The sequence below is a fragment of the Cryptomeria japonica genome, chromosome 10, assembly GCF_030272615.1.
Source record: "Cryptomeria japonica chromosome 10, Sugi_1.0, whole genome shotgun sequence".
NCBI classification, from domain to species: Eukaryota; Viridiplantae; Streptophyta; class Pinopsida; order Cupressales; family Cupressaceae; genus Cryptomeria; species Cryptomeria japonica.
Genome location: NC_081414.1, coordinates 492,352,570 through 492,424,658, shown reverse-complemented (window position 1 = coordinate 492,424,658; position 72,089 = coordinate 492,352,570).

The window sequence follows — 72,089 nt, the reverse complement described above, 5'->3', positions numbered from 1 at the left end:
GAGTGATGTGGAATCGTCTCTATCACGAAGACAGTCAAACAATAGTCAAACACATCTCATCATATGTAAAAATAAAGTAGGGTTAGTATAATTGTAATCATCATCAAAACCATGATAAATCTAATCTATCAATATTCCATCACATAGTGAGCATATAAAATCCATCAAGTACATGTATCATCAAATCACATGATGAATCATGATAATACCAACATCCATATAGATCATCAAAATAGCATATGTCCAATAGTATCTAACATCAATCATAAGTCACTGAAGCACATGAGTAATCATCATCCAAATCATCAAAATATAGTCTAGATAAGTCTATCAAGCGAAATATAAAAGCCAACACTAGTCAAAATAAGTCAAATCAAGGGTGGACACTATAGGCAGTATATAATATTTTATGAGAACAATGATAAGGAGCCGACTTATGTGGCTAGCTAAGGGAGAACTTAGAAACTTATGGGAGTTTTAAGACGTTGGTAACTATTGGACACCTTAAATATTACACTGTAATTGGGTAACAGGATATTATGATGATAAGATGGTTTGTGTAGATTGAAGGAAATCATAAGTTGTGATGTGCCGAAATTGGCTAGTAAGTAAATATAAATAAGTAATATGGAAAGAGATAACCACTTTTTACCAAATTCTAAATTAATAAGGTGGGTGTTGGTCACATCTCGAGTGCACACCCCCTTGATTTCATAGTTGCATAAGTGAAGTAGGAGAGAATAAGTCAACTCTCCGAGTTGTTTGAAATATGTCATGAAATGTGTGGGTAGAAATTGTTGTCAACCATTATTGATTTTACTTGACAATCATTCCACCCCAATGGTTCTTAACCATAAGTGTTGGTAATTTGGCAAATTGCTCCTACTTAATAAGGACAAGTGAATATTAGAGGTGAAAATTCAAGGAGCCAGCATAAGGTGCTAAGAGAACAAATGATGTGCCTAGTAAAATGATATGATTACATTATACAAATCCTGTTTTTAAGTATACAAGTGACAATTTTTTACCGAACTATCAACCGCGTGTGTAAGTAAGACATGAAAGTGTTGATGCATGAGTTACCACGTAAAATTGAACCAAGGTTTAGCATATTAAGATAATTAATGAAATTCCAAGAAGAACGGATAAAGAATGGTAGAGTTAGTGCAATCACCTGTTAGAATATTATTATGGATGTTAATAACCCTAAATAGATAGCAGATTATATTGGAAAGTGTCGCTTGTAATAGCAATCACGTGGAGGTTAAATTGGAACATGACCTATAAAACGATTGCAATCTTTTGTGTATAAGATATTTCGTAAATAATAAAGGAATATAGATAATCTAAGAACCTTAAGAGTCTAATAATCACTTCCTAACACACTCAGGACATGTGATCTTGGGTGATGTGTTGCGGTTACTCCCTATAGTATGACTAATATGGTCATCTTGTTTCAAGTTATGATTCGTCAGTGTTTTCAACTTTCTTTGAAAAGTATATTGTGACCTAGGGGCTAGTACTTTCTTTTATATTTTTTTATTTATGATGGAAGGACCACTAAATTTATGTTTCTTTTTATTGGAGCTATGGCACTTGCCATGTTACTAGTTTTAATATTTTTTCAATTGCCGGCATTTTTCTTCTTTTGATTAGACTTGGCAAAAGTAACTTTTATTTTGATCTTTTAAAGTGTCAAGTGGTCATTTTGATGGTTGATATAGCTATCCCTAGTGATGTGATTTGTGTAATGTCTATCATGTTCATTGAACCACTGATAGTGTGTCAAGGGAGAATACTGCAAGGAGTGAAATTAGGCACAAAGAATTAACAAATAATATTTTATCAAACTAAGATAAAGGAAGTAATATCCTCCTAAATAAAATTATTTGCGAGTAATCTAAGCGAGAAAAGTTATAACCAAAAAAAAGGGGGGGTGATCTAGCCCTAATGAATTGTAAAAGTGATGATAATTTCAGACTTGTTAATTTGGCATGTGTATAGAGATGTTTGCGTGGATGATATCTAAATTTAGTATTATCAATTTTTATCACTCCCTTAAAACGGGATGGTTATATACCTTAATGGTTGGGGTTACGAATAATGTACTCTATGTAACTTAAACCTTGGTGCCTAGAAATATAAACAGTGTAAGCCCTAGAGGTAGAGAACTACCCTATATAGGGGCGGATTTGAAGAACTTAAATTTGATTATGCCTTGTTGCCTAAGGATGTTGGGAGAAATCTTGCACCTAGGGTGGTTTAAAAAATATGTAATTAACACCCTTGTGAGGCACCTTGATGTAAAATAAGTAGATTCATTTTGGATTAAGTGTGATATCAATTTTCTTAAGTAACATGCATGGATGAGCATTGCAATGGGATAAACATGTTTTAAAATGAATCCTAAATAAGTACAACTCCTCAAAATTTAATAAGAAAACTTTTATGTGTAACCTTGATTATGGGAGTTGATGTGTGTTATTGATAAGATTTGGATGGTGCATTAATGTAAATTGTTGAAACATAGAATTTTGTAAACACCTACCTGAGATTGAAGGGAAATGTACTAAAAATGCTAAGAATTTAACCTTATGAAGATAGAAAGCTAATTAAAATAATAAGTTGGTTTTGGTAATGCATCGTTCTAGTAGGAAAGATAAGATTTAGAGTAACTTAGTGAGATCGTGGGAAATGTTATGTCCCTATTTCGTATTCTACTCATGCGACTTTTAGGAGTAAGTCTAACTCTAGGGGAGGAGGATGTAGAGCCCCTCCCCGATCAAGCTCTGGTTAACTTAGTTGACCATGGTTGACCTTATTAATAACTATTTTAATTCAATAGGATAGGCTATGTTAGACGGATAGATTGGTGAGAAAGTAATTTAACCAAGTTACAGAATCTTTTCACCTTGCGGTGTACATTTTGATGTGTTATAGATTTGAAATCCTATATAATCCACTGATTGGATAATATTGATCTGGCGTATGTTAGCTATATCTGAATTTGTGGGACTTTATTATGACGTTAGAAATTATGATGCATGTCCTATGAATGGTAGGAATTTATGAGGATTATGATAATTGCTTTATATGGATTGCATTGGTTTTATGGTAAATTGATTTGTATGATGTCAATTGTATGCAAAGTGATTGATTTGTATTCTTATTAATGTGTTTAATATTATATGAGGCTATTTGCGGATTACTAATGTGTAATTCAGATGCGTAGGAAAATTATCCATGTGACCATGGAAACATTATGGAGAATCAAGCCTAGGCCTATGTACGTTCGTAAAACCAGGGGTTGTCTATTTGGAGAGACAACACCCCATATGTATTGTATCTTATTCGTAAACGTAAATGTTGCATGTGTATAAATTGTGTTTATTATATTGTTTAAATCATTCAAGGGACAATTGCCATGTGTGCATCTGTGATGTGGAATTATTTTGTAGTGTCACTTGACACGTGTTGTATGTTGTGTTGGCAATGGTCATGTCACCTTTTTGAGAGATTTACTTTTGTTTAATTAATATATTCCCAACTTATCCTTGAAGGTACCAAGAACTCTAGGATAGTGAGCCATAAGGAGGGTCAACTCAGAGCTGACCCGTAGGTTAACTTTAGGTGGACTTTCTAAGGGTTAAATCAACTCCTAGAGTCAGTTTTGGAGCATTTTTATTAGGCCTCATGGGGTACCTATGGGTGAAGGCCAAATTTGGCCATGTGTCTTTCCCCTAGGGCTTGTTTAACCACCCAAAAAAGTGGGTTTTCCTAGATGGTCGAGTTTCATCTTTAGGAGTGTCATTCTTGGTTAGATAACATTCTTGGTAGGTGTTATTCCTCTTCCCCATTTCATTCCTCTTCTTGAGGTGCCTTGGTTAGGGAGTGTATAAGACCTTGGGAAGACCAACCAATAGGATTCCCTCACTCTATCTAAGAGGTTGGAAGGAGTGAGAGAAGCCTTCTTAGGCTATAGATTGAGGCTTAAAGAGCTAATCACTCACTCTCGATGTTTGGAGATTTTGGACAATTTTTTTCAGGAAAAAACTGGTTTGAGAATAGGAAAATTTGGCTAAGTCTTGCTATAAAAGTTTTGTGGATTGGGCTGCTCTTCTCCAAGCTTTCCCTAGAATACCCTTGGCAGATTCAAGGTAGGTGCATTTTCTTGCTTATATGTTGAAATCTGTTTGTAGAATGCTTGAATAAAAATATTATTATTTTTCTTTGTATTGTAATTGTGAAAGTTTTTATGTGGTTTTTCCCTTTACTTTTGTTATGCATTTTATTGTGCTTTGGGAGTATCCAAGGCCATCTTACCATTGGGAGGGAAAAATGGTCTTGGGGGTGGAAGGAGTTTGACAGCCTTAGAGTGAGAGGCTCTCATCATGAGAGTGATCTCAAGGGTTTGTCCATGTGACCCTTGCTGCATAGTTCTGTTTATGCATTCGGGGGTCATAAGGGGAGAAAATATAGCATGTATGCCTTTGTGGTTCATAAGGATATGGGGTTAAGATGAGTCTTATTGTGTTCTTGGATGCCATGAGTTGGTTGTGAGTTATTATCTAGCAGATCTCCTCAAAGGTACTTGGTCCACTTCCACCCTAGTAAAACATCACATTATGTGATGAAGTTTCAGCTTGGGAAGGGGAATGTGTCTGTTGTGTGTTTTTTTTCCCTTGCTTGTTTGTGTTGCTTGAGTGTAACCTGTCTAGGACTTGGTTCTCCAAGCTCGGGGGTGGCTTCTAGTAAGCATAGGCTGGAAGGTGAGCACCCCATGGTCATAGCCTTATGTTTTGTATGCAGGTTGCTTGGAAAGAGGAAATAAAGCTAGGAGTTGCAGATTTTACTTAGTTGCAGAAAGAAAGAAATTAAAATGTAATTATTGTCATTATTTTGAAGGAATGAAGTGTGTTATTTAGTTAAGTCCTCATCTATTAGGGATGAGAGACTAATTGGGTATTTTTACCCATTTGTAAAAGTCGACAACTTGAGTTCACACATTTTTATCAGAAAAGCATTTTATTTAAATTTTGTAATATATTATGCTACTATTAATTTTTATTTAAATCTACCTTAAACTGAAAATCTGTTATTTATTTATCTCTACAAATTTTATAAAAAGAAAAAGAAGGGAAATGCAGAAAATGATGTGTTAATGTTATAAGTATTTTCTGTGCTATGTATATGTTGTTGCAAATGTATTTACTACTGTCATTTTCTTTAAAAAAAAAAGAGAAAGGGGAAAATAGAAAGCTAAAGTAGATAGTTTTATTTTCTTCCTACAAATGACCTTATGACATAGAAAGTAAATTTGAAATGCATCTACCCTATTATGCAGTTAGATATATGTCTTTTCTTGCACCTATAAACAAAAAAAATATTAGAGAAAAGAAAAATATATGTAGATTTAGTCTTAGGCAATGAGGGTACCGGTTAACCTGATTAAATTAATCAATTCAAAAAAAAAGAAAATATACAACTATATCTATCTAAGGGTTGCCTGTACATTTCTATCATTCCTCCATGATTATGTATAAATTTATTTTTAAAAAAAAAGAGATCCTAACCCTAAGAGTTTGGATATGCACATATAGATTTGGATATTCACATTTTAAAACATTGTAACTAGGAAAGGAAAAAAAAAATAATAATAAACAAAAATTTGGGGCATAGGGCCGAACCACTATGTGTTAACACAGTGGACGGCTCACAGGCCGAGCCACTGTGTTTACACATAGTGGACGGCACAGGAGGTGCCGCCAGTGTGTGTAGACACAGTGGACAGCCTACGGTCACCATTGTGCTTACACACAGTGGATGACACTAGCCGCCACTGTGTGTACACAGTGGATGGCATCGACTGCCACTGTGGGTGCACACAGTGGATGACACTACCCACCACTGTGTGTACGCACAGTGGATGACACCACCCACCACTGTGTGTATGCACAGTGGCATCCGGGGGGAGCCCCGCTCTATAAAACCCAACCTCCTCTCGGCCTTTGCCCTTCCATTCGGCTACTGCCTTGCCCTAATTCGGGCGTTGCCTTGCCCTAGTTCGACCCTGCATAACACACAAGATACACACACACAAAAAATATATATAATAAACCCTAACCCAATTTCAGGCTAGGGTAAAAGCAATAAAGAAGGAAAGAAAGGAATCTTAGTTGTTAAAAATGCAACCCTAATCCAATTTTGGGTTAGGGTTAGCATTTAAATAATAAAGGAAAATTAGAATTGCAACCCTAGCCCATATTCAGGTTAGAGTTAGCAAATAATATAAAAAAAAGAGAGGGATTATTAAATTGATTTAAATAAAATATAGGAGAAGATAATTATTCAACCCTAATTAGGGTTTGAGATTTAAAATATTAATTAAAATAAGAAGAGGGGGAAATACTTTTTAAATTTTGAAAAAGATTCCCCCCATTTAATTTTAGCTATATGTGTTATTAATTTAAAACTCCTTATTCGATTTGGGAGAAAATTAATTTTAATATAGTTTATTTTATAGAATTTAAAGTGGAGATTAATGTTATATGGTTACATTAATCGCATAATTGATTTAATTTATTTAACTAGGGAAACTATATAGTTATTTTATATATTCAATCAATATGGGTGTCAAGTGGAAATTAATTTGGGAAAAATTTGTAAACGAGAATTATTAATTAATTTAAATGAATTTTTAACCTACAAGGCCAATGTTGGCTAGATTATTTAAATCGTCAAATTTGAAGGTTTAGGGCAAATTAAAATTGACTATAGTATAAAATTAGATTTATTTGGCAAATAACATTATTGAATTTGAGTCCTTACCTGTTAGATTTAAATAATGAAATTTGTGTGCGCTCAATTAATTAAATTTTTAATTTAAGATATCCTCATCATCATTCAATTAGCCCGGCATAATTTAAATGCATTAGAGATATCTAGATATCCCTTGACTTTATTTAGCGGCAAATTAATTAGGCTGATTAAATTACCTAGTAAGATTGCGAGGACCCTCTCAAGGAATAATTAGCCCTCATTTTAATGTCGCCCTTTTGATGTGAGTTAGCTAACCCAGTGTTAGTAAACATTTCCACTTACAACTTAGTTAAGACAAAATTCAATTGTTTTCCTTATAGTGTAGACTATTTCGAGAGTTTAGGTGTTTTTATTTAATTAAATATTATAAAACGCAACTAAAATAAAAGGGGCATTTGAGTGTATTTATTATTGTCCTTATAGAATTAATTTGTTCAGCTTGATAATAGGAGTTATCGTAATTGTTACGTAAGTCATAATCTAATTCTATCATCTAGGAGTATATCGGAAACTAAGGCTTCTAGTTAAATTTTATTTCATCGCTCTCTTTAGGAACCCATTTTAATATCAATTAAGAATTCGTTTGGAAAAACTTGTTAAGTTGTCACAACTATTTAAGTCTAGGTTGCATGTAATTAAGTGTTCAAAAAAAAAATTGTTTGTGTTTTTGCCCAAAAGTTTGGGCATGACAAAATATCTCTTGATCCATGCCCTTGTCTATTACTTATGAATTAAAGACTTCCAAGGCTTCCTCAATGTTGTTCTTCATTTCAAAGATGTTTTTGAAATGTTCCCTATTCCATATTAGAATTTTTTGGTTGATTGACTTTAATTTGGAGACAAAGAAAAAGAGCCCCAATCCCACAAAATTCTCCTCCTTCCACCATGTCTATATGAGCTCAAAGAACTTACTATCCTTTATATATTTTCAAACTTGAATGGGAAATTCAAAGATCTTTTATCACCTGCTATAGTTAACTGGACTCAAAGATGGTCCAACCCTGAATAGTCTAATATTGTAGACCTTATTTCAAAGGGAAAAATTGTCAAATCCCTTTTAAAGAGGAACCCATCTATTTTCTTCGTTGTATGACTGAAACCTAATGTTTTTTTGTGCCAAATATAAATACCATTCTCAGAGCCCACCTCTAATAGATTACTCCTATTAACCCACTCTTTGAAATCTATCAGAGGTTGCAACTCCTTCTGTATCCCCCATCTTTTCTCTAACAAATGGAGAACAAAATTGAAATCTCCACCTACTATTGTATGTGGTAAGGGAAAATGATTCAAAAAACTATTTAATTATATCCACACCTACTTTTTCCTATTAGTAGAAATAGTACCATATACATTAATTAACATAAACCTCATATTGCTATCCACACTCCTTATCACTCAACCAATCCAATTCTTACTCTCTACAAGGGGTTCAAAGGAGACACTTCCCGGATTCCAAACGATGTGTTAGGACCCAGAGGCAACTGAGAGGGGGGGTGAATCAGTTGTCTATTAATTTCAACCCAATTATAACTTAATCAAACTTGATACTTAATACTGGTAAACCAAACTTAATGTCGATTGACAGAATAGCAGTTAATATTAATACTGGTGAGACTTAATGCATAAAATAGTAAGAGAAACAACATCCACAACACATAACACAAAGATTTGTACGTGGGAACCCTCTAAGGGGAAAAACCACGGTTGGAAACCTTACCCACAATTAGATGATACTATTGTAGATAGTATGTGTGTACAAATGGGGTCTTCACATGCAGAAAGACCAACCGCCTAGAGCTCACTGCTCAATCACAAAATAGGAGACACACTGACTACAATTGGATGGTTAAATCCAATGATAATGTACTACTCAAAGTGTTGGCATTTTTTATGATTATGTTGTGGTTTTCATTGATGGACACACACTTGCTATGAGATCACTTTTTGTATGTATGAGTTATGCTCAACCGGTATTTGTTTCAAACTGGTATTATGTTATAGTCTTTAGACTATCGGTGTCTTGCAGAAAGTGTTTACCAATCTCAAGCGGCATGAGGACCTCAAGCGGTTCAAGGATCTCAAGCAGAATGGAGTAAAGGAACTAGAAACAACAGTTATCATTTTCCTAGTCTTCATTTCTGTCAACCGGTAATCTGTTTAATAGTTAAACCGGTATTACTCTGAGTTACCAACCGGTAATCTATTTAATAGTTAAATTGGTATTACTCTGAGTTACCAACCAATAGTCGGTAAAGTTGTATAAACCGGTAATACTTTGTGATGAGTTACCAATCGGTATATCTTTGTGATGAGTTACCATCCACTGACACATTGACGGTGATTTTGTGTCATGTTACCAAATGTGTCTAGATACAATGAACCTAGGAACTTGCAATGTAAGCCTATTGGACCGACATGAAATCAGATTCCTTTTAAGGACATCCTGTCTAGGGTTTGTGGTGGTTGATGAGTTCTTGTATGTGTGATCTTAACAGAAAAGATCAAGTTTGTGTGCTGTAACAGAGTGTGGATTTACTGAAGACTGAAGTAATACCGAAATGCATTAGCAATGAGCTATCATGGATCTAACCAAGCAGACTGTGCTATTTGCTAGATCATTCACTTGTTGATTACTCACATCTTTGACAAGTTAGAAACCCTTAACTAGGTAGGCCCAAAAAAGCCTTTGTAAATCCTCTAACAAGGTGATTCACATCTGTGGATCTAAAATCCTCTCACAAGGTAGTCTTTAATCAGACTTATCTCCTAATAGAGATTGAGATTCCTAATAGGATTTGTTCTGGTAAAGAACATTGTATGACCTTAATCGATCTGGTTACTATTCTGCAGATAGTTACTTGTGAGTTTCATCTCACCGTAGTTTTTCCCATTCGGGACACTGTGAGGGAACTTACTCATCAGCTCACTCAGACTGAGCAAGCCTATGATGAATTTAAAGTCAAATATAAGGCCTCTCAGGCAAAAAGAAGAGAGAATGCTGAAAAATTGATGGAGCTAACTAAAAACAGTTCTTCTGATGAAGCAGACATGGAAGCCCTAGTTCAAGAAGTTGAAAAACTGAATGAGTCCAATGCCAACCTAAGAAGGGAACTTGAAGGTCTAACTATCAGAATGTGTCAAGAGCTTGAGAACCGGAGGAAAGCTGAAGATCTAGTAAAAGACAAAGATCATGAGATCTCCAAGATGAAGCAAGAGATCAGTGTACTTATCGCTCATCTTCATGAAAATAAAATGGAAAAGGAAGAAATGCAAGGTGAACTACACATGGTTGTTTCTGAGAATGTAACCTTGAAGGAATCTAATGCTACTATTACCAAATAACTTACTGAGTCAAAGGAAATACTTGCCAAATTCAATAAAAGCACTGTCAAGCTAGAGTAGAAGCTTGAATTAGCTAAACCGGTAAAGAATACCAATGGACTTGGTTTCTCTGAATATGAGGAAGGTGAGACCTCTGGAACAAAAGATGGAGCATCAAAGAAACAACTGACACCAAATGATAAAGGTAAGAAAAAGTTCAACCCTATTTGCTTTAATTGTCTCAAGGAAGGACACACTGCTAATGTATGTAGAAGTAAGGCTTACAATAACTTTCTTTATTTTCTAAATGATAAGCCTAGACCTAATAGATTCAATGGTAATTGTTATGCATGCAACAAGTTTGGGCATAGAGAATTTGAATGTAGGTCTGCCATGTGCAACACCGAAAGGTATCCTCAAAGGAGTAAAGGAGATTTTTTTGAACCCTCTAGGAACCGGAACCCAAACTAGTTTAATACCTATAATTATCAGTCAGGAAGCAGTGGCTATCAAGCGGCAACTGGATGGAGAGCAACCTGTTTGATCTGTCATGGTAATGGTCACACTGTTGCAACATGTAGAAGGAAGAATGGAAATGTGAACAATGGACCTTGGAGAGCACCTGGAATGATTTGCTATCATTGCAACAAGCCGAGTCATACAGCAAGATTTTGTAGAATGAGAAAGAATATATCGGATGATATATCGGTAACTCCGGAAGGAAATATAGATGTTGAAACCGTTCAAGAAGATGTGAAGAAAACCTGGAAGAAGAAGCCAGAAGAAGTGATTCAAGAAGAACCAGTTTTTGCACCTAGTGTGGAAGTCACTGAACCGACAAACTAAGCATCAGAAAAGCTTAGGGGGAGCAAACAGTGAAATATCTTGAACCCTAAATTTACACCGATAAAAGACCTTAACCGGTAAGTGATACCTATCAACTGGCAGAAGACCAGAAACGGTAAAAGGCAAATTAGGGTTTATACCCTAATAGTGGAGCATTTATTATGGTAGGTGGAGAACTTGTTTAAAAGGATTTTTCAAGTCATTTTTCACTTATTAGTTCTCGAGCAAAGAATTTTTTTAAGCACTGAGCGATGAAAAGTGATTTGGATTGCGATTCAAAGAATTTTCAAAATCTTGAAGAAGAATCAAAAGCGAATATCAATCAGTCAAGTGTAGAACACAAAGTGATATTTCAGCAACTGAAGGAGTGTGTGGTGAAGTGTAATTTGCAAGCCCTAAATTTTGAATTACGAAGGTATTTCTCAAATTTCTCTTTTTATCATGGCTTCCATATCACACTCTAGCCCTAGTGCACCCGTTGATCTAGTAGACTTCATTCAACAGAAGGCAAAATACAATGCCCTATCTCAAGTACCCACTGGTGTTATAGTGGAGGAAGGCATTTCCAATTACATTGACTGTAAAATTGAAGACTTAGGATCTCTTGTAATCCATTCCCAGTTGAGTTTGTTCTATGGGAAGGACAAGAAGATTAAACCGGAATTTAGCATCCTGGAAAAGAAGAAGCTACACAATGCAATCTATTTCCTTGAAGAGTTTTTAGATGATCACATCTGCATCATTCTGAGTAGAGTGCACGGTGATAAAATGTACTTAGAGCGGACACATGACATCACACTAGAAGCAATTCATGTCGTCACCAGTTTCTGTAACGTTGGTGAAGTGCCAACTCTAAGGAAGATCAACAAGACGGAAATGACCAAGCTCACCGGTTCTGTGAGCGACCAATGGGGAATGACCATCAAACCCATCAAGGACAATCTGGTCAAATATGCCTGCATGGTAATAGGTTACCGAAAATTTTATGCTAGCAAGATCAACTCTGTCTTTGCTGCAACGGTAAATGCTGCCTACCGGATGATCATGGAAGATGCATCATTTGACTTATGCACCTGTATGCAAAGGCAACTTCTGGTGAACCTAAAGTCGATTAAACAGGACAATGCCTTGAGATTTAAGTTTGGACAACTATTGGTTGGGTTGTTCTTCTACTTCCAAGGTTACTTCCTAGGAGTCGAAGATATTCAGTGGTCTGCCAACCAACCGGTTACAAAGCAAATCAAGGAAAGCTTTCAAGAGGTTGGAATCGGTTATCCAGAAGTTCTGAACAAATACTTTGATGAGTTCAAATGCAAAATGAGCCAAAGAGAGAATATCAAGTGATATTGTCAAGAAATATGAAGATGACATCTGCTTCACCATCAGAGTTGATGAGTGCATAATGGAGGCAGTTGAGCCTAGATAGGAAGAAGTGGAACCGATGGGATATGAGGTAATGTATGACATGCTAGATGGGTATGCCTCTACCCTACTCGCCTCACCCCTTGATCCAAAGGCAAAGAGAACCGGCACCTATTTGGAAAGGGTTACACTGGTTGAAGAACTATCAGTAAAGAAGGGAAAGGCAGTGCCTTTAGTATCGGCACCAGTTAGCACATCAAGTCCCAAAGTGACCAAGCGGTCACCAGCAAAGAAGAAACTGGAAGCTGCACCCGCCAAAGTCTTTGAGAGAAAGCAGAAGACAAAAGACACCACACCGGACTCAGAGGACACTGTGTCTAGAGAATAGCCTAAGAAGACTAGGCAAATGAGGAAAAAGACAAAGAGTGAACCGGCAACATCTGCATCGGTAAATATTGATATTTCCTCCTACAAACCTTTGACACATTGTCAAAGAACTATTAAGAATATTAGAAGAAAATTGCTTCATGATTTGCAAGAATATTTTGATGATTTCAATGACAATGAGAAAGAGGAAGTTGAACAAGAAGTCATGCAATATTTATGTGTTAATGATCGGTCGCCATCAGAAATTAGATCTGTGACACCGGATTCTTTATATAATTCTTTAGATAACAAATGGCGCATTTCCATAGAGAAGGAACAAGAAATAAGAGAGGAAATATTTGCACAATATTTTCTTAATGTGTCAAACTCAGAACTTTATGAAACTATGGAAAAATACAAAGGCCTCTTCTTCATGAGAAGAAGGAGACTCTTGTTGCTAGAAGGAAAATTTCTTGAAGTGGTGAAAGATACCCACTCTCATGCCCAAGCTGCTTTAAGGTTACATCAAGTGGCTGAAGCCAATAGGAAAGTTGAGCAAGAACCGACAACCAATAAACTGGATGAGGTATATGATAGTGAAGGAGAATAGGTCACTGATCAAATGGACCCTATTGATGTTGATGCCTTGAATGGTGAAAATGTCACTCCGAGTACACCATCAAAAGCGACAGGAAAGGAAAAACAAGACAAAGAAAAGGCTGCCAAGGAGCAAGCAGAGAAAGAGAAGAAGCAACAGGAAGAAGAAAAGAAGAAATAGGCAGAAGAAGAGAAAAAGAGAAAAGAGGAAGTAAAGAAAAAAGAGGAGGAGAAGAGGAAACGAGAAGAGGAAAAGAAAAGAAAAGAAGAGGAGAAGAAGAAACAAGAGGAAGAGAAGAAGAAGAAGGAAGAAGAAAAGAAAGAAGAAGAGAAATGGTAGGAAGAAGAAAAGAGAAAGGAAGAGGGGAAGAGGAAGCAGGAAGAGGAGAAGAGAAAGGCAGAAGAGAAGAAGAAGCAGGAAGAGGAGAAGAGGAAGTAGGAAGAGGAGAAGAAGAAGCAGGAAGAGGAGAAGAGGGAGCAGGAAGAGGAGAAGAAGAAGAAGGATGAAGAAGAAAAGGAGCGGAAAGAAGAAGAGAAGAAGAAAGAAGAAGAGAAAAGAAAGCAAGAAGCAGAGGAGCAAAAGAAGGTAGAAGAAGATAAGTTAAGAGCCAAAGAGAAGGAGGAAGCAGCGCAGAGCACACAGGTGGAGACCCCAAAGGCAACTAGTAGTCAAGCCAAATCGGCTAACATTACCAGTCCCATTGACCTCCAATTTTCTAATGAATCGGAGTTGCTACAAAGCATTAAGCTTTCTCAAGAATGCCTAGAGGTGATAAGGTGAAAGAAGGAGCAAGACATGATCCAAGCTGCAGTGGACACTCTTATCGGTTTGATACTCGGTACCAACCTCTCTAGTACTGATTCCTATCTGGCCCAACTGAAACTCTTATGCACAGTTGTGGAGGACTAGGTACAAATCCTAGAAGAGGTTGTCAAAGCGCATGCCAAGAAGGAGTATCAAAAGGCTTTGAACACTACCTTGGTGAAAATGTTACATGAGCTTTGGTCTGATCTACAGAAGGCACAGAAGGACATCAGAGATGCAATGGATGAGGGGAAATTGCTACTCAGGAAGATATGTCTACCCCATCTATTCTATGATGATGTGCTTGCCCAAAAAGACAAATTGCACACTGATTTGCAGACATTCATAAGCACCTTCAAGACCCCATATGATTCCTTTACCACTTTTGGGTTCATCGGTTTCAACTTTAGGCTGCAAGAATTGATTTGGAGATCAACAACTGGACCAAGGATTTGCAGGAACTACAACTCGCTCTACTACCAAGATTGTAAATACTTCAGAAGTGCTATCTCAATCTGGATGCCTTGACGGTTACTCAAGAGATGAGTACCTTGGATGCCATGGAGGAATAGGTATCCCAGATGCAAACAAAGAGTGAGGTTGCTACCTCATTACTTCAGTCATGGTCCTTATCCATGAAGCAATTTATGCAGGACTTTAAATCAGTTTTTGACAAGTTTCACTCTTTATTGTCATAAACATTTATTCGGCTAATAGAAACAGGGATTATTCAGCTGTATTTTGTCATTGTTGGCAAAGGGGGAGAAGTATTCTAGTATTTAAAATTTTGATGCATGCTTTATACACTCATGTTTATCTCAATAAGGAAGTAGTATACATTTTTTTTCTGCAAAGGGATAGTGTATATGCTTAGGGGGAGTATTTTTTATTATGGCATAATTTTTTTGTAAAAACACTTGGACGTCAAAATTTTTCCTAAGTGTTGCCATCAATACCAAGGGGGGAGATTGTTGGCATTTTTGATGATTATGTTGTGATTGTCATTGATGGACACACACTTGCTATGAGATTACTTTTTGTATGTATGAGTTATGCTCAGCCGATATTTGTCTCAAACCAGTATTATGTTATAGTCTTTAGACTATCAGTGTCTTGCAAAAAGTGTTTACTAATCTCAAGCAGCATGAGGACCTCAAGCGGTTCGAGGATCTCAAGCGGAACGGAGCAAAGGAACTAGAAGCGGCAATTATCATTTTCCCAGTCTTCATTTCTGTCAACCGGTAATCTGTTTAATAGTTAAACCGGTATTACTCTAAGTTACAAACCAATAATCTGTTTAATAGTTAAACCGGTATTACTCTAAGTTACCAACTGGTAATCGGTAAAGTTGTATAAACCGGTAATACTCTGTGATGAGTTACCAATCGGTATATCTTTGTGATGAGTTACCATCCACTGACACTTTGATGGTGATTTTGTGTTGTGTTACCAATTGTGTCTAGATACAATGAACCTAGGAACTTGCAATGTAATCCTATTGGACCGACATGAAATCAAATTCCTTTTAAGGACATCATGTCTAGGGTTTTAGTATGTGTGTAGCTGTTAGGGTTTGTGGTGGTTGATGAGTTATTGTATGTGCGATCTTAACAGAAAAGATCAAGTCTGTGTGCTGTAACAGAGTGTGGATTTACTGAAGACTGAAGTAATGTTGAAATGCATTAGCAATGAGCTATCATGGATCTAACCAAGCAAACTATACTATTTACTAGATCATTCACTTGTTGATTACTCACATCTTTGACAAGTTAGAAACCCTTAACCGGGTAGGCCCAGAAAAGCCTTTGTAAATCCTCTAACAAGGTGATTCACATCTGTGGATCTAAAATCCTCTCACAAGGTAGTCTTTAATCGGACTTATCTCCTAACAGAGATTGAGATTCCTAACAGGATCTGTTCTGGTAAAGAACATTGTATGACCTTAACCGGTCTGACCTTAACTGGTTTGGTTACTATTCTGCAGATAGTTACTTGTGAGTTTCATCTCACTGTGGTTTTTCCCATTTGGGTTTCCACGTCAAAAGCTCTTGTGTTATGGTGATTGTGCTTCTGTGGGTGAACGCCTTACTTGCTGTTTGGTTTGCATTTGTGTTAACCAGTTTGTTAGTTAAACTATTATACCAGTTTACTGCTAGACTGATAAAGTGTTTGAGTTTAGTAATTTTTGTTATACTAGTCGACCCCCACTCTTAGTATTCATCACAAAGTAGCATCTCCAATGCTGGATTCAGTATTGGTTAAGCTCTGATAATCACCTTCAAACCTTCCTTGAACCTTCTCTATGGTCTGCTCATATGATCTTCAATATTCGCACATACCATGTTACAAAACCATAACCTTACTTACAATATTCTGCTCTCCTACCTATTACATCATCTCATAAATGAGATCTTACATATATACCAAAACCTAAGACCTAATGTGTAGGTCGGCTTACTAAGAATATTACAATAAAATCAATTACAAATAAGTCAAGATGCAATGTATCACGTCGGCTTAATACATTTACAATAATATCCAATCAATTAAATCATCTCCATAACTTGTCATGCTGATCTTGAATAGATAATGCATGTCGGTCCATAACCTAGACCAATTTATCCGTGATAACAAATATGTCAACCTGATTAGACCAATAACCAGGATACCAAAACAAAGTATCCAAACCATGTCTTCGGCATAACCAAGTGATCTCCAGATGATAATAAGTCATCCTCAGTGCCGATGAACAATATTACCTATCGGTGAATAATATACCGGTGACTGTGCATAAGTCACTGAACTTGTCGATGAACATAATGTGCCAGTTCAACATAACCAAAGATCTCCAGAAGGATAAGTGTTGACATCAATGACAAAACTAATGCAACATATCCATAATACCAATAATCTCCCCCTTTGGCATTGATGGAAACACAAGATGGAAAAACATCTAAGTGCCAAAATAGAATGCCAAAAACCAGAAACCAACAATCTCCAGAATAGATCAATACCAGAAATCAAAATACAAATGTAGAGAGTATATATCTCTCCCCCAATTAATAATCTCTCCCCATAGGATAATGTTTCCTAAATACAAAGTTTTTCCATAGATATCTCTCCCCCTTTGACATCAAATGCCAAAGCAATACAAATACCAACTCATAGAACCAATTACAATAACCATTTTTTTATAACCAACTACTCCCCCTACGAAGTAGCTCTCCTCCATCAAAGCCGAAAAAAGGTTTCTCTGTTAATTCTCTCAGTTTGATGCTAAGCATCAACTGTCTAATTCTTTACTAGTGAGGGTATTACCCCAAGCTTCTCTATGAGATATTCAAAAGTTTCTTTAGGCAAAGGATTAGTAAAGATATCTACAATCTGCTCTTTAGTATTCACATAAACCAATCTCACTTCTTTTGCTTCAACATTCTGTTTCAGAAAATTATATTTGATAGAAACATGTTTAGTTTTAGAGTGAAATACCGGATTCTTTAATCAAACACTCAAAATATTATGCTTCAAACCTTCAACATAATAAACGTTGTCAATATTGTGCTTACCATCAAAAGATATAGTGCCTTTTCCTTTGATCAAACAAGCTTTATCTTCCCCAAATCTTACTAGACCTCCATTGTATTCCTGAAAAGATAAGAATTTACTTTTATCACAAGTCATATGATGTGAACATCCGGAATCTATAATTCATTCATCCTTTTCTTCAATTTTAGCCGTCAGGGCCTGCTCTACCGGTGGAACAATAGATGTCGGTTGATCTTGTTTTATTGCAAACAAATCCCATCCATTGTCTGTCGATTCTTCATTAGAATCATCAGTAACTCCTTCATCAGCATAGTAACATGATTTGTCTCTATTCTTCTTAAATTTGTATCTCTGATATTCAAGGTTAGGTTTATATGTTCTTTTAGCTTCATCTCTCAATCTTGGATGTCCATCAGGACATCTAGATGCCATATGACCAAATTTATTATAGTTGAAACATTTAAAGGGTGTTTTACCTTCATACTTACTTCCAATAGAACCTTTAGGCATTTTTCTTGCAAATAGTGCTTCAAGTTCTTCCAATTCTTCATTTTCCTTCCTGATATCTTCAAGTTCTCTTGCATAAAGTGCTTTCCAATCAGATTTGTTAGATGATTATGATGATTCTTTGAAGGCCAAATCTATCTTAATTGTAGCAATAGGACCAAATTCCTCAAGCTCAAAAGCTGAAAGTTTTCCAACCAAGGTATCTCTAGATACTGATGTATTAGGCATTGATTTCAACTCATTAATAGTAGTTACTTTCATTTTATATGTCAGTGGCAATGCTCTTATAACTTTAGAAACAATTTCATCTTCACTTAAGGATCCTCCACAACATTGTATTCCCAAAACAATTTCATTAACCCTTTCCATAAAAGCAAAAATTCTTTCATCTTCTTCCATTTTCAGATTTTCATACCTGACCGGAAAGCATTCCAGTTTTGCAATTTTGACAATGGTATCTCCTCCATTCAATGTTTCCAATTTATCCCAAGTAGCTTTAGCAGTAGATCGGTCTGATAATCCCATGATTTGCTGATCTGACAAGGCGCTCAAGAGTGCTTCTCTTGCTTTGCAATCATTCTCTTGATCCTTACCCAATGTTGGTGGATTAGGTTGATTCGGTGTAGGACCAACATAGCCATTCTTTGTAACATCCCATATGTCTCTTCCAATGCAATTCAGATGTGTCTCCATTCTTATCTTCCATATACCATAGTTAGTTCCATCAAGTTTCAGATTGTCCTTCCTAAAAAAAATTGTTGCCATAGAATCTCCTCAAGCTGTTAAACTTCTACAAAAAGAGGACTTAGCTCAGATACCAATTATTAGGACCTGAAGGCAATTGAGAGGGGGGGGGGTTGAATAAGTTGTCTATTAATTTCAACCCAAATATAACTTAATCAAACTTGATACTTAATACCGGTAAACCAAACTTAATGTCGGTTGACAGATTAGCAATTAATATTAATACCAGTGAAACTTAATGCATAAAACAGAAAGAGAAACAACATCCACAACACATAACATAGAGATTTGTACGTGGAAACCTTGTAAGGGGAAAAACCACAGTGGGAAACCTTGTTGAACATAGAGTACCACTGAGAGCGGGGTGAATCAGTGGTTCTTAAGTTTTTTCTTTTGTGATCTAACTTGAGAATATTAGTTATTACTACTTAATCACTTAAACAGTCATACCGGTAATACAAGTAACTCACAACACCAATTTTATGAGGAAAACTCAATATGGGAAAAACCTTGGTGAGAAAAGTTGTTGAGGACTACTGCTCCAATCCAGCCTCATAGGTAAAACACAGATTTACAAAGATTTTGGGCACCAACCCTTGCACTTTTAGGGCACCAACCCAAGGAGCACCAACCCTTGTACCAAGATTCAACTTGGTGATGTATATTGAAATACTATTTGAATACAATTAAGGCTTCTTGTTCCATATGAATTCTACAACTCTTGAATCAAGTAACTCTCTGTTATCTTTCTCTCCCTTTCACACACAGTCTCTCAACACATTGTGTCACACCAGGATGCTGCCTGCTCTACCAACCCTTACCAGTTAGGCTCAACTATCAGACTATGATACTGTCGGTAGAATCCTCTCACCGGTTTTCTTGTAGCCTCACTCTGCAACTTGCTCAGAACACCTTCTCAATTTTTCTCCTTGCTCGCTCTCACTTCTCTTCTTTGCTCAATCTTCACAGCATCAACAACATATTCTATCCATAGCTCTCATTACTTATACCTATTTTCCCACCAAAATCCAATTCAAAAACCTAAGTGGTTAGGGTTTTCTCTTTTCGACACAATCTTCATGAGATCCAATCCCACCTATCTTGGATCAATCACTTTCCCTTGAAGACTGCACTTGCACATGGTTTTCATTATCCAATGCATGTTTTTCTCGGAGTGGCAATCACGAATCAGATCTTCTATCATGAAGTCAGATGACACATAAAGTGTTCCAGAAGTTTCCTTTATGAGAATGTCCTGAATTAGATTTCCTTTGCCTTGATTCAGGTGCCAACGACTCCCTGATCTTCCTCTGTCATTCCTTCTTCCTTGAGTCGCAATCAATCAAAGGCAATCCCATTATTTGTGGCTCCTTCATTAATGGCAATTATCTGTTTCATCGATCCTGTCGATGAGGCTTCACCAACCACAACACACTTGCCACCTCTGCTCCACATGGCATCATTCCGTTCAAGACATGGCCCACCAACATGCAGTCAGTCTGGAAAACACATACCGGTATATCCCTCTATCAATAGAGTGTTCTTCTTCTGTTAAACGGTAGAGCATCCTGTACCAATTTCACATCTTCACCTCCGGTGGTGTGAGACAACTTTTAACATTCTGACTCTTCATCATAAACAAGCAACCACCCTTCAGACCGGTTTGTAGTTTTATCCTTTATGCTCAATCTCCATCATGTCGGTTGACATCAATGACAACTTAGTGCCAAAATGCCAACAATCTCCCTCTTTTGCATTGATGTCAACTTCTCACAATCCACTCCATACCGGTACATTTGTCCCCCTTGACACAATGACAAAGGGTACTTGCGCACTCCCCCTTTGACCCATACCAAGCTCCCCTTGAGCCACATAAGGTATTCCTAAGCAGATGACACAACTCCCAACTTGTGTCGAAGGTACTCAAAAGAGTTTACCGGTAATGGTTTGGTGAAAATGTCTACTACTTGTTCACCAGCAGGAACATAGTCCATCCTTACCTCCTGTCGTTCAACCTTCTCTCGGAGAAACTGATATTTGATAGCAATATGTTGTGTTTTGGAATGCATGAACGGATTCTTTGCTATTTTGATTGCACTCGAATTGTCACACCGGATGAGAATAGGTTCAGTGATGTCCACCTATATATCTTTGAGAGTCTGTTTCATTGAAAGCACCTGAGAGAAGCATGTAGCAGTAGCAAAGTACTTAGCTTTAGTAGTAGATAAGGAGACTGAGTCCTACTTCTTGCTATGCCAAGAGACCAACCGGTCACCTAGAAAGAATGCACCACCACTTGTGCTCTTTCTATCATCAATGTGTCCTTCCCAATCAGCATTAGTGTATGCTTCCAAGATAAAATCTCCCTATTTAGGATACCACAAACCATAGCTGAGAGTTCCTTGTAAGTACCTAAAAATTCTACTAACAGCATTCATGTGTGACTGCTTTGGTGCAACTTGAAATATGGCTACCATGCATACTACCTAAACTATATCTGGTCTTGAAGCAATTAGATACAGTAGACTACCTATCATGGATCTATACAGAGTCTAATCCACTACCGGTGATTCATCATTCTTACTCAATTTGTTGCCGGTCACCATGGGGGTACTTACTAGTTTGCAATCTTCCAGTTGGAATTTCTTCAGCATCTCCTTTGTACACTTGGCTTGTGAGATAAAGATCCCTTTATCATTCTGTAATATATGCAAGCCAAGGAAGTAAGTCAATTCACCAAGCATTGACATCTCAAATTCTGACTGCATCTGATCAGAAAACTCTTTGCAGAGAGTATCCTTGTTGCCTCCAAAGATGATGTCATCTACATACACAACCACAATAATCATGTGATTCCCATCTTTCCTTATGTATAGATTGTTGTTAGCACTCCCCTTTTTGAATCCCTTCTCCTTCAGATACTGATCTAATCTTGAGTACCATGCTCTGTGAGCTTGCTTTAAACCATACAGAGCCTTCTTTAACTGACACACAAATGTATCATCATCATGCAAAAGAAATACTTCCGGTTGCTCTATTTATACTTGTTCTTCTAAATTTCCATTTAGAAAAGCATATTTTACATCCATTTGATATACTTTATACCCCTTGTAGGTAGAGTAAGCTAGAAACATCCTAATTGCTTCTAATCTAGCCACCAGTGCAAATGTTTCTTCAAAGTCAATCCCCTCTACTTGAGAGTATTCTTTTCACACTAATCTAGCTTTATGCCTCACAATCTTACCTTCTTCATTCATCTTGTTCCGGTAGACCCACTTTATGCCAATGATGTTCTTATCTTTCGGTCTAGGAACTAATTCCCAAGTCTTATTCTTCTCAATCTGGAGTAGTTCTTCTTCCATGGCATCCATCCATTCTTGTCTCTTGCTAGCCTCATTGAAAGTTTTGGGTTCAACTTCAGTCATGAGGCATAGGTTGACTTGTTCATCATTCCGGGCAAGTCTTCTTCTAGTCTGTACACCATCACTCTCATTTCCCAAAAAAATTTCTTCCGAGTGATTCGGCTATACATACCAATTGGGAACCTTCTTGGATGCTACCTCTGGTTCAGTATTTGTCTGAGCTTCACAATATTCATCAATGGAGTCATCATGCCAATTAACCTGTGGTTGACATCCTCTGTGCATATCTTCATCGACTTTTACATGCACTCTCTCAATGACCCTTCTTAGCCTTTTATTGTAGCATTTGTAGGCTTTGTTGTTAGATGAGTAACCAAGAAAGATTCCTTCATCACTCTTGGAGTCAAAACTTCCTAAACCATCCACATATTTCTTGATGAAGCACTTGCTTCCAAATACTTTGAAGTATTTGACTGATGGCTTCCCGTCATACCATAACTCATAAGGTGTCATTTTTCTAGTTGTTCTTAATTGAACCTGGTTCAAAGTATATGCAGCAGTGTGAACAGCTTCTTTCCAATATGTATCTGGCAGACTGGCCTCATTTAACATGGTTCTGGCCATCTCCTTGATTGTCTTGCTCTTCCTTTCTACCACACCATTTTGTTGTGGTGTTCTAGGAGGAGAGTATTGCCTTATAATCCCAATTTTCACAATAATCTTCAAATTCATTTGATGTGAACTCTCTACCCTTGTCTGATCTTAGACATTTTAATCTATACCCACTTTCCTTTTCCACCATTTTCCTAAAGATCTTGAATCTTTCAATGCTTGTGATTTATCTTGCAGAAAGGTGACCCATGTCATCCTTGAGTAGTCATCAATGAAGAGAATAAAGTATCTTTCACTGGCAAGTGCTCTTGTTTGAGTTGGACCACACAAATCTGTATGCACAATTTCAAGTGGTTTAGAGGTGTTGTGCTCCTTTGTCCTAAAACTCACTTTTGTTTGCTTACCTTTTACACATTCATCATAAAATGTGTTTACTAGTTTGATGATGGGTGGAATATTCCTCACACATCCCTTTTTGCTTACTGCAACTAAGTTATCAAAGTTGATATGACCTACTCTTATGTGCCACAACCAACTTTCATCTACTTGACCTAACATACATTGGGACTCATAGCATTCCTTCAGATTATAAACATTTACATCAGTTCTCTTTCCTTCTGCCACAACTTTACCGGTACTGTCTTTCTTTATCTGACAACCGGTTGAGTCAAAGGTGAATTTGTAACCTTTGTCACACATCTGACTCACACTCAGCAGATTATGCTTGAGGCCTTCCACATAATATACATCATGTGCCTTAAGTTTTCCATCAATGCTTAGAGTTCCTTTTCCCTTTATTTTGATGGAGGAGTTGTCTCCAAACCTTACTGATCCACCAATCCAGTCTTCAAGTTTGATGAATTTTTTTTTGTCACTAGTCATATGGTTTGAACAACCACTATCTACCACCCATATATTTTTTCTTTCAACATGCAAGGCTATCTGTACTAAAAAGACTTGATTCTACCTGTTCCTTTTCTTTCTCAACCCAAACCGATTTGATTTCCTTCTTCTTGTCTGCCACTATATTGAGCTCAGGTTCAATTACCGGCCCTTGATCTGGATTTGCCTTCATTTGCTTGATCTTCTTGTTTTTGCATAACTTCACTATGTGTCCAAATTCTTGACAGTTATAGAATTTTACATTTTTATTAAAGGGAACGTCCTTAACATTATTGTAAGGTGCAGTTTTATTCTTCCTACAATCAAAACTCTTATGACCATATCAATTGCACTAATAGTAGACAACATTCATATCCCAGAGAGTATTAAATGAATTTCTACTTTCATAATTCATATAAAGCTTATTGTTTAATCTACAGTCAGCTATTCCGTGTCCAAATTAGTTGCACCGGTAACTGCAACCATGAAAATTTGAAACATACCAGTTAAGTTGTCTTGGTCCTGAATGGAACTGCCTCATGGAGGGTTTTCCCTTCATGTTGTTGAATCTGGTGAATCCTTCATGATCAATTCTAGCATTTCTCCTTAGATCTGCATTTTTGTGCAAGAAGTGTGGCCTCCTATTCATTTCTGCATACCGATTTGAGTGACGATTTCCAACATCATCTGCATATGTATTTTTGTTGGTATCCTTGCCTATAGTGAATGTCTTCTTTTCTTCACCTTCAATTGAAGAGGTGAACATTATTTCTTTGTCGGATTTATCTTTGTGGGTTGAACTTTGACCTTCTTCAAAACCTAAGCCATCGGTGTCTTTGGATTCCTTTTGTTTGCTCAATATTTTATCTAAGGCCTCAGTGTTGCCTTCATACTTTCTCCTTATTTTTATTTCTTCCTTGCTTTCTTCAAGCTCCTTTCTAAGCCTTATTATTTCAGCTTCCATCTCTTGATGCTCCTTTTCTTTCTTTGTTATATCAAAGGTTGTAGCTTCACTAATCCTCTTAGTTTCTTCCAGTTGCAGCTTCAAGTCAGATATGACTTGACCAGACTCTTCTAGAGATTTTTTCAATAGATCTTGTTCATTTACTACAACAAGCTTAACTCTCTTGAGTTCTCTTCTTGTTTTACTCAATTCTTCAAGAGCACTTATAAGTTCTCTCTCTGTAGTGTCCACCCTTGATTGGACTTATTTTGACTAGAGTTGACTTTAATATTATGCTTGATAGACTTATCTAGACTATATTTTGATGATTTGGATGATGATTACTCATGTGCTTCAGTGACTTATGATTGATGTTAGACACTATTGGACATATGCTATTTTGATTATCTATATGGATGTTGGTACTATCATGATTGATCATGTGATTTGATGATATATGTACTCGATGGATTTTATATGCTCACTATGTGATGGATTATTGATAGATTTAATTTATCATGGTTTTGATGATGATTATGATTATGCTAACCCTACTTCATGATTACTTATGATGAGATGTTTATGATATGTGTTTGACTATTGTTTGACTGTCTTTGTGATAGAGACTATTCCACATCACTCATTGCGAGTAGGATATGTCATCGCGATTCTCTATCACTTGCTTGTTCTATATATGTATATGTATATGTTGTATTGTCATTTTGTGGTTGCAGGATTTTGTAGGTACCAGACATCGAATCCACCTGGCTTCACAGGTCTGAGTGTGTCTTTAGTTCCAATGGCTTATATGGTTCGGAGATGGCATGAGTTTCCCCTCACATACTCTAGGTCTAAGTTGTTCACCGTGTGTAGTCAGTGTCATGGCATAATTTGCCATGTCAGTTAGTAAGCTTGGTCTTTTGGTATGGTGAGTTCAGTTTATGTCAGTTGATTTACTTGTTTATGCTAGAGTAATTATGTGGCTCTTGATGTGTAATTTTATATTTGGTAATGTTTATTTTAATGTATTTAATTTATAAGTTTTGAATATTTAATTATTTGATATTTATATTTATTTGATAATTAACGTTTATCCATTTTATGATTATTTATTCGATAAGCTTTATTGTTGTTTAATATTTATTTAATATTTGTGATTTAATCTTTAATGGTATTTGATTATTTAATTATTTATTTGATTTTCTATGGTTTGATATTTATTTGATATCTTATATTTATTTGGTTCTTTAATTTATTTTATTATCTTTTGGTTTATTTGATTTTAATCCCCATTTGGATTATTTATTTAATAGTTTGACTTTTATTCCTAAGTGGGGTGTATGAACACATTAAATTAAATAAAGAAATAAAACATTCCCACTTAGCTAGATAAGTATATTTTATTTACTTTACCTACCCTTCACTCTCATTGGTCAAATTCAAAATGGGTGAATAAATTATATTATATGGTGGGTTGGTAAAATATACTCCAAAATGGAATATTTTGATTGGCCAAAATTGAGGCTAGGGTTTTGGATTATTGTTGTTTTTTATTTTCTTTCCCGTGAATTTTTTCGGGTTGGTTGTTGCTTTCCTCTGGAAAAAATTTCAGCAAGCTTCTTCCTTGGTTGTGGATTTCTTCTCTCTTGGTTTTGGCTAGAGCTTGGATTGGATTTGGTTTGGCTTGTGGGAGCTCTTCTTCAGCTTCATTTCCATTACTTCAAGTTGCAGGTTGGAGTTATTCACTTTGTATTTTATTTTTCAATGGCTTCTTTGTGTATGCATTGTGTCTGCATTGTTTTGGGTATTATATGGTAAAGACCTTGGCATTCTAACTCACTATAAACAAATACCTGATGGGTGAAAGCTTTGAAGGAAGGGTTACGTGGGAATTGCAGTTACTTGGGAAGTGATGACCCTTGAACTCTTTCTCATATCAACATCTAAGTAGGGCCTCTTGGTCTAAATCGTTCTTGCGCAACTACATTTTTTGGGTATCTTGATGGGCTTAATGTCTCAATCACGCTTGTGTGACATCAAGGAGTAACGCTTAACAAAAATCCTTACTACACACCTTGTTTTAGAGGCCAAAAACCCTTCTAGTTGCTTGAGAAGGACAAGTTCAGATACTTGGAAGAGATACTAAGTTCTCCATGGGGAGATTTCCATGGGGACTGATGCTTGGCTGCCCTGAGAAGTGAGTGCCGTGGAGGGGAGCCCGTGGGGTCAAGCATCTATGTATTCTCCTTGAATCCCATAATGAGTCTACCTCTCAAGTACCTAATGTCCTTGCCTACCATAAGAAATGTGGGAATGAGCATGATTGTCTTGAGTCTAAGTTGCAATATCTTGTATTCTTTGCTTGTCAAAAGTTGAATTGTATCTCATTTCAAGAACAAGGCAAACTGATTCAAAACAAGGCTAAACATAAGAGCATTTCATCCAACAAACTTCAAAACACTTTCAAACATGGTTGTCAAATATTGTTCAAAATCTTGTCTCAACATTCATGTCACTTACATTTAGGTTCATCCTAGGTTGCATTTTGCAAAGTTCATTGTCAAGTACCAAGGTTAGGTTTCACCAAAGTCTTATTCCTTTGCATATCAATAAGGGTCATCCATTTGCATGTGTCCTCTTGCATTAGAGTAATACCATTGGCATACTTTGCATACCCTAAGTTTCTTCATTAAGCTTAGGTCATTATCATATCATATTAAGGTCACTTGCATATTAATTGTCCTTTTGCATATAGTCTCAAAACTAGGTCTTGTCATACTTGAGTAATCCAAATCTTTGATAAACCCTAAGTCATTGTTAAGAAGTCTAGACCTTATCAAACCCTTTTCTTTTTATGTCATTATTGTCATTTTGTCAAACCTAGCTTAGTATCCAAGCATATAGGGGAGACATTGTCACCTTGTCCTTTGTCACTTAAATCCTTTTGTCCTTTGAGGTCTAGGCATCATTCCAATTTCCCAAGGGTCTCTTTTAGATTTGCATTCATAAGTTTGTCAAAAATATTCAAAAACAACCAAAAACATAGGTTGCATTCTTGTCATAGATTGCATTTTCATCTATTTAAGTTTGCACTTAGTTGCATATCATACATTATCTTTGAAAATTCCAAAAACATTGCATTTGCATAAGTGACATGCCTGTTGAGACAAGATCAAAATCTAAAAAGATGGGCTAACCAACGTATCAACCCATTGACAACATAGCAAATTCGTAGTTTCAAACTAGTCAAACAGTGCAAATTGAAGGTTCATCAAACACATCTCTACCACCATATGGAACAGTTCAACTTGGACCACCTCCATTATATGAACCAGTGTTTGTGCCCATGAAACCAGGACATGGGAGTGTTCCACCAACTCCAAGAGGAAGTGCACCTTTCAATTGGAATCAACCACACCTGCAACATGACATTCAAACTCAAACATTATATGAAGAACAAACACTTTCGCAAGGATTTGGTTCAGATCAAGGCATTCAACAAGAAACGAATCCAAATGTCCAACCAGATTCTTCATCCGATTCTGATGCTTCTGATGATGTTGACATGTTCCTTCAAGATCCAAAGATAACAAAAAAGATGGATAATTTCTTGAACAAGGTCTTTAAGATGTTTCCACAAAAGTATCTTAACATGATGAGTAATGTGACCTCTTCAAGTAACCAAATCAATGTGCAAGAACAACAAAGCGGTGAGTTGTTAAGTTTCTCTCCGCATCCAAATGAAGAAAATGCACAACAAGCAACTCAACCTACATTGATGAGTAAACGTGCTTCAAAGGCATTGACAGTGACTATTCCTCAGAAGTCACCATTTGAGACAATAAATAATCCATTATTCAACACAACACCTGTAACACAAGATCAAATGAAGACCACACCAATATTGACAGTTGTCCCTCAACAAGAAGTGGTTCCTTACATGCATAAAATTGGATCAAAATCTAAGATGCAGGAAAGCTTCACAACTGGAATGCCTGATATCACCAATGTCCAAAACAATTCCACGATGCAACAAAATTCTTATGTCCCGTTAAGCTCAATATATTTGCCAAACACTATTGCGACAGATCCTTCGATAATGGCAACACAAAGAGCTACGGATAGAGGTTCGCATCAACAATAGTTGTTGCAACAATTGAGTAATATGCAAAAGGTACAATCGAATGTGCAAAATAGCAATGTGCAACAACAACAATTTCGCATTCGACAACAAATTGCAGTGCCTTTGGCACCATTACAAGTTAATGCAAACTTGCAACCATCACAATGGATTGGGCAAACAACACAGCAAGTTAATGCAAGTGCTATACCCCATCCTAAGGAGAAGCAACGAAAACCACCTAAACAAAGTTTTTTACAAATGATGGGATATACACCATGACAACAATTGTCACAAAGTCAACAAATTCTGATCCGTCAGCCTCAACACCAACATGTGCCACAATATGTGCCAAGGCAAACAAGCTATCCTACTTCACAACCACAATTGGCACCTGTGCAATATCAACAACCTACTCAATTGCAATATCAACCTTGGCTCCAAGAAGCACAACAACAAGGTCGATATCAAGGCATAGCACAACCGCAACAAGAAGAGATGTACCAAGAACTTTATATGCCGGAGACACCAAAAATGGCCATTTCAGAGTATCAACAACCGATCAGAAATGCAATGTATCAACAAAGAATACCAACTGGGATTAATGATGGACCTCGAAAATCTGATACAATTGCGCAACAACTTGAGAAGTTGCAACGAAAAGTTGACGCATTAGAAACTAAAGGAACAAAGAAGTTGTATACAGATCAAGATTTATGTCCTAATCCATTTGACAAGAGTGTATACATGCCTCCATTCCCTAAGCATTTTGAGGCACTTAATTTTGAGAAATATAAAGGGAATGGCAATCCAAAAGATCACATTCGAGCATTTTTCGCGGCATGTACTGAAGTGAGTTATGAGGAAACGTATTTAATGCGCTTATTTGCACGAAGTCTTACGGGACAAGCCATGGATTGGTATTCACATCTGCCAGGAAATATAAAGACTTGGTTGGAATTGGCTCAAAAGTTTTTATCTCATTTCGCGTTCAACATCGACAGTGACGTGACCATGTCAGATTTATGCAACACCAAGCAAAAGCAAGGTGAATCATTAGTGACTTTCTTGCAACGATGGCGAAGCTTGTATAGTCGTTCTTCTCTCGATATACCCGAAGAACAACAAGTGAATCTGTTTATCCAAAATTTGGTCCCAGAAATGATGTATGAGCTAAAATTGAAAAGTCCTAGTACTATAGAGAAACTCATTAAGAAAGGAATGAGCATTGAAACGGCTCTTGTAGCTAAAGGAATTATCAACCTCAATAAAGACAGTGACAACACCAATTATTCAGGGGATAGAAATAGATTTTGGTATAAGAACAAGAATGTCACTAATGATGGAGTTGTTGATGCAAGAGCGGTGAATGCAAATCAACCCCCATTCACGATCAAGAAATTGAGTGTTCCTAATATGTCAACTATGGAACAAAATCAAGCACCAATGAGCAATGTTACTCAACAGCCGCAATACCAACAACATGCTCAACAATATAATCAACAACAAGGCCAACAACAAAACCAGTAGCGCAAACCTTTCCGATCAAGGGATGGGCCTCCTCAACAATTTACACCATTGGGAGAGCCTATTGAGTCGGTAATGAAGCAATTAATACAAGCAAAATTTATTAAGCTACCAGATATCAAGGCAGAACCAGTGGTAAAACCGCATTGGTGGAATGATAATGCATACTGTGAGTATCATCGGTCTAAAGGACATAAAACCACGTCATGTTTTCAATTGAAACATATGATTCAAGATTTATTAGAGAAAGGAGTAATTGAGGTAGATCCACCCCATGTGACTTCTAACATAGATCATACTATTTTCAAAACTCCTTTGCTTGATCATGACAAGGGTAAAGCGTCTTCTTCCAACTCTGCCCAAACAACAAATTATGCAAATACTGGTTATAACAATGTCATTAATTGTTTTCATGCGTCAAATGAGTATGTTTCCACCCTGAGAATAAAGGGACAAGATCCTTCTTGCGCAGTCACCACTCATCGATCCAAAATAGTCCTGAAAGGAGCTCCTGCAGCTCCTCCCAAGCCAACTCCTGCAAGTCAGTATAATCTTTTGGATCATCTAGGAAAGACACCTGCACAAATATCAATCCTTGAGTTGTTGAAAATGTCTCCCATGCATCGTGCAGTCTTGGATAAAGCTTTAATTGAGTCCACTGTCCCGACAGATATTGATGTTGACCAGTTTCATGCCCGGATTGGACATCAAGCTGTTTCCCAAAATGTCGCATTTTTTGACAATGATATCTCACCTGATAAGCTCCCTCACAATGATCCTTTACACCTTGAAGTCTTTGTTCATAATTGCAAAATCTGACGAGTCTTGATAGATGGCGGAGCGGGTCTTAATATTTGTACCTTGAGAGTGGTCATTGGCCTTGGATATACAGAAAATGATATTGATGCTTCCAGAAGAATAACAATAAAAACATATGATGATGCTGAGCGCCCATCCAAAGGGATAATTACATTGCCTATCCGAGTCGGTCCAGTGACAGAAAACACTTTCTTGCAGGTCCTAGACCTTGATCTCCCTTATAATATGATCCTTGGCCGTCCATGGATCCATGCAATGAAAGCAATTCCATCCACCTATCATCAATGTTTAAAATATCCTTACAATGGAACTGAGATAACAATTCCAGGAGATCCCAATCCATTTCAATTTTGTGCTACTCTAAAGGGTACTCCTCAGCAGCAAGTCCCAGTCAATAGAGAGGCCAAGTCACATAGCTATGTGGATCCTAATGAATTATTAGATGTTGTCAAAGTAAAATTGAAGATACAAGACCAAGGATGCGGAGAATATTCAATGGATCAAACATTCCTCATCGAGAATTTGCCAATATCTCCAAAAACCTATGGCAAACCGCATTTATTGCAAAAGGAGCCTAAGGTCGTTATTCAATATCAGCCTCCCACTACATTTACAAGATGGGGTGAACTTGACAAAGAAACTATAGATGATGATGTCATAGATTGGCTTTATAAAGATCCAACTGAGACCCCACCTGTCAGATTGCCAGTAGAACGATACGGCAAAGGATTTACTATGCTGCAAAAGAAAGGATATGATGGTTGCAGTGGCTTAGGCCTGAACAACAATGGAAGGCTAGAACCTATCATACCCAAGAGACGACCTCCAACTTTAGGGTTAGGTTTTGTACCATTGCGAATTGGATCTACATCTACCAAAGTGCCCACGTGTAGAAAAGGGCATGATTCTGACAATGAAATAACACCTAAGGATACCCGACCCGAAACTGATTCCAATGAATGGGAGTGGAGTTCTTTTTCTTCTAGCTCCTATGCCCTCGACAATATTTTCATTGACCCTGATAATTTGCCTATGGAAGACAAACATGAAATAACTCCTCTTCCTAAAACATGTCCCCATGCTTGGATAGAGTCATTCTGGGATCCAAGCTCCGAATCCGATACAAGCAGTTCAGATAGTGACACCACAGATGTTCACATCTTTACCATATCAGCCCTCTCTCTCCTTACAACCGATGATGACATGCCCCTCATCTATCCCCAGCTTATCCAACATGACCAACAAGAACCGCTCACATTGGACTGTTTTCAAAATGACGAAGCAATTGCAGAATTCCTTGGACTATGGGAAGGCATACCACAAGGTGATCATAAGGCAGGATTTTCTATTGACCTGGATTCCACGACATATTTTGGGGAGTCAACTCCCTCTTCCAGTCATCAAAATGAAAAAAGAAAAGAAAAAGTAAAAAATCAAAAGAATAGATCTTTGAGTGAAAACCGTAAGGCACTCTTTGATCATACAAAAGTAAAAATAAAAGACGTACCTGTGAGTGAAAACCTCTTCGAGGCGCCCAAAGGTGGAAGAGTGGACATACCCCTATCAAGTTAGGACAAATCAACATTGCTAGTGGAAATGACTGAGGAAATCAATTGGGGTACACCTGACAACCCTAAGGTCATTCATTTTGCTGCTTCTCTATCACAATAGGAAAAGATAGACTTTGTCAATTTCTTTCTTGAGAAGAAGATCAGCTTTGCATGGTCCTATGCAGATATGCCTGGCCTCGATCCAGAATTAGTCCTTCATCATTTTCCATTGAAATCTGATGCCAAGCCTGTCAAACAGAAACTTCAAAAGATGCATCCCCAGGTGGTTCTTTTGGTCAAGGTGGAACTGAAAAAATTACTAGATGTGGGCTTCATTAGACCCATTGATTATGCAGACTGGATTTCAAATTTAGTACCAATTAGCAAGGTAACTGGGGGCATCAGAATCTGCACAGATTTTAGGGATCTCAATAAAGCATGCCCTAAGGATGATTTTCCATTGCCAAACATAGACATCATAGTGGACATGACTGCTGGATATGAGATGCTTTCATTGATGGATGGTTTCTCCGGCTATAACCAAATTCGCATTACTCCTGAAGATCAACATAAGACAGCATTCACTTGTGCTTGGGGTACCTACTATTGGAATGTGATGCCTTTTGGTCTTAAAAATGTAGGCGCAACATATCAAAGAGCAATGACGACAATTTTTCATGATTTCATGCACACTTTGATGGAGGACTATGTTGATGACTTGTTATGCAAATCTGTCACTAGAGATAGTCATCTAGCCATCCTGGGCCCAATCTTTGACCAAATGGAGACATACAAGCTTAGACTCAATCCAAAGAAGTGCGTCTTTGGTGTCACAGCTGGCAAGTTACTAGGGTACATTGTTTCTCACAGAGGCATTGAGGTCGACCCTACCAAGGTTAAAGCAATAATGGATATGCCTCCACCTTCAAACCTCCGGCAATTAAGAAGTCTACAAGGAAAGCTCCAGTCAATCCACCACTTCATAGCTCAGTTGGTCGACAAATGTCATCCATTCCAACATCTACTGCACAAAGGTGTCACTTTCAAATGGACTGAGCAATGTCAATCAGCCTTTCAAGCTCTCAAAGACTATTTGTTGTCGTCGCCTATTCTAATGCCTCCGATAGACGGAAAGCCATTTTTATTGTATATTTTTGCAAATGAAACGGCATTAGGAGTTCTCTTGGCCCAACAGGATGAGAATGGCAAAGAGCGAGCTATTTATTATATCAGCCGGACACTGGTAGGCTATGAGCTAAATTACTCAACTATTGAAAGGGCATGCTTAGCAGTGGTATTTGCAACACAAAAGCTCTGACATTATATGTTAAGCCACCAAACATTGTTGGTTGCAAAAATTGATCCCCTAAAATACTTGCTTAGCCGAGCAGCTTTGACGGGTCGCCTAGCAAAGTGGGTCATGATTCTCAGTGAATTTGACATTGAATATATGGAGCGAAAGGCGATAAAAGGACAAGTCATAGCAGATCAACTTGCAGAGGCTCCTATTTCTGATGATCATCCCATGTTGACCGATTTTCCAAATGAATCAGTCTTTGCTCTCACATCCTCTAATGAATGGAAGTTATACTTTGATGGGTCCCATACCAAGTTCAGGTCTGGAGCAGGCATCTTGTTTGTCACCCCTCAAGGTGATGCTATTCCAAAGTCCTACAGAATAAATTTCCACTGTACCAATAACATTGTAGAGTATGAAGCACTGGTTACAGGACTCCGAGTAGCAGTCCACTGGAACATCACGCATTTGCAAGTCTATGGAAATTCTCAATTAGTCATCCGATAAGTGAATGATGACTACGAAACAAAAGATGAAAAGATTATTCCCTATAAGCACATGGTAGATTTCTTCAAGACCAAATTCATGGCTATCCATTTCAATCAAGTTCCAAGAATACAAAACAAGTCAGAAGATGCGATGGCTATGATTGCTTCCATGTTGAATATGCCCCACAATATGGACAAATGTGAATTTTTAGTCGAACAATTGCTGGTTCCTTCTTTTGACATTCCAACGGCGGATGTGATGTGCGTTCTTGTTGGTCCCAACTCCCCATGGTACAATGATGTATATCAATATTTAAAATCCCAAACCTTACCACCTAACCTTTCCGCTAACCAACGCCGAGCCTTTATCTGACAAATAGCCAAATATGTCATCATCGCTGACACCCTTTACCGATGCTCCTTTGACCATACCCTCCTCAGGTGTTTGGATTCTGACGAAGCACAAACGGCTTTACACGAGGTTCACGATGGTATATGTGGAGGCCATTTCAATGGTCTGAGCTTAGCCAAATAGTTGATTCGTGCTGGGTATTATTGGCCCACTCTGGAAAAAGATGTTCATGATTTTGTTAAGAAGTGCTACAAATGCCAGATTCATGGAAACTACATTCATGCACCAGCCCAAGAGCTTCATTCTGTCATATCTCCATGGCCCTTTTCTCAATGGGGATTGGATCTTATTGGCAAGATTCACCCGACATCTACAAATGGACACAAGTTCATCATTACAGCCACAGAGTATTTTACAAAATTGATTGAGGCCATCCCCATGACTTATATCACTGGTGTCCAAATTTCAAAATTCCTATTGAATTATATCATATGCCGGTATGGGGTTCCCCTTGCCATAGTCACAGATAATGGTCGTCCTTTCAAGAATAAAGATGTCAAGGAACTTTGTGAAAAATTTCATATCCAACACCGTTTCTCCAGTCCATACTATCCACAGGGGAATGGTCAAGCTGAAGCATCCAATAAAACCATTATCAAGATCCTGAAGAAGGTTGTCAATGACGCTGGTCGAGATTGGCATGTACAGTTGAATCCAGCACTATAGGCCTATCGCACCGCTATCCGCACACCTACTGGCGCAACACCTTATTCCTTGGTGTATGGTGTGGAAGCTATTTTACCCTTGGAAGTGGAGATTCCTTCCTTGCATGTTTCCTTGCAACATCTGATTGATGATGAGACACACAGAGTCTCTCGGTTGCACCAGCTTGAGATGTTAGATGAGAAACGTCAGACAGCTCTGACACATTTACAAGCATATCAAAACCATCTCCGTTGCTCTTATAATAAGAAGGTCAAAGGGCGACACTTTGAAGTGGGAGATCTAGTTTTAAAGGCAAATCCCAAGAATGCACAGTCTACTGACATCATCAAAGGCAAGTTTGAACCTAATTGGGTTGGGCCTTTCATAGTAACTGCAGCATATGGCTCGGGGGCATATCAGCTTGCTACCCCAGAAGGTGAACCTTTGTCTGATCCTATAAACAGCATGCATCTTTGCAAGTACTGGGCATAATTCTCTATCAGCACTTCTTCAAATATGATCCTGAAAAAATACAAAAAAAAAACAAAAAAATAAAAAATGCAAAAAAAAACAACAACAAAAGAGTAAAGAAAAAATGATTCGCCCTCTAGTGAAAACCTGGCAAATAGGCGCTTTGGGCAAGTACCATGGTGAAAACCTAGCAATCAGGCGCCATGAGTAATGAGATTTTTGCTCCATCATCTGTCATGACCTCTAGCTATGCTTTCTCTTGGCTAGTTTATCATGTCTATCTTCGTCTTGACCCAATGTCCTATTCCAGGCCTGTTATTGGTCAACATCATTGTCTTGCATACTCTGGTTTCTTGTACATATGTTTTGGTCCTGGTCTATGAATGTCTTTCCGATGTGCATTGGGTGCGTTTCCCTTGTCATGATCAATCACTGGAACTTTTGCATCCAAAAATGTCCTGAAAAATCATAAAAATTGAAAAATGTCCTGAAAAATCATAAAAATTCAAAAATGTCCTGAAATAATCCCTAAAAATTGCAAAATGTCCTCAAATAATCCCTAAAAAATGCAAAATGTCCTGAAATAATCCCTAAAAATTGCAAAATGTCCTGAAATAATCCCTAAAAATTGCAAAATGTCCTGAAATAATCCCTAAAAATTGCAAAATGTCCTGAAATAAATCCAAAAAATTGAAAAATGTCCTGAAATAATCCCTAAAAAGTGAAAAATGTCCTGAAATAATCCATAAAAACTCATAAAAAGTCCTGAAAAAAAATGAACAAAAACATTTCAAACATTAAAATCAAAAAAAAAAAACAAGCATTTCGTCAATAAAGGATCCCTTTTGTGCATAAGACAAATCACTGAGCATACATCCAACGACTCACAATCAACATTGTGCTTTAATGAAATCATGCATAAACAAATGAACTTTTTCACTCAAACCAGACATTCCAACTGATCAAAATTGTCATATTAATCAACTGCAAAAATCATTTGTCCTTGTCCCTACTATCATGGGTCTTATACAAGGTGTGGTATACTTGAAACCAGACTGTGTCCTGTCTTAGACGGGGTACCGCATGTCCTAAAACCAGACAGCATGATCATCTTCTCAGCACTTTCAACTTTTGACAATGAAGATCAAGCTATTTGTTTGATTTGTTGGAATTAGCGAGTCTTATCATTTATTGATTTATCTTCGATCATGTTCCTATGTTTCTCAATGATGTCACTGAGTGATTTAGAGTGACCAGGATGGTTCATGGTCCCTTTCTTTTTTTTTGTTGTTGTGATTGTTGTTTGTCTGCAATGTGTCTGTCTTTTGCACAAAGGGTTGCATTTCAGCTCTGGCCTTCAATGCCATGATGCTACACATCCATTTTGCTACATTAAAATAAAGGTTCTCACCTACAAAGTGCATTACTGAAAGCAAGTTTTTCTTCATCTCTAACTGTCCTTTGTCTCATTTCTTCTTACTAACATTTCTTCCGTCAGTTCGGATAGTCAGTTCGGTCTAGTGCTCCAATTTCCCCGCACACATATGCTGCATCCTACATTCATTTGGTTAGTACATTTGCATTACATTACGCATCATATCAAGTATTTTATCCATTCCATATAATAAATGCATTAAAAACACATAAAAATACATCCATACATGTTCCACAATGGTACATAAATAGTGCATAAGTCATCCATACATAGAAAATCACATTAGTCGTAACACATTGCATCCCATCATATCAATGCATATCATATCATATGTCACAATAATATCGGAGTACAAAAATTGGATTGTCTGTCCTAAGTATGGCCCGCAGGCTAACTACATAATATCAAACTACATAATGTCCACTGTCTGTCCTAAGGAGCATGTGCCTCTGTCACTGGGTGCTCCCTCTATCCTACTCATCCTTGCAAGGTCTTGCGGATGATGTCCCTCCTAGTCCTGGCTGTGGTGGTCTCATAGGTCCACTCACTCCCATGCTGCTCAATGACCTCCGAGAGCGTGCCCTGCTCTCTGTTCTCGATCGTGCCCAATATGAAGCTGCTCTTTGCTCTGGTGGAACATCACCCTCATATAGTGTCCTCCAATGGTGTATCTCCTCTCCGATCTCTACCAACATTTGTGCCATCTCGCGTGCACTGGCATCCTGAATCAACCCAATATACTCAGTGACTCTCTATTCCTCTCGTTGTGCCTGAGCAATTGCTGCATCTCGAGCCGCTGTGAGTCTGGCTATCTCCGCTCTGAACTGATCCTGCTGTCTCTCTAATGTCGCAATGTGATCCTGCTGACTCGCTATGATAGCCCTGCACATCTCCATCTCTTCTATCCTAGCTGTCTCCGACTCTATGGGTATATCCTGCAATGCCTCCTGCTCATCATCCCCATCCTCATCTCCATCATCGTCACCCTCATCCTCATCTCCATCATCGTCACCCCCATCCTCATCTCCGTCCTCGTCACCCTCATCCTCATCTCTGTCATCGTCACCCCCATCCTCATCTCCATCCTCGTCATCCCCATCATCCTCATCTCCGTCCTCATCATCCCCCTCATCCTCATCCCCGCCATCATCCTCATCCTCGTCCTCATCATCTCCCTCCTCCTCTCCTGTGAGTGGTAAATCCTCCTATCTCCTAGGAACTGGAACATCCAGATCTGTCAATGGCACTAGTCGTCGTCGTGCAAACCATCTATCATACTCCTCTATTGTCCCAGCGTCCACCACATCTGATCTCCAATCCCACTGTCTCTGCTATAGCTGTGAAAAGTCAGCATATGTTATGTGTGGCTGAATCATACTCCCCCACTGACTTGTCTCTCTGTGAGATCGGGCAAAGTGTGCAGTCCTCCTAGGTACATCCTGCCTCTCTCCAAACTGTCATCTGAATCTCTCTGGCAGGTACAACTCAATCACTCTCTGGCGATTCACTAGTCGCCCAATCAGGTACCTCTCCTATCTACAATATGGTAGCTCATCACTGTCATCTGACCATCCCAGACAATCCCGATATGGCCTCCATGTGAACTCTCTCAGTCTGTCTAGCTCATGTCGCCAGTACAATATGTATCCAAAAGGACCCTGTCTTAGTGCTCCCCCATAGCAGTACACATACGATCGGTGTGGTACTACCTGTCTATCTGTAATTGGTCGACATATGGCTATGTGCTCAAATGCCCATACCTGTAGCAATGTGACTCCACAGCTCAAAGTCTGCACTCCCTGATATGCTATCTGATGCAACTGAAAATATAGCATAGCCAGTACATATGGTCCCCATGCGTACACTGTACCCTTTGTCGCCATCCACTCTAGCACTCTTCCCCATCCAATAGGGAATCCATGTCCTCATCTGTCTCCCACTAGTAGACATGCTATCACCATGGCTATCACCACATATCGTCGATCATACTCTGATGCCATGGTCTCTCAGCCGATCTCCCTCTCCACGATATCCAGATCATCTGCATCACAATCAAACAATCTGCATAATGCATCTCTCCATATCACTGGGTCATACTCTATCATCTCTCCATGAATCAGAATGTGGAGGATACGCCATACATCCTCCAGTGTCACCATCGCCTCTCTAGTCGCCAGATGGAATGAGGAGGTCTCTGAATGCCATCGCTCTGCCAATGTGGTAAGCAGTCCTGTGTTTGCCCTAATCTCGGGCATGAATGTGACATAGTATATCCCAAGTCCTGCTAATGTATCTCTGTCTGTGCTCCTGAGTCTATGTCATAGCATGAAGCAATCTGGTTGGTTCTCCCGTGTGATCAATGGATACTGTCGATTCTGCATCACAATTGGGGCATATTTTGTCAGTTTTAGAGTTTGCTCCTACGGGTTGCATTTCCTCTTTTTCATGTCCAAATCAGGGTGTTTTTTATCTAATCTAACCTATCCTACCCTTATCCCCCCTTTCCGGATCATTTGCATGCAGTTTCAAACCAAACTTGAGTCACAAATGCACAATTGCGACTGTGTCAAGGAACCTGCGCCTGTGTCATGTAACCTGCACCTGTGTCTCCCTACACAAGTGCAGAAGACCCTACACAAGCACAGGATTCGCCCTACACAAGCGCAGGAGTCCTTTTCTGCATCCCCTGTGGGCCCCACAATGTCCTGCAAGCAATCAAAATTCATAATCTGATTAGCGGCCCGAGATTGAAGAAATTCATCCAATTTATAGACAAATTGGAAAAAAGACAAGATTAGCATGATTCAAATCAAATGGAAATTGCAAATCAATTATGTCAATTATGACAATTTATGACAAATTATGCACTTTCTATGCAAAATTTGTTGATTGATAATTTATGACAAATTATGACAACTTTCTATGTCAAAATTGATTGATTGTCAATTATGACAAATTATGACAAATTGACATGTCATTTCCATGAATTTAGGAGAGAAATAAGAGGAAATTGAAATTAAGAATTAGAAAATTAGAAAATTAGAAAAAGAGGAATTAAGAAATTGATGAAAATTAGAAATTAGGTAAATTAATTAATAATTTGTCATTTATTAATTAATTCACAAAGAGGAATAATTAGCCAATTAAATGAACATTTAATTGCAATGAGAAGACTTAGGATAAATAAATAATTTATTAATCCTAAAGGGAGAAATGACAAACAGGGTTAAATGATTAAATCATAAAACCCTAGAAGATGAATTAGCAATGCAAGAATGACAATTAGGTCTTGATTGAAGATAATTGACTCGATCATGATTCTGATTAACAAAGGACCAATGTGATAAATGATTTGATTGAGAAAATGCGCCAATTGACGAGGAACAATGACAAATTGATCCAAATTGACATAATTGAGACAAACAACGATCGATGACAAATCGATCACAAAATGACAAAATTGACAAGAGGACAAGAATCGATGACAAAATAGATTGCAAGATGACAAGATTGAAAATGACCACGATCGAAGACAAATCGATCGCAAAATGATAAGAATTGATAGAGGACAAAACCCTAATTAGGATTGACGATGTCCAAAATAATGACAAATGAGTACGCACATTGATGTGACAGGATAAAATCGATCAAAATCACGACTGGATAGTGTTGTTGACAAGACCAATATTTGAGAGCGAGACGAATGAAGAATGTAGAAGAAGGACTCGATGCTCGCAAATGATAAAAACCAAGTGCGTGACATAGGAGAAATGTTAATGCGACGCAAAAACCTAAAATGAGGCAATGCGCAAATGTTAAAGCATGACTCCGCAAGTGTTGACCATTTTTAGGTGTCTACAGGTTGAATAATATCTTATTCTATAGTTTATTTTTGCTGAAAGGAAATATTTGGGAGAAAACTTTATATTATTTGGGTTTTGTATAGTTGTTGGAATATATGTTTTTGGTTTCCTATGTATGGCATTTCACAGCTCTGTGAGAAATGGTTATGAAGTTATTTGATTAAATCTTGGTTTATAGGTTGAGTTATTTTATTGTGTTTATACCCAAGTATTCCTTGTTTCTGGACATTTCTTTTCATATGTTTTTCAAGCCCTTTCGTTTAGCCTGTAATTTATTATTTTAGCCGAAAGTTTTCTGAGTTTTCTGTAAGTTTTGTGCAAAAGCGTTGTTTCTACAAAATCGTTGTTTGGTATTGCATTTGCGTTGTTATGTATTGCATTTGCACTACTCTACACAACATAAGCGTTGTCTTAGGATGCATAAGCATGAATCTAGAAACATAAGCGTTGTTTCACAATGCATATGCGCGATTTTGGAATGCAAAAGTGTTGCCCTATGTTGTATTTGTGTTGTTCTGTGTGGCATAAGCGTTGTCCTACGAGGCAAAAGCACTAACCTAACTGTGTTTTGTATTTTCCTAGTTTTAGTCATTTTTTAAGTAATTTCCCAAATTGATTTTTGTACCAAAGGCTTTATTTAAGGTCTGTTAGTATTTTCCAGTTTTGATGCATTTTGATAGTTTTGAGTATATTTGTTCTTCTATGCATTGTGAGTATTTTAGACTCTCTTCCATGTGGATAGGCCATGGATGATTGAGATATTTTCTATGTTGTTTTGGACCAGCAAGTGAGTAGGCCTTGTTGTGATGTTATTCTTTATTTGATGGCAGCATTTGATGGCTTGATATGCCTTTGTTATTGCTAGCCAAGAGGCTCATTTTCTATATTGATGTTGTAAATGTTGTTGTAGCCTTGTTTATGTTGTAAGAATATGTGTGTAAGTTGTTAGCTGCTTTGAGTATTATTTTCATGTAATTATGTTGGTAGAGCCTCTTGTGATTTTTTGTTGGGCCATGTTAGGAGGAGTGGGCTTCCTTGTGATGACTAGGGTCACGAGAGATAGGCTTACATGAGGTTCCTTGTAAGGATGCATGAAGTCTAGACCACCAGGGCACATTGGAGTTTTCTGTGATTTGTAAATAAGTGATAACCTAATAATTGATGGGTTGGGTAGTTAGATTAATTAATAAGATGATAAATTGATTTGTGTCTCATGACTTAGTCCTAGGGAGAATGTTTTAGGATAAGCATGAGAAGGCCATGAAGAAGGTAAGCTAATCTCCCTTAGTCTCTCATAGGTTAAGATGGATCCACATGTCCATCAGGCTAGTGCCTTATGTTATTATCTTATTATGCTATGAGGATGGCATGTGATGAGACTCCACTCCTACATGTGTTTCCCCTTTATGATTTATGATTATGCTTATTGGATGCATTTATGTCTTGATGAGTTTTATGCCTCTGGGAGTTCATTCTTGTTGTATGTGTGAGTTCTTGCTCAAGAGTCCTTGTGTGGTTAGTCTCCTTGGTTATAGGTGTCAGCTTAGGTTTAGAGTATGTGTTGGGACCTTATGTCATCTCCTAGCATGGGGGGTGGTTCCTTTGGTTCCACATGGTCGGGAGGTTGGTGCTTTTTAGCCATTGGGATGGTCTCTTGGATTCTTCTTGCATGGATATGGATTCTTCTTCATGATTTACTATGGATGTACCTTGTAGCAAATTTATGTAATGGATAAGATGGAATGTATGTAATGTAATATCTTTGTATATAGTAGATGTAATCTTTTAGTAGAAAGAGCTTGTTAGGACTAATGATAGTCCCAAAGATACTGAGAGGGGGGGTGAATCAGTATCTAACCGGTTAATAGAATATTTAACCTTATTAAGTATTTTGCATTCTAAAATAGTGTACTGGTAAACAAGAATTAATGCAGTAAATAGGAATAGTAAAGACAGCATAGAAAAGACACCATAACACAAGATGTTTAATGAGTAAACTCGGTGTGGGAAAAACCTTGGTGGGATTTGTGACCCACAATATTCACTCACTGGCCAATGAATGGATATTACTTACAAGTGTTGGCATTATGTGAACCGGTATAAAGACATAATGATATTGTATGTTGTCATTGATGTCAATATGTGACATGATGTGAACCGGCACATGTGACATGTGAGAAGAGATAACTGGCATATATATATGAACCGGTATATATGCCAAAGTGAAGCAGTATATTTGTTCAAGATGAACCGGCATGTCACGATGAACTGACATGCAATTATGGGAACCGACACATGGAAGCATTGTATGACTACCGGTTGGTAGGTAGTTTCCACTTCAGGATTTCCAATTGGAGTACCTCAAGCCTGTGTAACTCAATTGGTGATCTTTGTGTGATGAGTTAGTAGTACAATGGAGAACAGATCATGTTGCCACGTAAGCCTTGTGCGCATGAAGGATCTTGCATGAAGAAGACTATCCCTATCTACCTTGGGAATGTGCGAAGTTTGTCAAACGGTGATAACGCGTGATGGGTTATCAGCCACCATGAAATCGATGGATAATGGATGATGGAGAATGTCTTGAGATCGATTCAAGAGTGTTTCATTTAATGCAGTATGATTCAACGGTCAGGATTGAACCGTTTGAATTGGCTAACCTAATAGGTTTAGGGTTTAGGGTTTTTGCTACCGACCTATCTATTTCCTATAAGGTCGATGTTGTGTCTCTTTCTAAGGTTGTTGGAAAAAGTTGTATGTATGTATCCAAGGAAAGTGATACGTAATTCTTGCCAGACCAAAGGAGAGAAGAGATACCTGCAAAGTGAATATGTAGAGGTGGAGATGAGCCAAAATGGATCTACATTAGCATTGAGTGTTGTTACCAGATCATTTTAATTCCTGTTGATCTTTAACCACTTCAACAATTGTGAAATCCCTTAACAGGGTAGCCTTAACCAGCTTGATACAAATCCCTTAACAGGGTAACTTGAAGTTATTGAGTTCTGGGAAGCTATAGAGCTCTGGAGATCCTTTAGCTATTGAGTTCTTGAAATCCTCTAACAAGGTAACCCTAACTAGGTTTAACCCTTAACCGGGTGATCCCTAACAGGATTGGTTCTTAACAGAACCTATTGTAATGTCTTTAACCGGACAAGGCTCCTAACAAAGTGGACTTCTAAAGAGTTCAAAAAGTATCTTGTGGGTATTCATCCCCACCGTGGTTTTTCCTAGTTGGGTTTCCACATGAATAATATGTGTGTCATGTGTGATGCTTTTATCTTGTGATGCTTTGTTATTACCTGTTGAGCATATGATGGTTCTATGTTTTATGCTTGTCTATAAAACATATTGAACTAACTATTGTGAAGATCTGATGATAGTTTACCTATTCATGCATGAGGGTGTAATGGTACTATAGTATTGAGCTAAGAGGAAAGCTTAGTGAGTAACCGGTTTATGATTGTTTTAGTTGTTCTAGGTCCTACCGGTTGCACTCTGTTTTAACCAGAGTCACTGCTTGCTAGTCACTTGGAGTATTTGCTGACAAACCAGTTTTGGATAGAATTTTTCCTGTACTGATTCACCCCCCCTCTCAGTACCGGTTTGGTACTATTTGTTCATCATTGAGTTATCAACAAGAGGGGCCTGCACATGCAGGAAGGCCAACTGCCTAGAGCTCACTACTCAATTACAAATGGAAGTCTCACTTACTTACAAAATGGATTATGAAAATCCAATATAATGTACTGCTATAATTTATCATCTGCTATGTCAGATTCAGTACCAGTTTAACCTCATACAATAACCATAAACCTTATACAAAATCAGCCTTAATATCCACTCATCATTTCTACTGTGTGTTCCTCTATCTCTATCCAAATGATTTACAAGATCTCATACATATATGAGTCTTATTACAACATGCCATGTTGGATTTACAAAAGATATTTACAATTAAATACAATAAACAAAACTTTATTCTTGTCAGCTGGAGTGCTGGTATACATTGTTGTCGTTATCGGTGAAGTTTCTATTGATGTCGATGCTTGTCGGTGCTGGTAGGTTTCCATCAATGACAACACCATCATTTCTCATTAGAGTGTAGAATGCCAACAATCTCCCCCTTTGGCATTGATGGCAACACTCATGAGAAAAATCCAAAAATCTGTCACAAAAAGTGAAGTCCAAAATTTTACCAAAAATGTGTGCTCCCCCTGAGCAGATGATCTCCTCTGATAACCATTTTTCTCTATCCACTACTCCCCCTTTGACATCAATGACAAAGGTTGTCAAAAATTGTCAAATGAGTGCAAAATTTCAATTCAAACTTTGTAACCAATTGGTTACAATCTGGAATACGTCTGCTAATACCAACTTTAAGCTCTGTATAAATCTGTTGTTGTCCTTCATAGTTGCCTCAGAGATTTCTTTCCTTAGAGAGATAAGGTTGTCTAACTTAGGACTAAGTTTTCACTTAAGCTCTCTAGATTTTGCCTCGATCCTTTCTTTCTCTTTCTCTAACTTCTCCTGTTTTTCCTCAAATCCAGCAATTTCTTGTTCAATAACTGATATAAGTTCAGATGAACCAATGATATTATCAGCTATAGATTTTTCTTGCAAGTATCTTTGTACAGTTCCTTATACTCCAAAATTGTTTTATTCTGTGTCGGTAAAAGTGTATTGATGTGTTTCGTGCACTTGTTTATTGTTTCCTCATAGAATTTTCCTTTTTCCTTTTCCATTTTCTCCTTGAATGTTTCCTCATTTATTTGATTAACTATCAGTATATTACCAGTAATATATTTAGACAATGTGTCTAACTGACCTAAAGAATCCTTTACATGCTCTAAATTGCATTTGGGTGCAATCATCTTAAGAATAGGAATTGTGTCATCAATCGCCTTATAGGCCAATGCATTACAATCAGTTATTTTCTTTATTGAATATAGAAGTACTTCAGTCACATTAGTAGGTCTAAATTCTACTAGTGAAGTACCAGATGTCTAGCCAACTAACTTTATAATTTATGTGCTTCCGGTGGGAGTAACCAATTTGCCTGAATCAACCTCTAGTGGGTCAGTCCGTGTTTGCATTTCCACTAGCAATGGTTTTGGTTTCTCTGTGATTATCGGTTTCACTACCTCAATGTGTACCTATGACTCTGACGGTTTCTCAATTTGTTTTTCTGTGTTATCCACTGCCAATGTCTCAGTTACTGTCTCTGCAAGTTTCTTAGTGCTTGCATCAATATTATCAGTAACCATTCCATTGTCCAATGTTTCCACTGAATCCTCAGCTTGCTCTGCTTGTGTCTCAACCCCAATATTATCTTCCTGAGTTCCAACCTCAATATTATATGTCAGTTCCTTAGTAGCAATATCATTTTTCTTTTCCTCTGTGTTCTCCTTATCAACTACAATGTTTACTTCCTGAGTGTCAATATTAATAGTGTAAAAAATTTCTAACTCGGGATTGGTATCCTCATGTGGTGTATCCACATTATCAGTAGTCGGTGTGTTATCAATCAATACCGGAGGAGTAACCAAATGTGGTGGTGGGTTGTTAGTTACTTTTATGTTGGGTAACCCACCTACTATACCTTTTCCTTTCTCTTTGTCCATTTGATAAACCTTGAAAGTCTTATTAGGTTTGTTCAACTCTTTCTATTTTTCTTTTTCTACAAAGAAGATATCTCACTTGTTTGATGTTTCTTCTATAATTTCATTTACCCTACCAGCCATTAGGCTCACATGTCGGTGTCCACTTGCAAAAATAGATCTATTAGCTTCACTAATTAATTCATCAATTTCCTCTACAGAGTTAACTGGATGAACAACTAGCAATTTTTCAATCTTGAGTTTCTTATCTAACTCCATAACTGCAATCCTCTTAGCATCTAACCTTTTGTACAATTCATTAGGAAAATCATCTACAACTTCTATTAACACTTTCTTGTATATATCAAGATGTAGTATAATGCTATTCTTAATACTTTCCTTTTCTTCATTAGTGAATGTATTATACAGTTTGCTAACATTTGATAGATTGCCATCATCGGTGATTTCACTCAATAAGTTGTCCAGAGGTGGTATAACCTGTTGTTGTTTCATCTTCTTTGGTGTCAACTTCTTTTCCGGTGGTTTCACTTCCTGTTGCTTCTTCCTTGTTTTTCTTGTTTTCTTGGGAGGAGGAGAGGGTACCGGTGAAGGTTTTCTCTTCCTATCAACTCTCTTCAACTTAGCAGAAATTTCACTGTCAGAGGATGTACCAACCGGTGAGAGATGTACCTCCAGTTGTAATCCTTCTAAGTCACTTTCCTTTATTCTAGTTATGTTTATGACATTTTCTTTTATTTCCTTAACTTGTTTAGATGCACTCCTTATGTATTTTTCTCTTCTCTTTCTTTGTTTCGATGTTTGTACATCACATTCTATTGTTTGTGCATTTCCAAAAACCTTTTCTTCCGGTTCTTTAGGGGCTTCTAATAGGGCTTTGGCATAAGTTTCAATGATGTTTATATCTACCTCATACCCCATTTATGTTACCCATATAGTTCTAGGAAGAATTGCCTCCATCCATATCTCATCCTTTTTAATTACAAAACATATTTCCTTTTCATACTTGTCTACAATACTTTGTGGTAATCTCTCTCTTGTTTTCATTTTTTCTTGAAATGTTTTGAAATACTCTGTTATATTGTTATCCTTATTAGTGCCCATACCGGTGAACATTTCTAGCAGTTTTTTGCCTACCGGTATATCATAACCAAAGTCTTTCTTACCAATACTAGGAACCTCTTTTGTGAGATACAACATCAGACATATCAGGAGATTGCCAAAACAAAAAGTACCTTTCTTATCACCTTTTATATTTTTCAGATTATCTATCAATTCTTCCTTTAACCATTCACATACATCTATTTTTGCATCATTATTGACCATATCATAAGCACTTTTAATACAAAGACTGGATACTGAGTTAAGTCGGTTTGCATGTGTGGTTTTGTAACCTAGGATCATGCTTATAAATCTGACATTCTCATCTTTGACATCATTTACTCTCAGGGATCTGTTGTCATATGTTTCTCCTATTAATATCATCACTGTGTTATTAGGAACCTTCTTGGTCTTATCTGGCCTGCTACCAGTGGAGGGTAAACCAGTCACTGCCCTAACTGCTTCTCTGGTGATTTTACAAACAAAATCTAGCCAAAATAATTCTCCATCAACTCTGCTAAGGACAATTCTTACTACCTCCTTAGGAAAATCAGGGATGTCCAAGATTTCCACAAAACCTAAAGTTTTAATTACCTTGTGTTCGGGTTTTCTATTTCCATTTTCATTACAGATAACAGTTCTAAACATTTTCAATATTTCCTCAGAACCTAATTCCTTAATATGACAATGAATATAGATTCTAGGGTCTTCAACATAAGAAACACCTTTTAAAATTTTTGAAAAAGCACCTATGGAATCATCTTGTTTTTCTATCTCGGGAATGATCTTACAAACGGGCCTAGGGCGTTTCACAACTTCTACAATAGTAGGGTTTGCAATAAATTCCAGAGCAGAGGAGGAAGCCATTGATAAATACCTTAATCTACTTGATAGGTTTGAGTGCTTGAAAGAGATTGCTTCACTTCTTCGCCTTGGATGCCTTCACTCGGATTCCATGCTCTCTAAAAGTTTGAATGCTCGGTGAATTGAAAAAGAGGGAAAATCAATTATTTATAATGTCTTTTCTTCCAACAACCGCAATAAATGCTCGTTGGTTAAGTGAAACTTAACACATCTACCGGTAGAGAAGAAGTCCATCTTCTCACCATCAACCGAGGGTAAACTTGCATGATTTTCAACTTGTTGCAATACCCCCAAGAGTTACTTTTTTAGTTGGATGAAGAGTCTCCTACCAGTGGAGTAATACTATGTTCTACCGATGAAGGAATAGTCTCATCAACATTCTGATCTATCTTTCTAGTCCATTGTCTTGAAAAATTTTGCTTTACCTCATCAACCTTCTCTTTGCCTTCCAAATTGGGTCCTTTATTGTTTGCTGGTGAGGTCTTGCTTCTGCAAAATTTTGCAATATGTCCAATCTTGTTACAAGCATAACAAGTCATGTTGTTTTTTTGAATAGCCTTTCCATATCCTATGTCGGTTTGTGTTCTGCATTGATTAGATAGGTGCCCAAATCTTCCACGAACATAACATCTTACATTCATTCGGCAATTTTATGAATTGTGACCAATTTTGTTGCATTTGGAACATTGCTCGGTGGGTGCATTAATGTTTAGATTGTTTCTAGATGTACACTGATTTTCTCTGTGACCAAACTTGTTACAGTTAAAGCAATTCCCATTAAATTTGTAGGCATTAGGTTGTCTTACCGGTTTACTATGATCGTGATTGTTTGCAGTACCGAAACTTTCACCAACTTCAAATCCAAGTCCATTAGTGTCTCCATTAGGTTTCTGACTTTTCAACATATCATCAAGTTCTTCTGAACTTTTCTTGAATTTCTCTTTATGTTGATTTGCAGTAGCCAACTCATTTTCCAAAATTCCCTTCTGTCTCATAAGTTCAGTTTTATCATGTTCCATGTGAATCAAATCTGTATTCAACATATCATTTTCATGACTGAGTCTTAGATTTTCATTTCCAGCATCATTGAGTCTCCTAGTCAGATCATTTTCATTCTTCTTTATGTCGTCAATGTCTTTACAAAATCTCATAGTCATGTCTTGCATTTCATTCCTCATAGTCATGTTTTCTTGCCTCATCTTGTTTACAAGATCAATAAGAGTTTCCTTTTCATCATCATCACTCTGCATCTTCTCATGAAGTTCTTTTCTTTTATTTCTAGCAATAGTGAGATTCTCCTGAAGTCCTTGAATGAATTCCTATTCAGTCCTTAGATCATCTTCAAGTTTGATGTTTTTCAACTTCTCTGCACCATAGTCCACAAGAGCTCCTTCTAATTGCTTTCTTAAGTTCTCCATCTGTACCGGTGTCAGAATCTTCCTCAAGCTGTTAGACTTTTGAAAATAGAGGACCAAGCTCTGATACCAATTGTTAGGATTAATGATAGTCCCAAAGATACTGAGAGTGGGGGTGAATCAGTATCTAACCGGTTAACAAAATATTTAACCTTATTAAGTATTTTGCATTCTAAAATAGTGTACTGGTAAACAAGAATTAATGCAGTAAATAGGAACAACAAAGACAACATAGAAAACACACCATAACACAAGATGTTTAACGAGGAAACCCAGTGTGGGAAAAACCTCAGTGGGAATTGTGACCCACAATATTCACTCACTGGGCAATGAATGGATATTACTTACAAGAGGGGCCTGCACATGCAGGAAGGCCAACTGCCTAGAGTTGTCATGCCCAAACTTTTGGGCAAAAACACACACAACAATTTTTTTTGAACACTTAATTACATGCAACCTATGCTTAATTAGATGTGACAACTTAACAGGTTGCTCCAAGCGGAACCTTAAATTATAATAAAACATTTTTTTCTAACATGAGCGATGAATAGAACAAATTTATCTAGAAGCCTTAGGTTTCTATGAAACTCCTAGACGACAAAGTTAGGATATTCCTAACATAACAATTTACGATAACTCCTATAATCAAACGAAACAAAATTAATTTATAAGGACAATAATATATTCACATCGAATGTCCCCTTTATTACAATTGCAATTTATAATTCTTAGTTAGATCGACTTCTACTAAATAGGCATTAATATAACTACTTGATTCAATAATAATTATTTGTCTCCTAAGAAGTTTCCTCCATCCGTGATAAAACATCCTTCCTTTATACTTGATTAAATATTGCATCTATAAATTAATTATTAATATGATTTTAACGTAATAATATTAATTAATCGAGCAATTGAAAATTGAAGTGTCAAACGTTAAAATGTTAATTGCTTTATTTAGTATAAGATTCCATCTAGGCTAAATGAGTTCGCAAGATCAAGGTCTTGGACTTATTTTCGAAAGTATGTAATTCCACTACGATATCCTCTTCCAAGGAAATTATTATAATCCCACCATTAAATAAATAAATAAACTCATTTACGCAAAAATATCTAAATTAATTGACAAAGATAATATTAAGGAACTAAATAAATTAGTCCTAACACTTAGTTTATAATGTCTAAAATTTATTTTAATTGATAAATAAAATGTAGTTTAAACCAAATCGACTAAAGGGTCGATTAAATCCATTACGAAAATCGTCCTATAAGGTTTAATCTCCAAAACCTATATCAGATTAAACTCCAAAAATAATAATAAAATTTTAAACATCATTTTAAAATATACCCTTATGTTTATCAAAAACATATATCTACCCATATGTTTATAAAACATATATTAAATGTAAACACCTAGTACAATAAATAGTTCTACAATTTGTCCAATTCATTTTCTTAACCATATATATATATATGTTACTACTTATCAGATTGCCATTAGTTTTATGTCAAAGTTATACTATATAATCTAGTCGGTTATCTATTACCAAAATATTCAGTCGGTATGTACAGTCTAGTCGGTTACAGAAGAAAGCAGTCACAGAACGCAGTATACACCGAGCTGTCTACCAAGTATCTTTACATGTCTACCGAGCAGCAAAGATGACACAATGAGTTGATTTACACCGAGTGAAACGTGTTACCAGATTCATTGAACCTGGACATGCATATGAAAATGTGTTACAAGATCGAGGCATATCTAACCGTTATCACATTGGAAATTGCACTTAAAGATTGTGAATGATTTTGAGGTTATCTAACCAATGAAATATTTTGCATGGTTATTCATTCAATAAATCGTGTTTGTAAGATCGAAGCAATGAATTGGATCACCGTCATAAGAGATCTATTTATACAGCATGAGTTAAAGGTGTGTGCATGAGTGTAAGAAGACTGTTACAGAGACACAGAGGTCACCGAGAAGGTTTTCAGAGAGCAGTCGAAGAATAGAGTAAACAGAAGGGTTTACCGAGTTACTATATGAGTTACTGAGGTATGCTAGAAGCAAGGTAACTTATTCTGAGCACATAGAATCTACTATAACATTCCAGATGTAAAGTTGCAGATATTTGTAATAATTTTATTGTAATATTTTGAAGTTGTAAGAGAAACCTTTAATAGGGTAAAAGACTCTAATCAAGTCTATAAATTGTAAAGCCTCTAACCAGGTGCAACATTTAGATGAAGTGTTGTGAAATCCTTTAGCAAGGTAGATCTAACAGATCTTGTTACTCCTAACAGGGTATGCTATCAGAAATAGCTAAACATGTAGCTCTAATCGAGCACTCTTTATTATTGCAGTAGTGAAGTTGTGGGTGCCATCCCCATCGCAGTTTTTCTCTCTAACCAAGAGTTTCTGCGTAATCAAAATATATGTGTTATGGAGTGAATCATGTATGATTGTTATCTATTTGTTTTAGTTTTATATTATGTTACTGCACTAGTCAGTTTATGCATAATAGTAAAGATATTGTTGAAGAAATTTTTTGAAGTACTGATTTACCCCTCCCCTCTCAGTACATTAGCTTTCCATATTGGGCCTAACAATTGGTATCAGAGCCTGAACCTTGGAAAAGGGTTTAACTACCTAAAGAGAAAGATCTTATCAATGGAAGGCTATAAACAATCTCAGAGGATTGTGTATCTGCAAGAAGAGCTGGATCATGCTAATCAAGTGATTGCAGACATGCAAAGGCAAATGCAAAAATCTCTGAAAGTGAGAAGAAGATTATCTGATGATTTGCAAGACTCTCAAGAGTTAGTGGAACAAATTGAGACATCATCTGATAATAGTATATCTGAAGAGACTGAAGAAATGATTGGAGTATTGAAAGAAAAGAACAAAGCACTGGCTGATCAACTGAAAGCAATGAAAAGAGAACATGAACATTTCAGCACACAAATGACTGAAAATCTAGATGCATTGAGAATAGCTGAGGATAAATTAAGAGATCTAGAAAGAGAGAAACAAAATCTTGAAGTCTTAGTATCTGATAAGAATGATGAAATGATAAGATTGACTGGAATTCAACAAAACCTATCAGATCAACTAGGTTATGCACATCATGAAGCAATTCTGAAAAATGATGAGAATCAAGCATTGAAACTTGAAGTATCAAGGTTGACCGATGAACTTGAAACAGAGAAGAAATCCAAAGAAACACTGAAGAAGAGTTATGAAGCATCAAAGATGTTGGATGAGCAACTGAATACAAGAAGACCCAACAAAGATGCAGGACTCAGTTACAAAGGAAAAGACTCTACCGAGAAATGAATTCATACTACTGAGAGAGGAGAATCATCAAAGCAAGATGGAAACAAGAATAACATCAAAATAAAGAAGCCTATTTGCAAATACTGTGGAAATCAAGGTCACACTGCTAACATAAGCCAAATCAGAAAAGGTAAGCAACCGAATGCCACTAAGTCCAATGGTTATTGTTACAATTGCAATAAATATGGTCACAGATCTAATCAATGTAGGACAAAGTCTATTAACAATTATCAGAAGGCAAAATTCAAAGGGTTTTGTAAAAACTGCAATAGATATGGACATAGTACCAAGAAGTGCTGGTTTAAGCAAAAGAACTACATGTGGTATGCACACCGAGCAAATGCTAGAGGTTACCAAACTCACACAGATCCTTACCAACAGTATTCTGCAGTACCATGGGCTTACAATACAAGGATATGGTGTAAATGTTGTGGAAGATATGGAAATATAAGTGCCAACTGTTTTATAAGGTTTGGGATGTACAACCGAAGATCATGGAGAAATCCTAGTATGGCATGTTTTCATTGTCACAAAGCTGGAGACTTAGCTAGAGATTGTAGAGATCAACCTAGAAAAGACACTGAAGAAATAAAAGATAAATTAAAGATGATTTGGAAAAAGAAGAAAATTGTGTCAAATGAAGAAAGCACCTTACCTACAGAGTTAGGTGCACCTATTCCAAATTAATCGGTTAAGGTATGAAGGGACTACATTCTCTGAAGGTTAAAATCTTAACAGCTCCTATTCTATTATGTACTTAATTCAAAATCTGCATAGTTAAGATGTAATAGTAAGTTTGAAATTCTATCAAAGTCTTTTAAAGCACTTTACAGGAAACTTGTCAAGTCGGTAAATGAAGGAAGTTTGGTTACTCGGTTAAAATGAAAAAGGAGAGTAAATCGGTTAAAGAAGAACTGAGTGCATTTAATGTTTTGACCTAATCCGCATAGAGCCCAATAAAGTATTTTGTGTACTTAAAAGCATTTTTTGTGGTCATTTACACTTACCAAGTTTTCAAGAAAGTAGAGCAAGCGATTCAAAGGTGATCAAACCTCCTACAAAGCAAATTCAAGGTTTTTACATCAAATCTCAACACATTGTTAAGTTGGTTTACCAAGCATATCTAGTTGCCATTATCTGCTAAGTATAAAGTGTCTATCGTTTGAAATCCTGAAACCCTAAGGACTCTTTGTTAGTTTTTATCTGAAGTCTTCAAATGGCACCCAAGATCCAAGATCCCATAGTTGTCAAGAATGTAGAGAAGCCCTCACTGAAATACTCTCTGACCCCCAAAGTCACATTTGAACCGGATGATAAAACCGCCTTTTCACTCATCTCGGACAGAGTGTTGTTAGTCGAAGATGTGAGATTCTTCACCAAATGTCGTGTTGAAGAACTCGGTCATGTTGAAATCAGAGACACCTATGATGAGCTATGTACCGATGGTATATTGAACAACAAGTATGAGCACATCAAGATCAAGGGATTAACTGAAGCCCTAACCTATCCTCATGTGTTCAAACCCTAGTGGGTCAAGTTTGTTCTGAGCAGAGTTCATGATGATTTGATGTGGCTAGAAGAACAACCATTTAAGATTACCAAGGAAATCATTTATCTGATTACCGGTTACCCTATCTATGATCATGCCTAAGCCCAGAAGATGATATCACAGAAGGAAATGATCAGTTTAATCAGAGTGGAATCTAATTGCAAAGGATTGAAACTGAATAATGTCACTGATGAAGAACTAAAATTTGCCATTAGAGTAATGGTCTATTGTTTCTTCCAATCGGCAAGGGAAAACAGTGTTCCCTGTGCAGCAGTAGACTTGGCTTACAAAATTGTGAAAAAGGGAATGAAAATTGACCTATGCGAGGTATTGTTGAAGAACCTATTTGAAAATCTAAACACCATCAGGAAGCTGAAGAAGAACAACTCGGCTAATACTCTAAAGTTTGGATCACTACTGGTATGCATGTTTTTCTACTTTGAAAAATTCTTTCCATCAGTCGATAAAGTTGTTTGGGAGCTACACCGACCTATCACCCATCAGATTAATGACTTCATTCAGAAGTTAGGTGATAATTTCAATGATATCATGGATGATTACTTTAGTAAATTTCAAGAGAAAATGCATAACAGATATAGGATTCCACCCCAGCTAGTAGAGAAATACAAAAATGATATATGTTTTGAAGTTGACACCAATTACTGTTATGTGAATGTTGTGGAACCGAGGACTCAATCTTTGTCACCAATGGGTTAGGAGATTGATTTTGACATCACAAAATAGCAAATTGATGCATTTCTTACATTGCCCAGACATGCTATCGAGCTGAGGTATGGTACCTATGAGGAAGTAAAGGAAAAGGTAAAGATGAATATTGTAGTACCCAAAGCTACAAGAAAGGCAACAAAGATGATTAAAGCATTGTCTAAGAAATTCGGAGAAGACTCTTCCTCTACACCTGTCAAAGGCACCATTGCCATTACCGAAGAGGAATCTAAAGCCCAAGAGGCAGCTATAACACTGAGCACTGAATTTCCTAAGGGTAAAGTGTTAAAAAGAAAGAAACAGGACACATCAAAAGTCTCACCGACCCCACCTCCAGTAAAATGACCTAACACTAGAGCATCTGCAGCTTCACCAAGTAAGAAGACAAAGAGTGTTACTGTTCCCAAGGTAACAAAGACATACAAGAAATCTACTCGGAGACTCATTTTGGTGAAAGAGTCTAGTGATACCAAATCAGAAGATGCAAGCAAATTCCAGATTGTCAAGAGCAAGAAGGTAAATATACGTAGTGTTGAAAACTTTTGTGCTAATCTGAAAGAATATGGTGGATTTGGAGGATTTAGATATGTCAAGTATGAAACCAGGAACAATGATGAAAAGAGACAAATTGAAGAAGCTGTCATTTGCACACTTCTAAAGTTCCAGTTAGCTCCATTGGAACTAGCTAAGTCACTTCCAAATGAATTGTATCTGCATATTGATAATAGGTGGAAGTATGCAATGGACTCAGAGAAACAAATCAAAGAAAGAAGTCTAGTCCATCTCTTTCCTGATATGTCAGTAGCTGAAATAAAGGAACACCTGACAACCTACAATTCAAAGTTTCTTGTCAAACAGAGAGCCTTAAAACTGAAGAATGGGCTATATATTGAAGTAGAAAATGAGACAAAAGCAAAGGGGCAGGAAATCTTTAAAATCAAGGATGCCAGTGAGCAAGCTATAGTTGAAATTGTTGATGTCATCGAGCATGATCTTGATGTCACCGAGCAAGGTCCTGATGCTACCAAACAAGATCCTGCTGACACCATTCAAATAGATGAAGATGTCATGGATACAGAGGCCCCAGAATAGGAAATGATAGAAGGCACTGCATATGCAAAACTTGTATCTAGTGAATCCATTTTGGAACAAGTTCAGCCTTATCCACCGGTCAAGCAACCTGTCTCAACCGAAACTCCTCAGGATACAAATCAAGGCACTGAAGGTCACAAGTCTGCAACAGGAGAAGGTACTACTCAAGAACAAATATCTCAAGCACCTTCTGGCACTAAGAATGTTGCAACTGAGACACCAAGTACCGAGACACTGAAGGACTCTATAGAGGCTAAAGGAACCGATCAAAGTGTTGCCTCTACCGAGCAACCTACCGAGGGTAATCAAGCCTCACAAGCAATTGTCTTAGTTCCATCAGTGAAAGGTAAAGAAAAGAAAGTGAAAAAGCATAGTTTTAAAGTTGATTTGTCAAAACCAATAGTGTTTCCCAATGTAGACATAGCAAAATTACAGGGGCAAGCACTCATTGATTTCGGTGAACTGTGCAAAGCAAAGGCTGGACAAGAGAAGTAAATGGCCATTCAAAAGAAAAATAAAGTACTTCAGAAGGTAAAAACACTTTTAATAGATATGCTACCTGAAGCTACAGTATCAACTGATGCAGCCATCCACATTCAACTGGATTAACTCCTAACAAAGATAGAGACATTTGGAGTAGATGCATCGGAGTATTTGAGCAAGCTGAAAGACAAAGAGCTCACTGCCAAGATGATAGAAGAGGTACAAAAAGCTATAGCTATTGGCAAAGTTAAACTTGTCAAATTTATTGCTAAGTTGACTCCTCAACTCAAGCACATTCATTATTTATTTCAAAAACTCTGCACATTTTCTTTATTCATTAAAGACATTAAGAATAAAATAGAGGCAATTGAGAAAGAGATCACCGATCTCTCAAATAAGTTGACCACCGAGCCAAATTCAGTTCAGAATTTTTATACAAAGCTTCAATAGCTCATGGCTCAATAATTGGACTTAAGAAATGAAGAACACAAGATCTGGATGGACATAATGACCCTTCAGACATTATTCCTTCCTCATCTTTCATCAGTCCAAGAACAGATCAACCGAGCCACATATTTATCTACTACTCAAGAGGGAAGCACTCTAGATGGCTTAATATCACTATTGGCTGATATTCAAGCACATAATTCTTTAATGGACAGTGTAAAGGATGCACTCTCTTTCGCTCTCACCAACGCCCATACCAAGTACAAATCCATTTTTGACCAGTTTCCACCCCCGAATGGAAATTAAGTTTTTGATGTTTGTCACAAAGGGGGAGTGATACTATATTTGGGAAGTAATATGTTACAGTACTAGGGGAGTGATACAGTATTAATACAGTTTTGAGAGAATGGTATAGTTTTTGGAGTATAGTACATAGGGGGAGTATACCGAGCAGAATAATAAGCAGAGTATCCAAGAGTAGAGAATCGAGCAATATACAGAACAGTAAGCACAGAACAAGAACAGATCATCAAGCATGCAAAATCAGAGTTATGTACAGTATATCGATAAGGGGAGTATATCTGATATATTATTATTGACTATTGTATATACTGTCAGCATAGTCAAATTTTGCAAGTATATAGATTATTGTGTTATAACTTTGAAATTAGTTTTTGTCAAACATCTCAACTAATCTCAAAAGGGGGGATTGTTACTACTTATCAGATTGCCATTAGTTTTATGTCAAAGTTATACTATATACTCTAGTCGGTTATCTATTACCGAAATATCTAGTCGGTATGTATAGTCTAGTCAATTACAGAAGAAAGCAGTCACAGAATGCAGTATACACCGAGCTGTCTACCAAGTATCTTTACATGTCTACCGAGCAGCAAAGATGACACACCGAGTTGATTTACACCGAGTGAAACGTGTTACCAGATTCATTGAACCTGGACATGCATATGAAAACGTGTTACAAGATCAAGGCATATCTAACTGTTATCACATTAGAAATTGCACTTAAAGATTGTGAATGATTTTGAGGTTATCTAACCAATGAAATATTTTGCATGGTTATTCATTCAATAAATCGTGTTTGTAAGATCGAAGCAATCAATTGGATCACCATCATAAGAGATCTATTTATATAGCATGAGTTAAAGGTGTGTGCATGAGTGTAAGAAGACTGTTACAGAGACACAGAGGTCACCGAGAAGGTTTTCAGAGAGCAGTCGAAGAACAGAGTAAACAGAAGGGTTTACCGAGTTACTATATGGGTTACCGAAGTATGCTAGAAGCAAGGTAACTTATTCTGAGCACATAGAATCTACTATAACATTCCAGATGTAAAGTTGCAGATATTTGTAATAATTTTATTGTAATATTTTGAAGTTGTAAGAGAAACCTTTAACAGGGTAAAAGACTCTAATCAAGTCTATAAATTGTAAAGCCTCTAACTAGGTGCAGCATTTAGATGAAGTGTTGTAAAATCCTTTAGCAAGGTAGATCTAACAGATCTTGTTACTTCTAACAGGGTATGCTATCAGAAATAGCTAAACATGTAGCTCTAATCGAGCACTCTTTATTATTGCAGTAGTGAAGTTGTGGGTGCCATCCCCACCACAATTTTTCTCTCTAACCAAGAGTTTCTGCGTAATCAAAATATATGTGTTATGGAGTGAATCATGTATGATTGTTATCTATTTGTTTTAGTTTTATATTATGTTACTGCACTATTTGGTTTATACATAATAGTAAAGATATTGTTGAAGAAATGTTTTGAAGTACTGATTCATGCCTCCCCTCTCAATACATTAGCTTTCCATATTGAGCCTAACAATATATATATATATATATATATATTCACTTTATTATAAGTTATCCATGCAAACCCTAACTTTATTATTATAAAAATAAAGCCCTTTTTATTTCTTTCATTCCTTATTACTTCCTTTACTTTTCGAATACCCTAACCCAAACTGGGTTAGGGTTTCAAATTTTCTTTTTGATGCAGGGGGGCCAAGCATATACTGTGGTGGAGGCAGCCAAATTTTTTTTTGAAGAGGGAGGCCATGGGGGGGGCTCCCCGCAGGGACGACCGCAGCCAAGCCCTGCGGGTCGCATCCCACAGAGGCAGCCTTGGCCGCCGTTGTGAAGCGCGGCCCGCAGGCCCAACGGCATCGTCGCTGTGGGACGCCGCCCATAATGGGGGCTGAAGCCTCCCACTATGGGTGGCGGCCCACAGTGGCGGCTGCAGCCACCGCTGGGGGGGTCGCTGCCCACTGTGTTAGAGGGGTGGCCGAGCCCTTACCAAGGGTTTTAAAGATATTTTAAAAAAAAAAAAAAATTATTTTGAGTTAAATTTTTTTTATTTAAATTAATTAATATATATTATATATATATATATTAGATGCTTTTGATACCCAGGCTAACTCTGTTATGCAAAAATACAGATATCATATTTATTTTTTTTTTTTTTAGATGAAAATAAATCTTTTTTTTTAAACAGATTGATTTAAATCAATGTATTTTTATTTTTTAAATTAAATACCATAAAACAGAGATAAACTATTTGATTTTAGATTTATTTTATGCAATTAAATGATTGACAAAATTCCATAAAATTAAACAGCAACTATATAAATAGGATATTACTTAAATTAAATAGACTATTTAACTCTAGATTTTATTTTCTGCAAATTAATAAAATGACAGAATTAAATAAATTTATACAGCAACTATTTTTAGACTAGAAAACATTGAAATAAAACTTAGAGATAGTCATATAATTTTATTTTATTTTAGATTTGTTTTCTGCGAATAAATTAAAGGGAAAAATGGCAGAGTTTAATAACATATATTCAACAACTACATAAATCTGGATTTATTTTAATTAAACTTAGAGATATGCATAGGGAAATAAACTTGAACATTTGTTTTCAAAGTAACATGCATGCAATCATTAAAACTTCAAGAACAATACAAAACGTAATACTCCACATAAATAATTCATTTTGCAACCAAGTAATACTTAATAAAACAATGTATTTCCTTAAGGTATATTTAAAATACATTATAGTCAACTTTTACAAATGGACCTCTCATTTCTATTAAATGAGGACCTTAAAAATAATAGATACATTTCCTTTCGAAAATAGATACAACATAGTTTCCCTTTACATTGCTGCAACTTAAAACATAAACATTCCATTTTCCAATATCTTTTTCTGCAAACAAATAAATCCAGCAACTCTACTTGTCCTTTTCTTTTCTTTCAACGACCTGCAAATAAATCAAAGGGTTGTGACCATGGAGTGCTCACCTCCCAGCCTAGGCTTACTAGAAGCCACCCCCGAGCTTGGAGAACCAAGCCCTAGACAGCCCTAGACAGGTTACACACATACAAACACAACAAGCAAAGGAAAACAATCACAACAACATATTCCCAACCAAGGCTACTGCACCACAAAATGTGATGATTTTACATGGGTGGTAGTGGACCAAATACCTTGAGGAGACTGCAAGTATGGTAAAACACAAAGCCACCTCATGGCAAACAAAGATATATCATAAGTATAATAACTCCACAACCTTATGCCCCCCAAGGTATTCATGCCTTATTTCCCTCCTTATGACCCCCAAATGCATAAACAAGCCATGCAGCAAGGGTCACATAAATATCCCTTGAGATCACTCTCATAACAAAAGCCTCTCACGCGATGGTTGTCAAACTTCTACCACCCACAAGACCATCCTCTCTCCCAAGAGTAGGAGGTCTTGGTTACTCCCAAAACACAGAATGAATACAAGAAATAAAAGACATAACGCGTAATAATTTTCACAAAAGAAAATGCAAGAAACTAGCCTTTTCTTACAAGCAAATCTTTTCAACACAACATGCAACATGAAAACAATACAAAGAGAAATTAAACCAACCTTCAAATTGCCCAAAGGTATGTTAGATCTAGTTGAGGATGAGCAGCCCAATTTCACAATTCCTTGCTTCTCTACCCTTCGCCAAATTCCTATACCAAATCTTTTTTTTTTTTCAAAATTACATTGTCTCCAAAAATGGAGAGTGGGTGATTACCCACAAAATCTCTCATTCTTGCCTAAGAAGACCTCAGTGAGAGTTCTCACAGGTTTCTAAAACTGAAAAAGGAAAAAGTAAGAAAAAGATCAAAAAGGATCTCTCATCAAAAGGGAAGGTTATCTAACCTAGATGGCACCTTCTAATTTTGAATTTTCGCACATCTTAGAAAACCCACTTTTTGGGATGACTAAACAGTCACATGGGAGTAGACACATGCCTAAAAACACTCCTAACTCATAGGTATACCTTATGGGCTTTAGGAAACACCTTTAAACTACCCCTAGGAATCCATTTGACCCCTTATAAACCCATCTGAAGTTAAATTTCGGGTCCAACCTATGTTGACCACTCCAAAGATTCTAGCCAAGGAAGATTTAGAACCACATTCAAATGTTTGAAAAAGCTATAGTTGAACAACTCCCTTCAAGAGACAAGTCAAAATTCAAGACATAACTCAACACATGTGTCAAGTGACACAATAAAATACATTACAAAATTACACATGAAATTTGTCTCTTGTTGGATTTACACAAATTAATAAATTTAATTTAACACACACGCAACATTTACTTTCACAAATAAAATACGATACATACGGGGTGTTGTCTCTCCAAATAGACAACCCCTGGCTTTACAAACATACATAGGTCTAGGTTTGGTTCTCCATAATATTTCCATGGTCACATGGATAATTTTCCTCCGCATCTCAATTACACATTAGTATTTCCAAATAACCTCATATAAAATTAAGCACATGAATAAGAATACACATCAAACACTCTGCATACAATTTACATTTAAACAAATCGATATATCTTATATCCAAATAAATCCACATAAGAAATTATCATAATCCTCATAATTTTGATCCATACATAAGACATGCATCCTATTTCTATCATCATAGTAAAGTCCTGCAAATCCAATAATGACATACATCATCTCAAAGTTATCTTATTCTAGAATCATATAAAGTTATGTATCTATTACACATCAAAATGTACACCTCAAGGTGAAATGATTCCGTAATCTGGTTCAATTACTTTTCTCACCAATCTATCCGTCTAACATAGCCCATCCTATTGAATTACAACATTTATTAGTAAGGTCAACCATGGTCAACTGAGTTAATCGGAGCTTGATCGGTGAAGGGCTCTACATCAAATATATGTTTTTGATAAACATAAGGGTATATTTTAAAATGATGTTTAAAATTTTATTATTATTTTTGGAGTTTAATCTGATATAGGTTTTGGAGATTAAACCTTATAGGACGATTTTCGTTATGGATTTAATAGACCCTTTAGTCGATTTGGTTTAAACTACATTTTATTTATCAATTAAAATAAATTTTAGACGTTATAAACTAAGTGCTAGGACTAATTTATTTAGTTCCTTAATATTATCTTTGTCAATTAATTTAGAGATTTTTGCGTAAATGAGTTTATTTTTTTATTTAATGGTGGGATTATAATAATTTCCTTGGAAGAGGATATCGTGGTGGAATTACATACTTTCGAAAATAAGTCCAAGACCTTGATCTTGCGAACTCATTTAGCCAGATGGAATCTTATACTAAATAAAGCAATTAACATTTTAACGTTTGACACTTCAATTTTCAATTGCTTGATTAATTAATATTATTACATTAAAATCATATTAATAATTAATTTATAGACGCAAGTTTTAATCAAGTATAAAGGAAGGATGTTTTGCATTAGTTTTGCAATAGATAAATAGTATTATGGATGTGTTGCATTAGTTTTGTCATTGATGTCAACACTTATCCTTCTGGAGATCTTTGTTTATGTTGAACCGACACATTATGTTCACCGACAAGTTCAGTGACTTATGCACAGTCACCAGTATATTGTTCACCGACAGGTTATATTGTTCACCGGTACTAAAGATGACTTGTTATCATCTAGAGATCACTTGGTTATGTTGAAGACATGGTTTGGATACTTGGTTTTGGTATTTTGGTTATTAGTCTAATCGGGTTGACATATTTGTTGTTACGGCAAATTGGTCTAGGTTATGGACCGGTATGCATTATCTATTCCAGATCAGCACGACACGTTATGGAGATGATTTATTGATTGGATATTGTTGTAAATGTATTGAGTCGACATGATGCATCACATCTTGACTTATTTGTAATTGATTTAATTGTAATATTCTTAGTGAGCCGACCTACACATTTGGTCTTAGGTTTTGGTATATATGTAAGATCTCAATTGATGAGATAGATGTAGTAGCAGAGGAGAGAATGTAACGGTACATAGTATATGGTATTATAAAATGATATGTGCGAATATTGAAGATCATATGAGCAGACCATATAGAAGGTTCAAGGAAGGTTTGAAGGTGATTATCAGAGCTTAACCGGTATTGAATCCAACATTGGAGATGCTACTTTGAGCAGTACATTATCATTGGATTTAACCATCCAATTGTAGTCAGTGTGACTCCTATTTTGTGATTGAGCAGTGAGCTCTAGGTGGTTGGCCTTTCTGCATGTGCAGACCCAATTTGTATACACTTACTATCTGCAATAGTATCATCTGATTGTGGGTAAGGTTTCCCACCATGGTTTTTCCCCTTACAGGGTTTCCACATACAAATCTTTGTGTTATGTATTGTGGATGTTGTTTCTCTTTCTGTTTCATGCATTAAGTTTCACCGATATTGATATTAACTGTTAATCTATTAACTAACATTAAGTTTGGTTTATCGGTATTATGTATCAAGTTTGATTGAGTTATATTTGGGTTCAAATTCATAGTCAACTTATTCACCCCCCCCCCTCTCAATTGCCTCCCGAGTCCTAACAATTGGTATCAGATCCTAGTCCTCTTTTTGCAGAAGTCTAACAGCTTCAGGAGATTCTATGACAACAAACTTTTTCAGGAAGGACAGTCTGAAACTTGATGGAACTAACTATGGTATATGTAAGATCAAAATGGATACTCATTAGAATTTCATTGGAAGAGACATATGGGATGTTACAAAGAATGGATATGTTGGTCCTACACCGAATCAACCTAATCCACCAACATTGGGTAAGGATCAAGAGAATGATTGCAAAGCAAAAGAAGCACTTTTGAGCACCTTGTCAGATCAGCAAATCATGGGATTATTAGACCAATCTACTGCTAAAGCTATTTGGGATAAATTGGAGACATTGAATGAAGGAGATACCACTGTCAAAATTGCAAAACTAGAATGCTTCCGGGTCAAGTATGAAAATCTGAAAAATGGAAGAAGATGAAAGAATTTTTTCTTTTATAGAAAGGGTTAATGAAATTATTTTGGGAATACAATGTTGTGCAGGATCCTTAAGTGAAGATGAAATTGTTTCTAAAGTTTTAAGAGCTTTTCCACCGGCATACAAAATGAAAGTAACTTCTATTAATGAGTTGATAACAATGCCTAATACATCAGTATCTAGAGATACCTTGGTTGGAAAACTTTCAGCGTTTGAGCTTGAGGAATTTGGTCTTGTTGCTACAATTAAAACAAATTTAGCCTTCAAAGCATCATCATCTGGAGAATCATCATCATCATCTAACAAATATGATTGGAAAGCACTTTATGCAAGAGAACTTGAAGATATTAGAAGGGAAAATGGAGAACTGGAAGAACTCGAAGCACTATTTGCAAGGAAAATGCCTAAAGGTCCTATTGGAAGTAAGTATGAAGGTAAAGCACCATTTAAATGTTTTAACTACAATAAAGTTGGTCATATGGCATCTAGATGTCCTGATAGACATGAAAGATTGAGAGAAGAAGCTAAAAGAACATATAAGCCTAACCCTCAATATCAGAAATACAGATTTAAGAAGAACAAAGATAAATAATGTTACTATGTTGATAAAGGATCTACTGATGATTCTGATGAGGAACCGACAGATAATGAATGGGATTTTGTTGCAATAAAAGAAGATCAACTAAAACCTACTGTTCCACCAGTAGAGTAGGCCCTGGTAGCTAAAATTGAAGAAAATGATGAATGGATTATAGATTCTGGATGTTCACATCACATGACTGGTGATAAAAGTAAATTTTTATCTTTTCATGAATACAATGGAGGTCTAGTAAGATTTGGCGATGATAAAGCTTGTTTGATCAAAGGAAAAGGCACTATATCTTTTGATGGTAAGCACAATAATGACAACATTTATTATGTTGAAGGTTTGAAGCATAACCTTTTGAGTGTTGGTCAATTAGTTGAAAAGGGATTTCAGTTACAGTTCAAGAATGGTAAATGCAAAATCATGAATAGAACTGGTTTGGAGATTGCAACCGGTAATCAGACTAGAGGTAACATCTTTCATTTGAATAACAGTGAAAAGACATGCTTAATTACACATATTGATGAAAGTTGGTTATGGCATAAGAGACTTTGTCGTGTGAATTTTGATTGCATTATAAAGATCCATTCATCTAAGGCAGTAAGGGATCTACCTAAGATTGTGAAACCTCATAATCCGGTATGTAAGGAATGTCAAATGGGAAAGCAAGTTAGAACAAATTTTAAGAGTATTTATGAGAAATCCAATAATGTTCTTGATTTAATTCATACTAACTTATGTGGTCCGACAAGAACAAGAAGTCTACAGGGAGATAGATACTTTATGCTAATTATTGATGATTATTCTAGAATGTTTTGGGTTACTTTTCTCAAGGAGAAATCAGAAGCTTTTGGGAAATTCAAACTATTCAAGGCAATGGTAGAGAATGAAGCTAGTAAGAAAATCAAATGTTTGAGATCAGATCAAGGAGGTGAATTTACATCTAAGCAGTTTAATACATTCTATGAAGTGAATGGAATCAGAAGACAACTATCAGCACCTCAGACACCTCAACAGAATGGAATTGTGGAAAGGAAGAAGAGAACTATTCTGGATGCAACTAAAAGCATGATATTGGAAGCAAATCTACCTCATGTGTACTAGGGAGAAGCAATGAATATAGCAGTTTACACTTTCAACAAATTTCACATCAAAGGTAAGACCCCTTATGAACTATGGTTTGGTAATACTCCTACTCTTAAATATTTCAGAATATTTGGAAGCAAATGTTATATTAGGATAGATGAGTATATTGGTAAATTTGATCCTAGAAGTGATGAAGGAATATTTCTTGGTTATTCATCTAAGAGCAAGGCATATAGATGTTTTAATAAAAGATTGCATAAAATCATTGAGAGTGCTAATGTGAAGATAGATGAACAATTCAGAGGAAATTCAAGGTCTATAGATTTTGAACCGGTAGTTGAGATGATCATAAATGAACCAATACAGAGTGCATCCGTATAGAATGTGGATCCAGTCACACCGGCATCATCAAAGAATTCCACAGTGACTGAAGAACAACAGCAAGTGAACACACCCAGGTATGTAAGATTGAATCACTCTGAAAGTCAGATAATTGGGAATAAGTATCAGGGTGTAATGACAAGAGGAAGACTGGAAAATGAAGAAGTATGTTTAATTTCTCAAATTGAACTAGCATCTGTTATTGAGGCATGTGAATATAAATTTTGGATTAAAGCTATGGAAGATGAACTAGAACAAATTGAAAAGAACAATACATGGGCATTAGTTCCCCGGCCTAAAGACAAAAATGTAATTGAAACTAGATGGGTATTTAGAAATAAACTTAATGAAGATGGTAAGGTGATCAGAAACAAAGCAAGATTAGTGTGTAAAGGATATTCACAGAAAGAGGGAATTGATTATAATGAAACCTTTACACCGGTAGCTAGAATTGAGGCAATCGGGTTATTTCTTGCATTTGCAGCACATAAGAACTATAAAGTATATCAAATGGATGTAAAATGTGCATTTCTGAATGGTGATCTTGAAGAGGAAGTTTACATTGAATAGCCTGATGGATTTTTATTGACAAATAATGAAGATATGGTTTGTAGATTAAGGAAAGCTTTGTATGGATTGAAACAAGCTCCTAGAGCTTGGTATGCTAGATTGGACAAATATATTTTGAAGCTTGGTTACACTAAAGGTAATGCTGACAGTAACTTATATTTTAAAGTGACTAATAATGACATCTTGGTTATTGAATTTATTGTTGATGAAATCATTTTTGGAGGAGAAGATGGATTGTGTAAAGACTTTTCTAATAAGATGCATGAAGAATTTGAAATGTCTATGATTGGGGAGATAAAATTCTTTTTAGGATTGAAGATTCCACAGACTAATAAAGGTATATTCATATGTCAAACAAAGTACTTGAAGGAACTACTAAAGAAATTTGGTATGGAAAACTCTAAACCGATAAGTACTCCTATGACTACAATTGATAAATTGACATTGAAGGATGATTCAGCTCCTCTTAATCTGACAAGATACAAATCTATGATTGGAGGTTTACTATATTTGACACAAACAAGACCTGATATAATGAATCCAGTATGTATTTGTAAAGCGGAAAATCACGATCGAACCCTAGTTGCTCTCCCCTCTTCCAACTCCAAGGAGAGAGAAGGGAGATTCACTAGGGTTGATGGTTTTCACTTAGGGGAGAGAATTTACATTCAAAAGAGGGGTTGAAAACCACAAGATCCAATCCCATGCAATGCAAGATTGGATGCTAAATGAGTTTCAAGGGTTATGACAGCAAGGCTACCCTCTTTTGTAAAGAATGTGCATAGAACAATTAAGCTAGGAATGCATAGAAAGTGAGAAAGATTTGCTTATAAACTGAGATAGGAATACAGTATGAAGCTGCGGACCTGGAATTAGTAGTAAAATGTTGATACGGCGCTGTCCTGCAAATTTAAGTGAAAGTTGTCGGGACGATGGCGCCCGAGCGCCACAGTCCTCCGAAAAATCCGCGAAACGAAGGGGGATCTGTTCGTCTCTGCACAAGGATTCCAGATCTTCAATTTCAGCCGCGTACCTGCAACCTACACACAGAAAAGCGAAGACGATTGGGGGGTTAGGGATTAAGGGTTTGCCTTTAGGTCAAACCCCAGTTTTGGAATTAACCAAGAAATGAGCAATGCTGTAAATGTAAATGTCTGTAATGTAAAACAAGTACTAATACCTTTTTGTAAGGATGTTTGTATCCTTATGTGCGAAGGTATAGATGTTGTATGTTGTAAGTGATCTCCTCTTCAATGGTTGAATCCTTGTCTTGAATGCAACACTTAGCCTTGAATGGAGACTTGAAATGATCAATTGCTTGAAGGAATGCTTGAATGTTTGAATGCTTGAGTATAGTTTCCACGCTTGTACACATATCCCCTCCTTACCCAAATGGGATAGGAAAATGTAGTTTATATACTTGCCAATTAGAGTTAAAAGACTGATTTTCCCGACCTTAGGCCGACCAGGAAAGATAATTTCCAATTTGCAAACTAAAAAGACCCGAAGTCCCATAGGAGACAGGGCCCAAAATAGGGCCAGGGACCAGGGCGCTGGGCGCCATGGTCCTGGGGGACCAGGGCACTGGGTGCCCTGGTCCTGAAGGACTAGGGCGCTGGGCGCTCTGGTCCCACCTCCCGGGACAGCAGGGTGCAAAGGAGGTTCAGGCCAGGGTGCAAGAAAATGCAGTTTTTGGTGTCATAATCAGGTTTCGAGGTCTCCATTCAGGTTGCGTGTTGCGTCGCCATCGTGAAGACCGAAATGCAGTCGAAATTGCAAGTGTCGCAATTTTAGGACGCTACATTTAGCCCCCACTTTAGCGGGAGTATGTATGCTCATACTTCCGGTAAAGTACAAGGAAACAATATTGAAAGACTTTCACCACGTCAAGGAGGCAAGACACACCAAGCCCCCAGTGGACTAAGGATCTTACGACTTCGATTGACAAAGTAAAAGGGAAGATCACGAGGGAGAACCATGACTGTCAGTAGTAAGGTTCCCTCACTATGAGTCATGCAAGAGAAATACCGAAAATTTTCAAGGCAAAGTTGAGTTCTCCAAGAAATTTTCATGTATCTTGAAGGGATAGACAAGGTGTATGCCCCCCTACGTTAAAGCGATCGCACACACCTTAACGGGGGTGATTGTTTTAACGTAGTGATACACATAAGAAATGAGAAAAGAAAGGAGCACGTTATCGCAAGGATTTAGCCCCCAAGTGTGAGATAAACCCAAGGATAATAGACACAAAACACAAAGCACGAGGTGACTTCACTTTCCTCGGGGTCAGTATGCTGTATGATTATTCATGTATATCATATGTATGTATGCATAATTGTTCTTCATTCCCCAATCAAGGAAGGTCACCTAGAAGAAGGGAACACATGTGTCTTTTGAGTCAACATGAGAGAGACCAAAAGAGATCTCAATGCTTTGCATCGTCCTCAAGTAGACAACACCAAGGACAACAAATAGAAGAATGAGAATAACATATAGAAGAAGTAACACAAGAGAGGAGGAGAGAATCTGCTATGCTAATGTAACTAGTCTAGCACGTCATCTACCCCCCGATCTTGCTGATCAATGTTTCGGGAAGGCAGGGAACACGCTAGAGGAGGAACATTCAACACAGCAGATGGAGCTATCACAAGATCCAAACAAGGGCTATGTTCATGTTCCAAGCCACGTTGTTCTTGTCTGGGAGCTAGGATAAGTGCTTTAGAAAATTCATTAGATAAATGGTTATCAATATCAACAAGTTCATATTCACTATCAGAAGCAAGAGAAGTAACATTTTCATCATGAATAACATTTTCATCTATAGCATCATCAAGATTTATAAAAATAGGGTCTTTAATTCGCATAGGATCAAGACCATCATGCATCTTATATTTTGGAGATTTTGGAGAAAATGGAATAATGCTTGTTGAAGGTGTTTTTGGAGATTGCAAAGTTTGAGAAGCAGCTGCCTAAGCTCTAAGATGACGCTTTCATCGGCGTTCACGTGCCGAACGATTTCGTCTAGTCTTAGTAGGAAGTTGAGAAGATTGAGGAGGAGGAATGTTCTCATCCTTATCACTTGGGTGTTTAGGTTGTGGTCTCTTAGGCTGGATAATAGGAGAAGAAGAAGGTCTCTTCTCTCTATAAAAGGAAGGAGGAGGAACTGCTCCATATAAAGGAGGAATTTTTGGTTTAGGAAGGAGACCAAGTCCATCATGATGAGGAGGGATAGGTCTACTTTTAGGAAGTTTATTAGATATAGACATAGTCACATCCATAGGGATGGGTTGGGAATCTTCTTGAGGAAAGACATTAGTTTTATCTTTCAAAGGAAGAACTTCCTTCTCAAGAATGATAGGAATATCAAGTTTGGGTGTTCTAGGTTCACTTAGAGATAGGATCATATCTGTTTTCCACTTTTGATAAGATTTGAAAAGATGATCACTTCGCGGAGGAAGAGATTGGAATTGTTTAGGCCAAAAGTAATCAATAGGAACGCTAGAAGTTCTTTCAACTGGTTTAAAGAGACTATGATTGATAGTAACAACTTCACCATTATGGGGAAATTTCAAACACTTATGAATAGGAGAAACAATAGCTTTCATGGAAGATAGCCAAGGATAGCCAAGCTTCACACGAAATTGTTCGGAAGATGGAATAATAGCAAAGTTCACATCAAGGGATTTGTTATGGACCTCAATAGGCAATGTAATAGAACCAATTGCAGGAGAAGAAAATGCATCAAATAGTTTCACAATCACATCTGTTTTGTCATATATCACTTGATTCAATTGCAAAGTAAAAAGAAATTCTTCAGTAATAACATTAACCATGCACGAAGGATCAATAAGCACTCCACGGCAAGGTGTATTCTTGACTTTTGCAACTATGTATAAAGGACCATCAGGTGCCCTAATGGTTTCACTGGAATCAAATGTGATGGAAGGTTCTTTAGGGTTTTCTTGCTGCTCTACAAAGTTAATCGCATTCGGAGTCATAGACACAAGACCATCAGATGAAAGAGAGGAATCATTAGTCTCAATCGCATTAGAGGTATGAGAAGGTAATGGATCAGTGAAAATCTGAAGATTTTGATTAGGAGGAGCTACAGATGTATTGCCTTTATCATTC